Genomic DNA, 52,657 nt, shown 5'->3' on the forward strand with positions numbered 1-52,657 from the left:
AACTGTCCTGTGGGTTTGGAGGACAGTTTGTGTTTTAGTCTGAAGGTGGCACCCTGTCACCACCCACCCACCTCATTCTCTTCCTGTATGTTCTTACTCTTTTTTTGCTTCTCAGGAGCACTTGCCAACATTCTACAAGAAACCAGTGTTCCCATCATCGGTGACGTTGTGTGTAACGCCCCAGATTACTATGACAACCAAATCACCACCAGCATGTTCTGCGCTGGATTTGAGAAGGGTGGGAGTGATGCCTGCCAGGTATGTATCTGAACACTGTTCTAAAGGTGTGTTCTCTGGACTAGAAAATCAAGCATAAAGCAATCTAAAATTAAGGGGAAAAATTATTCTAAACATTTGTGCCAGTGTGAATTGCCTCTGCTATTCCCAATAACCTTAATAATGTCCCTTTGCAGTTTTTTTTTTGTGTTGATTTGTCAGTGCATTTGTGGATGTGATTGTATGCGTCACCCAATTCCATTTTATTCTCTTACTTTATATTGTCTATGGAAAAGATTGAGCCTTATGTTGTCATTTTAGGGAGACAGCGGTGGGCCCTTTGTGGTGGAGGATTGCCTGTCTAAGACCAGTCGCTACCGGCTGCTGGGCGTGGTGAGCTGGGGCACAGGCTGTGCCATGGCCAAGAAGCCCGGTGTTTACACCAGAGTGTCCCGCTTCCTGCCATGGGTATCCACTGCTATGAGGGTGGGTATCAGCAGACACACAGGCATACACACAAACACAAACCTGCTTTACCAGTATGCCACAAACAGGCCACAAGGACAGTTACATGCGGGTGCTGTGGATTCTACAATGCTGTCAGCAGGCCAGTGCACTAAACCCTCTCTCTCTCTTTCTCTCTTTTTTTCTCTATCTATCTATCTATCTACCTACATGCCTACCTATTTATCTATCTATCTATCTATCTCGCAGACCTATGAGGGCACTTCTGGAGTACATAAGATGGCCCGAACGTGAACTGTGGAAACACCAGTCTGTCAGATGAGACAAACTAATATTTTCCTTGAGTGCTCCTGAAACCACCTAGGGGAAGTAACACTAATAGCACTTGACTCAAGGATTCCCTATCAGTCCTTTCTTAGGAACCTGATCCTAACTCTGGATTGATGCTTGAATGCTAAATTGTCACAAAAAAAAGGATCTATGATAAATATAAATATGTATATATATATTTATATATATATAAACATAAATATATATATGTATTTATATATATATCTGGCTCTGGCATAAAAGTGAAGAAATTAGCCCGTGTTTGTATGAAAAGGACCATGATTGTGCCTTGCAAATTAAGAGCTTGCTTTGCATGATGACAACAAACATGTCATCTCATGTAGCAAAGACAAACTGGTGTATTTATAAGCAGTGTGTATACATAACCTCTGTTACAATGAGTGATATGAACAGAAATGGGTATTGCCCAGCCTTATTAATCTCTAGTAAAACATCATACTCCCTTTTCATCTCTTGGAGACAAACAATTGTAATTGCGCATTAGACAGCATTCTGTGGAAGTGTGATCAGACACTGTTTCAATGGGCATATCTGATGTTTTTTAAACCGCTTTGTACAGACCTGATAAATCACTAAGTGCAATTTTTCTTTAAAAGGAGATACAAGTTTTGGCAAATTTTGACAACTTTCTCAGATTTTCCATTTACCTTACGTGCAGTTATTCATCCAAGACATGCTGTCAGTCCAAAACATTTGGTATCCAAATGTTGTTTTCTCTTTGCCCTTCTGTGTTTTTTTATTACGCTAAAGTTAGAAAAAGGTTTTCTGGCTCCAGTTCTTCTATATGTATGCCAAAGTCATCACACATCTGCCTCAAGAGACGCTTTTATGCCAAATAGTGCCATTTGTACACAAATGATTTCACAAAATATTGGTATGCGTTACGATATTAAGTCTGTTCATGTGTGTACCGACCTTCCATACTGTACTTGTTTCAGACTGGAGCCCTGTTTTACTATCACTTGTTAGTCAGGGCCTTAGCCTTTTAAAACTGAAACAAAAACAAAATGCTGTTGCTAAGAGACGGACAATTGGGCCCTAAGTATGTCGAGGACTGCATTGAAGGTAAGGGGAAATTGTGTGGAAATTTCGTTTTTGGTAAAGATGAACCTTTTTGTGACAGTATTTCTCATGAACTATTGGTTTGAGCCACAGCCAGAGTAATTTTTCAATACATAGAGGTAAAAGTAAAAAATATATGAATTTTTTATTTTGTAATCAATGTTTCGTTAATGTTTTTTTTTGTTTGTTGTAAATATTTGTAGCTCTGTTTAATTTAGTCTTTTTGACATGTTGTTTATGATTCTTAGTGACTATAATAGAAAGTCTTGTCCCACTTTATTGACAGTAGCTTCATCTACAATGTACTAAAGCATATCATTGTATTGGTTAAGATGTTTTGACACAGTGTACTTCACATGTGAGTGTTACATGTTTCTGAACTAAATACTGAAAACAAGTATATCTTGTAACATTAGGTTATTATATGAGAAGTACACTGTACTAAATATTTAATTTATAATTAAGAACATTGCACCTCGGTCTACTTTATTTGAATGCTTTGGTTTGCTTGGTTTTGTTGTAAGTAATTGATCAAGTGGTAGCATTCATCTAGCCTGGCACTGCCTTTTCACTAATACCACTTTGTTCTTCGTGGCCGTGTGATCAGAAATGGCCGTACTTCAAAAGTATATTTAAATCGTATCAGCACCCTGGCACTATCCAGTGCTGCTTATTTCCTAAAGATAACTCTTCTCTTTGGCTGTATTACTGATAGCCAAACCAGGTAATCCGCTCTAGACACTACTCGAGCGAGGGCTGTGAGACTATGGCTGTATCACTGATAGCCAAACCAGGTAATCCACTCTAGACACTACTCGAGCGAGGGCTGCCAGACTATACCTCAGCAGAGACTGAGCAGACATGCAACAGAGCCATGCCAGGCTAGCTTTCTTCTACCCTTCCAGGATATAATTACAGGACAACTATTGTAACCCTATCACAACAACAGTGTAGTGTAAACATTTCTCTTTCTGTAAACCACAGCCTGTATTCTGTCTCTCTCTCTCTCTCTCTCTCTCTCTCTTTCTCGCTCTCTCTCTCTCTCTCTCTCTCTCTCCCTCTCTCTCTTTCTCTATCTCCCAGTCTTTCAGCTGAGGCTTCAGCTTATGGGGAAGCTGTCCCCTACTGCAGATTTCAATATGACATGAGATTGTGATGGTTTCACGGGTGACATTTCCTAGTCTACACAGTTTGTTTGTGGTTTACCTTTCACGTGTTTCACTATCTCCATGAAAAACATCAAATTAATTTGTGAATGAATGTATATTTTAAGTTTCCAGACTGAAAAATATGATATGATCTATTGTTGTTCATATCTTAAACCAGAGACATGTACTGTGATATTAAACGCTGTAAAATTAAATAAAGTTTTAATTTAGCATGTTGCGTACGTATGTGGTTTTGGTGTCTACCATCTGGATTTCTTTTTGTCGTTGTGTCACCCTTTTAGACGTAAGTAACAAGAGGGAGCTCAAGTATTCTCCACCTTCGGAGACACCCTTTTGAATCACAATTACCATTAGCCAAATTACTTCATTACATAACTGCATAATGTACATATATAAACATCCTCCAGTCTATTTATGCTCTTTTCTCCATGTCTCCTGACTAACCTCAAAAACCTGTTCAGATATTTATAGACGTGGCACAAGGACTAATCTCACACGTGTGCGTGGCCTTTAAGAGAAGAATGTAACACCTACTTGCACTGACAGGAAATAAACTGTGATTGTAAGAGAGTAAATTATTTTGTTTGTTTCCACAAAAGCCTATTGATCTTTTTGAGGCCATTGGTCTTGTACCTGATACACATTAACCATTTTGTCACAAGATCCATACCAACCAATTTATAGTGAAACATTATTTTTATAACAGGAAGCACCATATATAATGACCAAATTAAGACCAAATGCATTGACATGTGATGTGCCCAGACCAGGACATAATGTGCCCCTTGCCATTTTTCCCACAATGCCATAGTGTTCAAGAGACACATTTGCCTGGGAGGTGCCATGCATGGCTGACTTAGGTGTTTCTCCTTTGGCAACCTCGATTGCTTTCTGGGGATTTGTGCAGAGTCAAATCTCATCCCTGGTGGCCATTTGCTTTGTAAATCCACCTGCTGACTGGAAGTCTGTGTTGATGGGCCAAATTGTCTCATTATTACATACACAGGTAACATTGAGTTATAACCTTCCTGAACATTTACAATTTAATCTGAGAGCAATAAAGTGGGAACTGAGAAAACATTTTCACTTTCGCCAAACGTTCAGAAAAAGTGACAATGGATCTCCACTTTTTTCTCAGAGCTCATGTGTGAGGCTGTGTGTCCTTTTCCTTGATGAAGGCAGGTTTAAGGCATGGCTGACTGTTTTGGAAGTAAAATAACTTTCCTTCATGCCCAAATGATTTTGCTGCGACAGCTCGAAGGGAAAGTGTGAGGTGACCAAAAACACATTATTCCAGGAAGTCATTGCCTCCTTCCTTCTGTGGTATACTTGTTCAACCTGTTTGAAATACCTGCTTTTAAGGAACCTCAACAGATGAGCGAATAGCTGTGATTTTCTGTCCTCTTTCCGCAATGTTTTGAAATCAGTACGACCACTTGGAAAGCTTCTTTTTCTCTCATGTTGTAGTGGTTTTGTATCCATAACTGAAGATCAGGATCTATATTGCCAAAACCGTTTTGGTGGATGGGTAACTGCCTACCAGGTGACCAGGATAACTTCATCTGCAGCTGAAGGATAGCGCTCAGGCCATGTCTCTGAATTGGCTCCTGGGGAGATTGTGTCTGCCACATCTCCTGAGCATAGTGCTTCTGCTTTACCTGAATGTCACCTGGACTTTACAAGGTAAGGATTTGTGCTGTCAGAGCCATAACGACATGATTTCTAATTCATCTTGCATAGATTGAGTCATGATTTGAAGGAAACATGGCGGAAAATCAGATTTAATGCTTGTTATCTTTTAGTCAGGTCGGGCAGAAAGTACAGTAGAACTGACTGATGTGAATATGACACCCTCTAACAGATTCCCCATTTTCCTCAGTAAAACATGTTAAACTCAAACTTCATATTACCCATAATGAAACAATTTGAAAAAGATTGGACACGTGTTCTATATATCTAGTTTGAATTTTACAGGGAAAGGGGGAAAAACACTGCACTTTTTAATTGCTTATATTCTACATTCACTTTTGTTTTTGACAACAAAAACTATATTTTGCTCGTTTGTTGGTGTATGGATTTGTGCTGTTATCTAAATAAAATGTTTTTTTTTTACCTATTCTTACAAAAGGCATTGGCTCTGAGAGGACAAAAAGATTTCTTGTCATTGGCAGGAAATTGAATAGTGAAAATCAATGCATTTCATAGTCAAATTAATCCAGATTTAAACTCCAGAATTACATCCGCACTGATAAACTACGGATACATATGGACTAATACGGATATTGACATCCATTACTTGACATTTGATCACTCTCACTCATTGTTACTGGGTTTCTTCAGAATCCCCTTATACTCAGGAACCTGGAAACATAACGTCAGCCACTAGTGAGATGGTCACTTTCAAATGTGGGATCCTGGCGTCTAAAGGAAACGTCACCTTCACAATCCAAGGAAGTAACAACAAAACCCTAAACTGTCCAGGGAATATTTCACACGAGTGGACAGTCGAAGTGAGTCTGCCAAAGAAAGAACGACAGACATTGATACATTTTTTTTATCAAATTCATCAACTACACTGTAATCCTCACTGTAATCTTCATTGTAATCCTCACTGTAATGACTGTAATTCCATTGTAATTGTAATGTTCAGTTGATACTCCCTTCTCTTCTTCTACCTTTGTCCATATGTGAACAGATCAAAGCTGTCTGTGACAATGTCTATTCTTTTACCTGTCTTTTTGTTGTCCTTCCTCAGTCATTAAAATGGTCGTGTTCTGTAACTGAGGATGAAGTACTGGCTGTTTGGACCATCACTGGTGCATCACTGTCTGATAATGGCACCATGTTCAGGTGTAAGGCGCCAGGGCAGCCGGAAGTCGTTGGATACCTCTGGGTTTATGGTATTAAACGTTTGATTTTTAAATTTCAACAAAATAACTCATCGTCATTGATTATATGTTCTTTACACATGTGTGCTACTGTTGTGTGGCTTGTATATCTGAGGTTTACTCTGTCTGTCTGTCTGTCTGTCTGTCTGTCTGTCTGTCTGTCTCAGTAAGCAGCAACTACTTTGGTATTCTCATCGGCTGTGTGATCGGTGGCTTTTTTGGCATCCTTATCGTCTTTGGCCTGACATATGTGTTCCTCCAGAGATCAGAAACGTTTCGAGAATGCTTCAGTGAGTGCCCTACCTCCTTGCCTCTACGCACTGCTCAACACTCACAGAGAATCTGCTCAAAAAGATTGATAGCATTTGGTGGAAAAATAAGATGGTAATTCTCCTCTATTTCTTGACGGTTAATGTCACATCATACGTTCATCATTCTGTTTGTCTGATTTGTCTGTTCTACAGGAGGAAAGTCAGAAGATGATGAATGCACAATAATGGAGGAGTCAAAGGGGCACTGACCTGCCTTCTTTTAAGCAGCAGTGTCATAGTACAGAAAAAGCCAACAAGCCTTATAATTTAGTCCAGTTTTTATGGTTGGAACAATCGCTTGTGTAACCATTATTACACTTTTATTTTTGCTATGGTAGGAGATCAGACATAGACATGCAATTTCACACTTTGCCCAGGAGATGGCGTCTCTTCAAGGTATAGATTTCCAGCTTCTGTTTACTTTACGATCTACAATGATTTACCATTATATTGTAATAAGTAATAAGGTTGTGTTTACTTTTTGTCTGTTTACATTGTTTTTAATCCTCAATATTCCCATCAATGGGTTGATGTTTTGCGTGCATGACTGAGAGTGTATGTGTGAATCATAACAACTGCAGGGTCCGTCTTGAAAAATAGAAACAGTTCTAGACGAACAGTGGGGAAAGTCGATCAATATTGACACAGATGGCTTCCTTGGCCTTTGAAGAATAGTTACTGTAATCATCCACATGTCTTTTGCTCTGAGAAATAACTATACTTATAAATAAATATGAACTTCAATATAAAGTAAATATGAATCTACTTTAATTTATTTTTTGCACTTTTTGTCAACCTAAAGGGTTAACTGTAAAACCCATTACAGCACACGATATTTGATATGATCATTATTATCGTCTTGTCTTTGTCTTGATTTAACCTGTTACTTTTAGTTGATCTGAAACTATCTGAATTATATAAAAGAACTCTGAGCATTTTAGACAGACTCTACTTCTGGGGGGCAAAGTGTGCCCCTCAACTACCCCCTCTCTCTTTGAAGGGGGTTTCTTCCCCAGTTGTCCCAACCACAGACCACCCCTAGCAAATACAGCACGTACAATGAAAGATAATCATTAGGTGTGAGTGGTTTGTTTGTACTGTCAAATTCTCCCCCCCTTTCACCAGATAAGTGAGTGGGATTCACTTGTATTATCACTAATTATTAACCTCATGTTTCGGGCATTCTTGCTTCTGACCCTCATGTCACGTCAAGATGTCCCCACTCATTGGTTTTAATCTTACTTCATAGATGAACATAGATGAACAGCCTGTTCCATTCTTTGTATGCTTTCTTGCTTCATCTTAACTTTGTTTCAGCTTTTGATAAATAAAGCAGACAGTCTATCTAGTTATTGTGATCTCATGTACTGGTGTAGTGTGTAAACATGTACATACGCTTCATGTCCTGCTATCCTGACATATCACATATTTTACTGCATTATCACTAACAAAGTAGACGGGCTCCTATTACTCGGCTCCGGAGTCGGATAAATAGCGCCAGACATTAAGGCATTGCTAGATAATGGTGGGTAATAGTACATAATAATGGCTGCCCCTCCCCCTGCCTGAGACTGTTGCTATGAGTGACTCCTGTGTTTAGGTAAGGTGGTGGTGGAATATTCCACAGATGCATTGTGCCGAGGATCCTCCCCAACCCAGAGGTCTGTTTGCCTCCAGGCAGCATCACCTTCCTCTGTCTCCTGTGGCCTTCTCTTAAGAGGGTTAGGTCAATTCTCTGGTTAATAGAAGTTTCTTTCCAGAAAATGGATCAGGAGGGAGTGTTTTTTTTATTATTACTGTCCACTGCCTATCTGAGTTGTCTTTTTTGCATTGTGGTTTTGATTTAGATTATTTCATATTCAAATTATCAAAACAACATTTTTTTTAAGGACTACAAAATATAAAAATAACTTGCTGCCTCTGCTGAATCTTAGCAGGTATAATAGCCATGTCCGTACATCATCTTAAACAATATGTTGGATAAGGTCTGAAAAACAGCACTGTGAAACAGTGTTTCTAAACCATTTCCACTGTTGTGGAATAGATTTATTGGTTAATAAGTATCAAGGAGGAGAAACATCACAATCTTGGTTTGCCACATGACCTAGCATCGCAACTAAGAGGGTAACCTTTTTTGCAACAAGTTGGGACCTTGACAGAGTTCACCCCTATAGTATGTGCTGATCATTTTTGCGCAACTAAATGACAATGTAAAAACCATCACTAAAATGTTTCTGCCAATCATATTTCCATGACTATATGCAATTTTCTAGAAACAAAAAAGAAAGTTTTTTAATCCTTGAGTCCTAGCTTGACCCATACACAGACTCAATGCGAACCTAGTGTTTGGGGAACAATTATGAAGGGGGCAAGTGTGACAGGTGACAACAGCGAACGGTGGCAAGGGCAGCCATCGCTCACCCTAGGCTTTGTTTTGGATGTACACAATAAGGAGGAGTCGGCATTCTAGGTAAGAACAAGAAGTTGATAAAGCCTTTTTGGAGGTCACTATCATCTGTCACACTGACCAGACAACTTGAACCAACAGAGAGAATATCTTCAGCTCAGGTAAGGCTACCTGGACCCTGAAAAATTACTATGATTCATCTTAAAGATTCAGATTATAATCAAAACTGTGTTCAGATGAATGCTTGTTTTAGAGATGCTACAAGCTTTGTACTATGTGATGATATCCAGCTGTATGTGTTCCACAAACGTTTTAGTGCATTTGTAACTTACTACAAAAATATGTGATACGAATTAGTATTTAAAAATACTTTTGACAAAACAAAATGGTTGACTGAATTGGTGAAACCATACCAACTAAAGTAGGCCTACTATAAGCGGTGACTGCCAAAGACATGTTCACTTTAATCTGAAAAACCAAAGAGCCAAAAATGTGAAGCCATAAACTGATACATTAACAACAGAATGGGGCCACAGACTTTCCAAAACACTCTGAGTTGACCTTTGCTGGAATCCAAGGTCAAACCAAGGGTGTCCTGAAGCCTGCTGTGTCTTCTCTACTCGATTACATCGCAACGTTTACTGTCAAAACACTGGTACAGCTGGTTGGAGTCATGACTGACTTTGTCGGTTGGCTTCTACCCAAAGAGCGATGATTCAAAATGAGGAACAGTCACAGAAATCACATTTTAACGTTAAAATGCACAGCACCTCAGCCAATCCTCTTCGAGAGCCTCTATTGTTATTTTAGAACTACAATAAGAATCTTCTCTTTCTTTGGTAGGTGAACCGAAAGATGGGGCAGTTCAGCTTTCTGCTTCTTGTGGGAGGTAAACTGTCATCTTTCTCTTTCAAGTTATGCCATTTCTAAACCTGTCGCCGGGACATGTCCAATGATTTAGTATTTGAGGGTTTCTTGATGTGAAGCTCCTTTAGTGAAGTAAGAGAATACCCAACTTACATCTCATTTTCCTTGTGCACAATATTATATATATATAAATGCTTTTAACTTTGTAGTATTTTGAAATATTCTGCCAGATCATATGTGGGACAGAATCATTTTTCTTTGTATCACATGGAACTTTCCTTGTGCAACTTGACCTTGACAAGTCTGTGCACAAAGTTGTCCTTCAGCTCAATGTCATGTGAAACTTGTTCCCTCTCCTTCTCCCATCAGTCTTTTGTGCACTCTTCACTGAAACCGAAGCAAGTAAGGGAACCTACGTGTTTGTTTGTTTGTTTTTTCAATCTTAAAACTTGGTCCAGTTCCAATTCAAATTAACTACCCATGCTGCGGATTCAGAAAGTTTAAAACTCGGATCAACCCTAATTGAGCCCCATGGGCGATGGCTGACTTTTGTGTCTAACTTTCAGTTCTCTGTTTCTTTTCCCCTTTTCATTTCCTTGTTGTTTCCACTTCACACATCAAGACCCATTTGTATACAGTAAGTAGTCACTTCTTTTTATATAAATACACAGAAATATCATACATTTATTACATTTCCATGAACCCACTTTCAATTCTTTGTTTTGCATGACTGACGGACCGAGCCTCGGTTGCCGTCATAAATGTGGGTTTGGCCCGAAAAGCTCAGAGACAGAGTGAGGGTTCAAATATAAGGTTTTATTATCCATCCAAATATTAGGACAAAAAGCAGCAGTCTTCAGGAATATCACCTGCTCAGCCTCTAAATGGGGTAGAGGACAATATGGAGCAGTACCAAGCTCTATTAAAAATACCTGCTTAGCCTCTAAATGGGGTAGAGGACAAAAATCAGTCGTCAAACAGAAGGTCCACATAAATGCACATACCTGACACCAAGACTTGACTAGCTGAACTAGACAGAACAATGAACATATATACCTGGCGGCCAGCACCATTTCTACACACAGGGGTAGACACAAAACTAAACCATACAACAATGACAAAACAGACCCGGAGACATAAACATAGTATTTCCTCACTATCAAACAAAGAAATAACTGTAATATATAAATACATAATGTCTCACATGTTTGTAAAAACCACCTTACTCAAGTGGTATGGCCTAGACCATTTGTAGTGTCAGTCTAGGCCGCCAGTCTAGGCAATTAGAAGTTTCAATGAGGTGGATCCAATTGTAATCAGTGGTATGAGTGTTTGTGTGTGCGTGTGTGTGCAAACCATGTCTGTTTGGGTGCACTAGTGGTTGCAAAGATGGGGCAGGACTGCGTGGTTCATGTGCGGTCGCACCTCGACCCTCACAATGACTGAGTTTAATTCAGAATAATTTTGAGAATGTACGTATGTATTTATTATTACCTATATATACCTCTGGATACTGACACTTTCATTGATTATGATACAATATGTAAAGAGCTGCAGTATACTGTGAAAGGGGAAATCAGGATTAGACAATTACGTAACACAAGCATTAATATTCTGACAAAAAAATTGATTATTGATGATTCTGGAATGGCAATTATCGCTAGTAATACAGTAATTTTGATTACAAATCTATAGAATGCAGTCAATCAACCAATCAATCCATCACTAAGTAAATGAATGGACATAGAGTGTTCTAGAACTCACAACAGGCGTTGCATTAATCATACTACAGGAACAAAGGTTTTTACAGAGAGTGAGACTCATCTGTTCACTTCCTCTGGGAGTACTGTGATGAGCATGAAGTCAGACCCACAACACTGCTGCCATCACATTTAACTCCTTTTTAAAGATGTTGGCCAGCCAGTCAGTCAAGTTATTAACCTGGAGTTCTAACTGACGTTATCTTCTGTCAACAGACTATGAAAGACTACGAATCGGTGGCCTGGTCATGGCAGCCATGCTTGTGGCAGGTGGCATTGGTGTTATCATGTGTAAGTAGATAATACATTCGAAGAAGCGTTATCTCATATTTAATCTCTGTTTGAATGGTGGTTTGTGTAGTGTTGTGTTTCTTACCACAGAAATAACACCTTCTATTCCAACTCTTCTTCACAGGGAGCAAGTGCAGGCCAACAACGTGAGTTTCTCAGTCCATTATTCCTTCATGTTTTGTAAAGGCTCATCACAAATGGCCTGTTTTGTAATCAGTCCCACTTTCTTGTGAGACCCCAGAATAGCAGGCCCTTGTTGGGGCACAACACCTTGTCACAAAAGAAGCTGTCTGTTATGGCAGCAACGTTACAATGAGGTGTGCTATTGTCACTAAGATCCTTGTTTACACATGAAAAAAGAACTAGGGCACAGACCATTAAGCAGAGCCCAACAGGTATTTGTCCTTGTTGCTCATGGGTAGAACATGCCTGCCGCAGTGTCAAGGTTATTGGTAAACTCAGTTCATGATTACTTCATTTTTGTAAAGGCTTATCATAAATCGAGACAGATGACATTTCACATTTTCCCCTTCTATTAACCCCACAGGAAAGGGGATGATGACTCAAGTGAAATCTGAGAGCCTCCAGAAGACTGCATCAGTTTGTGATTTGTTGTCATGACAGCCTGTTTGATGGGTCTGATGTTACTAGGGTGATGAGGGACTATGAAGAGACGCTTTAGTGACAAAATGGATATGAATGCATTTGCTTTTATCTTTATTCTATACACTGTAACCGTTATGTTAAATTGTGGATCTTTAGTACTTCTATTGCATTAAAAAAGACAGTTTTGTGTAAAACATTTCATGTAAAAATAACATCACATTTGCGGTTGAGGGGACTGACTGATTCGTGTTATTCACCAAAAAAAATCAATGATTGCATGTATGAGTAAAAATAAACAAATTGTTTAGTTTTATTAACATTGATGTTACTCAAAAAAGCGCGTAGCATTTATGACAACCGACATTTTGGATTAGGCGTGCATGGAAACCAAGAAATGAAAGTCCACTCCGCCCTAAAGCGCTCCACATCAATTCAAAACTCAGCCCATTTCCAAACTGAGCCAACCTGTTGAACGTCAGTGAAAAGGGTGTTGGCCTCTGCCTTCCCTAATCAATAGACAGATTTCACTGTTGGTGCCAACAAAGGTTTACGACGAGTAGTCCAGCTTTTATTCTGCGCTTATTCTTCAAGTGTGAAAAGGTTAGGAGGTAAGTTTCAGTGCATCAGGGTGTCTCTATGTAATTTTAAGTAGCCTAACGCATTCTACGTTGTGATACTATTTTTTTAATTTTTTTTAAGATGGTCACATTTTCATGATGAGTGTATAACATGACAACATTTGCCACCTTTGCACTTTCCGTCTGGCATTATGTTTTGTCAGAGTAATTCAAAATATAATGGTTTTTTTTTTAATGCGAAATGTTTTAATATGTAACTTTACAGTCTGTGGTTTGCGGATAAACCGCCCTCTGTCAGCGAAGACCCTAAAGACAAACAGTGTTTCATTTCCGGATAGTCGCAGTTATTTAGTAGTGCTAAAAAGTCTAAAACTAACATCCTAGCTATGTATTCGTCATATCATTGTTTGGTGATAGGCTAGTTACTTAGGATGCTTAAAACCCAAGACACTGAAGCGTAGATTTGTAGATGTGTTTTAATGTGAACTTTATAATTTATCATATAGACTTGTGATGTAAGTTTGGGAAATGTTTGGTATGGAATTAGTACACTTAACAGCTGGATAGACGCTCGTATCCAAGACTCACGTGGGAGAACCATAGCATGTGCAGTTTAACTTGCGCAACATACTCCTTGCTTCTGCTTTTCCTGTCGCAACTTCGTACGCACACGGATTGTATATACTTTATACTGACTTGAGAATGGGATAGTGTGCGCACATATCCCCAAACATCAGTCATATACACACCACGCCTATGACTTCAGTCCAGTCATTTGCTCACCCGTTGCTCTTAGGATAGCAAACATGGATTGGTATTAAACACGGCTCACAAGAATGGAGGATGCAATGTTTTACGTTGCACTTTACCTCCACTCAGTATACACTCATTAACAATAGTTTGAAATAGTTTCATGACAGGTTTGTCTACCGTAACCTTGCTTATTGACATAATTTGCCCACCCGCCACTGCTTATTTGACAACCCATGTCAACGGTTTTTTTTTTTTTTCAAAATAACACTTTATTTTAGTACACCGATTCTATTGTACTATGAAGGGCTTTAGTATCGGTGTACTCGGAAAGCGAAACAACGTGCTACAGGTTCAGCTTTTATTTTCAAATTTGAGGATTCAGCCCTCCCAAAAATATCCAGATCCTGCCAGACAATTCCTTTCATCTGGGAGGAAAACCAAAGGGAAAAAAGGAAAGCGTCTCTGGTTTGCCTATGGTAGCACTCAAAGGAGAGGAGGCGTGTAGGAAGAATGAGTAATGGGAAATAATATGTGACATTCCCCCATGCACCCCTCATAGAGACGAACACATGGAAATATACCCTCATGGTGCCAGCATTAAGTTTTACTCTACTGTATGCAGAGACAGGAAACACGTGGTGTAAGACCAGCCACTATGTTTATTCCTTCTTTTAGAGTGACAATGGGTGTTTTATATGTAATGTGAGGATGCAAAGGGCAAGCCTTGTCTGGAGTGTGTCTGCCAGTGTCTGTAGTTTTAACTGTTTTTTTTATGTGTACTGCCATCTGCTTCTTACCTTCTTACCAGATTGTCACTTTCAATGTTAAAGGACATATTCTGTCATAGTCGGGGTGCACACAGGAATCCAGATGTCTGATTTAGCGTAGGATTATCCAACTTTTTATACAGTGATGACTTTGAAAGAATCCAGAACCTCAAAGCTTAAGTAAACCACCAGTGATTGTAGGTCTATGTTTTGTGATCAGTCCCATCTTCTTGAGAGACCCCGGGATAGCAGGTCCTAGTAACATTCCTTTGATCTTGTAAGGGTCCAACACCTTGTAACAAAAGAAGCTGTCTGGTATGGCAGCAATGTTACAATGAGGTATGCTATGGTCACTAAGATACTTATTTACGTATGTAAGCTCTAGGGCACAGACCTTTAAGCAGAGCCCAACAGGTGTTTGTCCTTGTTGCTCATGGGTCATGGCTGTTGCAATGTCAAGGTCATTGGTCAACTTTTCTGGGCATAATCCTTTCCTGCTGTGCCCTATTAGTCATTTGGTCACACAGATAATGAAGGAATACTTTGTAATATTTTTTGTTTGTCCCATCTGTTTTAAATTTTTATCAGTAAAAAGTAAAAAGACAATCATTTGGTTTGGCAATTTGTCTGTTCTGTCAGTTTTGTGAGTTGAGTTTTGCCTAGCGTAGTCGCTATATATTTTCTACTGTATGTGGCCTCTCATCCACTATTCAAACCAGATGAACATTGTTCTACAAAGGGCAGTGTGTGTACGTACCTCACTCTAAAGTATGCAGTCTATTCTTAGTGGCAGGGGTTTTGTTCTTAAATTAGGCTCATACTCATGTTGGATTCCTAAGGCCATGTGGCACAGCCTTTATGTGGCGTCTGGCTGCGGTAGCTCCGTGCTTCCTTGTTTTGGGGAGGAGGGTGATCGAGACATGCAGGAACTACAAACAGGAACTCAGCAGGAGACGGGTAGACCACACAACACTTTAAGGGTCACTTTTGATGAAAATACAGCTGCACCAAAGATATCCATGCCTTATCTCTCTTTCTATCACTCTCTTTCCCTCTCCCTTTCTATCTCTCTCTCTCTCTCTCTCTCCCGTTCTATCTCTTTCTATCTCTCTCTCTCTCCCTTTCTATTTCTCTCTCTCTCTCTCCTAACCTCTCTCTCCCTTTCTATCTCTCGCTTTCTCTCTCCCTTTCTCTCTCTCTCTCTCTCTCTCTCTCTCGCTCTCTCTCTCTCTCTCTTTCTCTCTCTCCTAACCCTCTTTCCCTTTCTATCTCTCCATTTCTTTCTCCTACCCTCTCTCTCACTGTTTTGTATGTCTGTGCTTGTACACAAATGGACACACACGCACAAACATGTCAACACATACATACGAACATGCAGGCACACACACAAACACAGACACACACACACACACAGCTCATCTGCAACTGCAGCCTTGACTCCTTGAGGCTGACGAGCTCTAAGAGTCACTGAGTGTCGTGCGGTAAGACAAATGTGAGTTCTCTGATGACTCTGGTGCGTTAGCTACTTGTAGCCACACGATTAGTCACATGACAAAAGACAATGTGCTCATCCAGGGCTTGGCCAGTTGGCCCCATGCCTCCCTCACCCAGTGGGCTTGGCTCAACGAAGCCCAGAGTTCACTGTAGCATCTAGTTAGCTGCCAGTTGCATAGCGGGGCCCACACGACTCCACCTTCAGCTTTTCCCATGCATAGCAAACCGCTCCTTTGTTTGAAAAGGGTATAGTGCGTATGTGGGGAAAACGTGTTAAGGAGAGAGTGTGATTTCATTTATTTTATGGGATGACATTTTTATTTGGGCGAGACAATGTGTACATCTGATTTCATCTATAAGGAATTTCGGTTTGTATTTTACCATGATAGTAGAGCATTTTGGTTTGTAATTGCGTTTGTATAGTTTGTATGCCATGGCTGTGAGGTCATTGCCATTGCTATTGCCATTAGACAGTACATGTGTGTTTACTGCGGTACTTTAAGGGCAAAGCATGGGGTCAGGGAAATTATGGCTTTTTTTTTATTTTTATGCGTTCTTGGTTAGAGAGAAAGGAGAGAGGGACAAAGAGGTGGAGAGAAGAGAAAGAGGTCTTTGACGTTCTCGATTCTAACCGCCAGGCAAACACACAGACCACTCTCTGAATATCTGACACTATGCTGGTTTGTGTGGCCGCAGCATGACAAAAGCACGTAGTTTCTGTGTGAGCAGGCCTTGTTTAATGATGTGCCCTGTGTGACCAGTCATCCAGGCTCAACACTAAACATTATTGTAGGATCGGCTGGTAGGTTGGAGGATTAGGAGCGAGACGGAACAAGGAATTCAAAGTTAAAGCGGGACTTCACCATAGTACAAAATCAGTGGGAAGCTACACAAACCTGCCAGGTCACATCCCCACCCAGGAGCACTGTGGAGCGGGGAACAAAGGCGGGGGAGGTGGGGGCCGTCTCCAGATGCAGCGCAACGCGTCAGGCAAGTCTGCACACGGCCCACGGCAAAATGGTTGAATGTGTCTGTGGCTCAGTCAGAGCGAGCCAACATAACCCGTGAGAAGAGGACAACACTGTCATTATCGCCACGGCCTGGCCCCACTGGCACCTCAGCCCTTGGGGTGGGGCAGGGGGCACACAGGGAGCAGGGGGGGGGGGGGGGGGGGGGGCGGGCATAGTTGGCAACACTGCCTGGCATTCTTATACAGACCAGGAAGGGGGGGGTGGGTGGAAAAAAATCTGCGAGTTTAGCCTAAGCTAAGTGTTAATTCAAGTGAGCACTGTAATCTGACACCACTTATGAAAATAGCAAGGATGGGAAAGGGAGACCAAGAATTTTTACCAGACTTCGGCCTGAAATCTCCAGAGCTGTGCTTACGAGGCTGGCATTTTCTCCAGATTGGCATGGTTGCTTGGAAGAGGCTGGCTCTGGAAGGAATGAGGGCTGACCTATAGTGCGGTGTGGAGGTGCCCGTCACTGGGTCATGAATCCACAGCACACAGTCTGTTATGGTCTACACACCGTCAAGGGGTTTTCACTGTGTGATTGAGTACTCCTTCGGTCCTCTGTTGTTTCAGCAACCCGTCACACCATTACAGAAGATTATACACCAGGTCAACACTCAAATTTAAGGAGTTGTTGGCCAGACCATTGCATGGGACATTATGTTTTTTTTGGCAGAGGGAATGTGTAGTGTACTGCCATGTTAAGCACAGTACTGTTACTTTGTGTTTGTGCGTTTTCTTTGAACAGCCAAAGAGTTCTTGTCTTATCACAGGACAGGAATGGGGCTTTGTGGGACGGGGGAGGGATTTGCAAAAGCTCTTGAAGACTTTCCAGTGCCTGCAAATTAGCTGCCGGCCTTTTTAGCGGAGGTCTGGCAGGGCATATTGTGATCAAAGAGGGAAAATATTGGAGGTTAATTTTGGCACAGCATGAAATGTGATGATCCTGTTGTGTGTGTGTGGTGGGGGTGGGGGTGGGGGTGTGTGCTGTGTGTGTGTGTGTGTGTGTGTGTGTGTCTACTATACAGTCTATGTGATAAGCAAGTAGCCAGTATCCTTCTTAGACTTAACATATGAAGGCCTTCATTGGCAGAGCTGCTTATCGGATGTTTACACTAGTTCAGCCTTGACCCGTCTGCCTTAGTTGTGTTGTCATTTGCCTCTTAAGTCACATAACTGCAAAAGCCCCCATTGCCACATCAGTTTACATATACATTTACATTTTCTGAACCTGCTATTTCCAGTAGGTGCTATACGAGTATATATTTGGTTTATTAAAGAGTATCATAAATATTACATATGGTACTGAGAAAGTAGATGTGCCTGAGTAATTACACATATATTTTAAACTCAGGAAGATCATTTTTAACAAATACATTTTAATCATGTAACTGTCTATTATTCTTACAAATCCTCTTGATTCTATACATAAAGAATAACATATATAACTTTTCGCCTCATATTATGTCCTTGGTTTGGATTCCCCTTTTTAGCAGCCATTTTGTGCATTTTGGTCAGATCTGACATCAGACTCAAGGGAGGAGCTAGAAGTTGCAGGTTGTTGTTGACATTGGAACCTTTTGAGTTTTTTTCTCAGTCCTGGTATTTGCTATTTGCTGCCCTTGGCAGAGTATGTTTAATCAGATCAAATGGATTATGGGGCAGGACTAATTTGATTGAACCCTTTCCATACAAGCAGGCCTTAAATTGGACAATGGTTTGAGTTTCAGCGTTATCTATTTAGAGTGCACATTAGCTCCTCGATGGGACTTGAAACCCAAGTGTTTTGTAAAGTAAAGTACAATGTCTCTAACGTCTGCTCTGTCCAATCACTATATGTCAGGCACTAATGTCACATTTCCAATCAGTCACTCCTAATCTTTGTTTTCAGTGGAAAGTCTAAATCAGTTTTATTTTGGCCTTTTTGTCAGTAATATTCCAATCATGTTGTTTTTCTTCAGCCGGTGCGTAGTCAGTGATGGCAGGAGCTTTTGCAGCAATCTTTCTCACAGGTGAGTGACCTTTTTAATCCCCAATCTTAAAGAGAGGAACATGTCTGTATGAATGCAACCAAACCCCTATCTCAGTATAGCATTCGCAATCCATGTAAAAACAAACACAAAAAACTACCACTACTCAATGCTGTCATTTCAATATTCAATTTATACTGTATTGGTGAGCTAATGTGATGTTTCTTTCCTGGTTTGAGGAATTATGGGTACTGACTAAAATACTTTTCTCAGAAAAGGCTGAATCCCCTATCTAGGTCAATGGTATGTATTTGTGGTGTAATACAAATATAACTCACCACGTTCTCCGTATTTTTTGGCCACAGCTGTGTCCTTTGTACTGGCAGAGGGAAAGGAGAAACGTATGTAACAATTTTATTGATTGATCTGAGAGTGTTTTAACATACTTTGGTTTTAGCATCATGCTTATTTGCTGGGTGTTCAGTAGATGGTTTGTAAGCTGTAATGAATCAAACTGATCATTGTTTGTTTTTTTTCCACAGCGGAGGATGACCCTTTTACCTTTGGTAAGGCTGACAATGATTCTATGATTACTAGAACACGTACATTACATTTAAATTGCATGACATTTATTTCAGGTTCACAACAAAACAAAAATGTCAGTGTCTCATGCTCTCTCTCTCTTTCTCTCTCTCTCTCTCTCTCTCTCTCTCTCTCTCTATTTATATTTCTCTCTCTCTTTCTCCCTCTCTGTCCCATTTCTGTGGCACTCTTTACTGCACCCCCCTCCGTACAGACTATCATCAACTCCGTGTCGGCGGTCTGATTCTGGCAGCAGTCTTGTGCCTCATTGGAATCACCATTCTCATGAGTGAGTTCTTATTCAGCAGCTGTACTCAAACCGACCCAGAGCCACACCCATAGATTGAATATGAACAGCAAACCCTGCCTGGCTCATGCAAAGCCCAGTACTCAAACACAGCCCGAGCCACACCCATAGATCGAACATGAACAGCAAACTCTGCCTGGGTCATGCAAAGCCCAGTACTCTGAGATTTGCATGAGAGTATCTGAGAAGATTGACATTCAAATAATATAGACCGGACTATGGCCCTGTAACCTGTAAAACCTTAACAGCAGTATTTACAAATGTAGCATACTTAAAAAAAATGTTAAAGCCTTTATTGTCATTGTATTTGCATACCAATTTAGTTGAACATGGTGCTGCATATGGTGAGTGCATTTGACCGCTTTTTACATTTTATGATTATCTCTCTTTCTGCAGGTGGACACTGCAGATGCAAGTTTAACCAGGACAAAAAGTGAGCGGACAGTGACTTAATGACACAAGGCTGCATCTATCTGTCCATGCCCTGTCTAGTGTACTAACATTCCAAGGGGCCTTTTTAACCATCCCTTAATTACTGTTCCTTAGGAGGAGAGCAGGAAGCAGTGCTGCTGCACCACAGATGCTCAACGACACAGGTGTGTGTGTGTGTGTGTGTGTGTGTGTGTGTGTGTGTGTGTGTGTGTGTGTGTGTGTGTGTGTGTGTGTGTGTGTGTGTGTGTGTGTGTGTGTGTGTGTGTGCGCGCGTGTGTTTGTGCATTTGTGTCAATGTGCACACGTGTGAGATGGGACAGATTTAGTTTGTGAAATCGTTTTCTGTTGGAAATACATGCTATAACATAATTCTATTAATCTTACATTTAATCTATAGTAATTCTCCTTCCTCCAGTGATTGGAATTGGTTAAAATCTACTGAAGGTTGTGAAAGATCCTCGCCATGAATCTCTGTAAACAGATTATGTAAGAGTGTGTTCAAGAGAGAGTCTCACTTTGCATTTCCTGATTTGATTTCACAGCCCGGGCCAGCGAATGCTAGACGACAATCAGTGATGCAACTACAGCGTATTGGACTCTTGGCGGTTCCCATGGTTCCCATGAGAGTTCCCATGGTTCTTTTTTTTACAGTTTAATCAGTGGAATATGGTGGATTTTTCTAATTGAAGTGAACACATCACACAAAGGTTTTGAAGCTGTTCTCTTCTTGTGCATGATCCATCCTTACTGGCGTTTTACAGCAGTGGATTAGAAAAGGAGAGCAGAGTGAAATGCATATGGTAGATATTTGATTACAAAAAAAACAAAATATTGTGAGCTCACTTGCGTTGTCCTTTTTAAGGCTTTTAATATGTATGTATATATATATGTGTAGTCTACACAGAGTTGAGATGTCACTGTGCTTGAAAGTATCACTGTATTCGTCATGAGTGATTGGTACCATAGTATTTTGATTTCATGTTTCTAAGGGTGCATCCACGAATATCGCCATGGATACAAATTTCATAGCCTTGCTGGTATTTTTGCTCAGCACTGTCACTACAGTTTTGCAAATGAACATGTAAACAGCATAGATGTTTTTGTTTTTGTAGATGTTTTGCTCTGTCTAAACTTCATTAACATTAAAGTCGATATTAATGTATCTTTTTCAATTGTGAACATCTAATTCCAATCTTAGAATCAAACAAGAATCAAACAAGAATTAAACAGTGAATGTTGAAATAAAGTGTTTTCTTTTTATTCCAGATATGACACATTAAACTTGAGAACATTCACTTTTTATTTCATTATTCTTCTGACTGCCTGAATTAGTTTGATAGATTATCAGTGATACAACATGCAGACAATGAATGCAATATCAATACTACTGCATGGAATTGTCTCTTGAGGACTTGTGTGGTCCTGTGCTGACCTCTGCTGGACAGGAGTTACTTCACCAAACAGTCAGTTAAATAATGTATTAAATTACTGGACACGCATAACAGGGACACTAGCTTTTCCTAACACAAAGCTTTCTGACACACTGCTTGGAGACAATATCCTGACATAAATCAAAAACAAAAATTACAGCAGGCCATGGAATACTGTGCATAAAGGAATAGCAGTTGAAACTGACAAAAATATTTGCCTCTAGAATAAAAAAATATTTATTTTTATATACAGCGTATATATTATATAAAATATTTATTTATTTCATTTATTTATACAAATAAATTCAATTAGTAGTGATTGGCAATTTATAAATATTGGCCAGCTGTTCCCAGCCTCTTCAACTTCAGTCATTCTACAGAGTGAGACGCTCACTCCCCCCACCCTCTGGTTGAAGGCAGAGAGGGGAGTGAGCAGGCACCGCCCTTGGTCTGGGATCCTCCGAGGACAACAGAGCTGGAAACAGGTGCCTGTAAAACTAGACACAAACCTAAACAACAAGGAAACAGAAAGGACAAGGAGGGGTAAGGACATCAGAGACAGTACCAAAAGTGAGTGAAGAAGTCTATTCACACAGAGAAACAAAAAGAGAAAATAAAAAAAGAAGGATGGAATACAAAGCAGGGTGGAACCCAGATGTGACTTCGACTTCGACGCCTCCGTCTGCGCCTCCGCGTTGCCCGGACGGGGACGGGTACCTCACAGGCCCACCTCCACCTTACCAGGACTGGCATGGGCATCCGTCAGCGCCGCCTCAGTACGGTGGTGCAGGGCTCCAGCAGCCCTGTGTTGGAGTGTACCCTCCTCCAGGAGGCATGCCTTCTCCCTGGGTACATAACTCCAGTGGGGCTGCGTCTCCGGTCCCCCCTGATAAATTCAGTCCTCTCCACGGACAGCAGCCCACCGTTGCGTACCAGCAGCAGGTGTATACAACCCAGGCACCACTGGAGGTCCCCCTGCCCGACTACTTGGCTTATTCCATCCTCACCACGATCTGCTGCTTCCTGCCTCTCGGTGTGGCTGCCCTGATGTATTCATTTTTTGTAAGTATGAGCTTCTTGGAGCAGGTCCTGCTGCTTATTCGCTTTACGAATCCTGATTGGTGGAAACTCCAACATCTCATTTATCCGGTCGCCCAATCTGAAAAGCTGTGTCTTCTGACGCTCCTTGTCTTCATATGAAGTAGCATATATAGAACATAAATAAGTGATTATGTTGAAACATGGTGCTTACGAAGGTAAGATGCTGCCATTTCACTGCACCCTTAGGACACACCATCTGCAAAACAACTGAAATGGAACACGAAATATGTTCCCCACAGATTACTGCTGCTGTTGCTTTAATGCAGCATTTCGTAATAGAATTACGGCTGAGCCTGTCCGGTCAGTAGGAACATATTAAATTAGATGGGGGTTCAGGGGCGGTGTGAGACAAGAGCATCAATCTGAGACAACAGGGCCAGGGAAGGATCCATTACCATCACCCTAATTGATATCTGGATACGTCAGAGCTCCTGGCTGGAAGTTATGGGAGGAGGGATGACAACCAGGTCAAATAAGTGCACCTGCTATATAGACTGCTCCAGTCAACCGTTGGAATTTGTCAGGACACATATTGGACACCCGTCATGTTATGCTTCTGCAAATTACAATATATAATATATATAACACAATATATTTACAGTACAGCTTATTGGTGCTTGAGTCTGGTGTTGAAGTGTTGCTTTGTAGCTCTTTTTTTCTGTTTTCACTTTGATCATCTTGTGTTGTAGGCTACGTTGTTCTTTACCTCACATGTATGCCCAAAAGAATAAATGTACTTGTAATCTAAAGACGCCTAAGGCCTGAGAAGCAAGATATCCACAGAGACTGACTAGTTAGTGTAGTCAAGCTAAATGATTAGTTAGGAATAGTGTTATTTTTTTCTTCTTTCATTACACATTTTTGTCCTATCAAGGTGTAACTAAGGCCCTGTTTACACGAACCCTAGATTGCCTGAATCCAGAGAGAAATGTGTCCGGATCAACCTTTTGTTTACACGAACCGGGCGGATTGGGTCACTGAATCCCAGGCACGTGCACAGATAGACCTCTAGTGGTGCTCAAGCACCTGCCCTTTTGCCCTGGATGAGAAAAGTGCCCCTTCTGCTGGAGCCCAATTTTTTCTTCATTCATCAATATTTAAGAATAAAAAATACTCTCTCTATCATCAATTTCCCCCAAAATCTGTTTTGAAACCTGACGGGGCATTTATTAGAGTTCTTGCCGACATGCTCCGCGGCGCTCACAAACCCGTGCCGCGCCCCTCCCTCTTCCTCCTCCACTTAGTGCTCATGCAGTGCTCCAGCGTGCAGCATACTTCTTCTCTGACCCGCAGCATCAGACAAACAGGTAATGGCGGTGTTTGTGCAATCCCCCAACGTTGTTTGGTGATAAATTAACCACAACATTAGCGCCGCTGAAAACATTACATCACAACTGGTCCGACGTTTCCTAAAAAAATAAACAAACAAAAAACTCACGAAATCCGTGATTTCAAAGTCTTGTCCAGCTGTTTACTGATGTTTGTCATGTTTAATGAAGAGGGAGAGAGATACAGGCAGGCATCTTCTTTGTGTTGTTGTATAAATGCCGTTTAGACAATTTCGAAAGTATGTTGAATTTATGTTTATAAATGTCACGGGAATTCACAGCTAGAAAATAGCAGCTAAACTATGCTAGCTCTCGGTGTCATGCTATCCTTTTGCCACATTGTTTTATGTGATAAGTATCTCTTTGTCTGTTCCAGTTTTACAACGATCAATCTTGTATGAGTAATTGCAGAGGGTGAAAAGAGAAAACGCAAGAAAAAACAACACTTGTAATAACTACTTACTAACCGAGAGTGAGGTCATGGGGAAATATCAGACTGAGGCTTTAACGTTTTTACAGAAGTTTTATATTTCCCGGCATGACCGACCGGTCGAGGTTAGTAAGTTGTTTATTATATGGCATTTTTCGCTCCTATCATTTTGTAAATGAAAATAAATGGTAATTGTTAATAGAAAACATGTCATTTTGTTCAGCTCTCATGTCTTCTCAGGACACAATGTGTTTCAGGTGTTGCCTAGCAACCAATTACTTGCTAACTAAACGGACAACACGGCTCAGCTAAAATGGCTTTAATTTAAAGTAACAACACAAGTGATTCAAACTATAAAGTCTAGTCTTCATCATCACTTCAATAACACATTTTCGCTGCTTCTGAATTTCCTCATGGCTGTATCAATATCGCTCATTTTGAAAATGATGTCAGAGGGAAATACGGATCGATATCAGACCGGCGAGGAGGGAAATACGTGGCTGGCATGACTACCCATTAGCCAATCAGAACGCTCGTACTGTCGTTGCCATATAATAATTCTTCTTTATTTATAAGGAAAATTTAAGCTAGCTGTCTAATCCTGCCAAGAGAAAACGCAGGTCGAGGACAGCATAATTAGTGTAATGCTGCTTATGCTTCAACTCTGTCAGAAAACATTATTTATTTATTTTTTATTATTATTTTTTATTTCATAAATCATTTTGGCGATTGGTGCCCTTTTTTTGGTTTGAGCACATGCCCCCCAAAATGTCTGTGCACGTGCCTGCTGAATCCGCATACTTTTGAATCGGGTCTTCAAAGTGAGTAGATTGGAATCCGCCAGCGGATTGGTGTTCGTGTAAACTCCGATCCGCACACTTTCTAACCTGATGATGTAATTGCCTGAACGCCTCGCAACCTCAGCCTGAACCCTAATTAACCCTGCTGCATCACTTCATAACAGCAACAACATAAACTAAATCGATGTTGTTAAGAAGCTGGTTCAGGAAATGGATGACATTAACAAGCCACACTTTTTAATCTATTGCATCACACCATTGTTCAAAACTGGGTTTTAAAAGTGTCAGCAATAGCCTATATAAGCAAATCTGACGTGAAAAGATTTTTATCATAGACGGAAGTTTCAAAACGGTAACTTACAGTGTAAGATGTACGATTCCCAGACGAGAAAACTTTCATGAATGCCAGAATTGTCCAGTGAAATTTCTTCTTAACTTGAGGTCCATTATTATTGCAATATACAACTATACAATAGTTATGAATTAATTTTGTATTTACTATATCAGTAGGCTACTTTGTACTATGCACTCATTTCCCAATAGGCTACCGAGGCAAATTATAGGTAGGCTACCCTCAAGGTCGGAAATTAACAACCGTGTAGATTTTGGAAGCACAAAAAAAAAAACTTTTTTGCAATAAAATATCAGCATTGATGGCTTAGCGCCAGTAGGATGTTACGTTAGCTCTAGTCCTGTCAGACAAAGATAGCTGCTTGCGTTAACGTTACTTCAGATGTACAGTACGTGAAGGACAAAGCCCGCAACAATAGCCTACATTTGTTGTTAGTAATAAAACCATGAAATTGGAAGCAATTGTAAACCATGAAACATCCAGGATCCACACCACTTGCATTGTGGTCTCTCATGATCAAGCTCTGTTCTCCATAACGGCTGATTGAATAACAGGCATTTAAACAACTCACAGACATGTCATGTTGCACTTTGTTGCACATTGCTTTGTTGCACTATACTCGTTATTATCAATACAAAATACAATTATTTTTCGCTTAACCTACAGTCTGCTCTGACCACTTTTATTAACAACCATAATGTATTATTATGCAGATTAAATGTAGGCTATGTATGATAGGTTGCTAGTTGGATCTCGACTTCTGTCCTCTGTCACTTTATATGCTCCATGTCTTCTTCTCCGGTTTCTTCAGTTGTTTGTAGAACCGTTACAGCGCCACCAACAGGCCTGGGAGATACTACAGCAGATTAATCTGATCCACTCCGTTCGTGTAAACGCAATATTTTCTTGACACGGCTCCGTGTATACGCGATACAAAAAAGTACCGGGTCCAAAAATGAATCCGGATTCAGGCAATCCAGGCTTCGTGTAAATGTGGCCTAAGTCCGAGCAGGTAAGGATTTAAACTAGGCCGACCCAACATAGAAAGGATGAACTGGTGTTTCAAGGTCTATGGATAGCCGCTGTGGGACTGGGGGAGGGAAAGACTTGTAGCACAGTGATGTGTTCCCTTTCTCTAGTCTACAGAATAGATGGGCGTATACAATATAGATACAATACAGTTAGGGTTGCCACCTGTGTCTGACAAAAAACCTGGACATATCGATGACACGACATACCACGGCCCACCTGCATTTGTGCACTGACTTTGTTCCCACAGTCAGTTGACAGGTAGCTGTGACCATGTCGCACACCATGATAATTTGCTGTTAATTCGACAACAGTAACTATGTGTAAACGGCAGAATTACGGTCCTGTCTCCCAGTAGCCACCGTAGCTCCGGTCCTGCTCTTGCCACGTGCTGCTCGTATATAACCAGCTCACCAGGTAGGATAGTTGAGGTCTATGGGTTTTCCGCCTTCTTACTCTCCATTTCTATGCTGCTGAAAGCCATGTGTGGGTCTACATAATACAGTGTATGGAAAAGTTACTGTAAATAAAACATGGAAACATTCAGCTCCACACACACATAATGAAAGGAGTAAAGAGGAAATAAATCCTTTATTTTCCAGGGTCTCTGAAACATATATTTTATGGTGTTTTTAATATTTATTGTTAGTTATTGTTCGCTTTTTTTTCTTTGTTCATTTATACTTCTTCATTATTTTCACCAACATTTTACATCCTTATACATGATACCAGTGCGTAATGCAAGTCATTATTAGTACTAGTACTAGTAAGCTAACTACCCACACAGTGAAAACCTGCTAGCCTAACATCGCCACCCATTATACAATGGAAACATGTTTTGAAAGTTGTTAGTGTACATGTAGTGTTCATTTTGATTGTATTAAATCTATCCCTAGCGTCCGCAATCTTTCGACCAGTGTGTTAGCAGCAGCTGGTCTTGTTGAAGCCAGAAGGATAAAGCTAACCTGCCCACATAATGGGACCATTATCACCATCATATTAACTGCTGATAAGTAGGCCTTGTTGTATTTTAACTCATTCATGAATGTAATATTGAACAAGAACTGGACTGCGGATGCTGGAACATGGAACACCTGAATAGACAGAAATAGTTACACAGAATGGCTGCCCATGTGGGAAGGCTGCCACAAGGCAGAGAGGCTTCTCAGGAAGGCCACTAGACATAGGGAATCTGTAGGCCTTTTCCTCTGAAAAGGTCAAGACAACCGTTTTCACAGGAGAACAGTCAGCAGTGTGAAAACTGTCCAGGCTCCTCTGAAAAGGGCAAGACGACTGTGGTCACAGCTGAACAGTCAGCAGTGTGACAACTGCCCAGTCTACAAATTGTTCAAAACCTATAGACAGTCAGCAGTGTGAAAACTGTCCAGTCTGCAAATTGTTCAAAACTTATCAGCAAAAGAGTTCGATGTGGTTCATTCTGAGAAGTAACAAGGACAGAGGTGCAAGGAAGAAGAGATGTGGTTAGAACTGTGTAAAATGGGTTGGAGGAGGCTTTGTCCTCAGTTCATCTGCCTGATCGCTCTTGCCTTATGCTTAGTTTTTGAGATGCTCCATGGACCAGCTCAGCAGCAGTTAACTTCTCTGAAATAAACCGTTCAGTATCTTCACACCTGTTCGCCTTGAGACGTTTCTTGAGAAGCTTTTAGAATTTTCCACGACATATGATATGATCTCTTGGATAGAGAGAACAGACCACATGAAGATATGGGCCTTAAAAAGGCATGCAGGACGTTCACACAGTGAGATGATCCATGGGCATCCCCTTATTGTAGCTTATCGATTACAATAAAACTTCAGATTCCTACATCCAGTCTCCGGTCTTTTAATTGAAAAAAAGGTGAAGGGAGACGCTGTCTCGCGGCAATAATTGTATTAAATTGCTGTTTTTTAAGGGATGTTTACTAGGGCTGAACGATTAATTGCATTTGCGATTTAATCGCGATATGATACACCGCGATTTTCTAACCGCAACGTTCGCCATTAAAAACGTGGTATAAAAAAAAGCACACAGTGTTTAAAAAGTGCATGCCTTGTGTTTATTCTTACAATGACTTTGTTTAAATTACTTAAATGCACAGTGGCAAAGCCACCAATTTGTTGTTCTTGATTCTGTAATGAGCAGTTAAATAAAAATGTAAAATGTGGGAAATAATATTTTACACTAAATGTATCTAATATTGTGTTGGTCATATTTAAATCATTCATTACGATTTGTTGGGAAAAAAATTAGGATAAAAAAAAATCGCAATCGCAATATTGGGGGAAAAATATTGGAATTAGATTATTTTTCAAAATCGTTCAGCCCTAATGTTTACACAATGTTACCCATGTTATCATTCACACTGGCTATTTTGAGAATAAATGTTATACTTGTAAGTAGGGATGGGTTTCGTTTTTTTTTTTTCGATACCGGTGCTTAACCGATACTTTTAACCTCAACCCTTCTTCTGAGTGTTGCAGCTGTTCTACGGGGCAGGTCCCCGGATCTGAGTCCTCCTCTTCACGCACTGCATGCAGTATTTAGAGTGGTAATGTGCACCTCACCATTTGCAGTGATTCCTTTTGCAGTGCCTAGTTACAGTAACGTGCAGCAAGTGATTCAACCTTCTCTTTCACACGCCCTCCGATAGCAAGCATCAGTTGAATTGATGCACAAGCGAGATAGGCTATGCTACGTCACACCCAGGGGCGTCGTTAGGCCTATTTTAGGGGGGCTGAAGCCCCCCTAAAATGTTCTTCAGCCCCCCCAAATCATTTGGCATTATTGGCTTAAAAAAAAATTTAAATAAAAAAAAATTAAACTATTGTTTCTCACACGGACAAGTTATTTATAACTCTAACATGCTACTTATGTGCGTGCGTTCTGGTTTGTATGTTTACTCCCCCTTCAAATTATAATCCAATAGCCTTTCATCATACTTTACGATATAAACCCCGGGCACTAGTACCGTCTCTCGTCAACGACAGCCAGTATTATAGACAAGGAGTTCAAAGTAAATGATGCACGGAGTGAAATTGTAAGTACAAGAAGTTACAGAATGTGGCTATCTGTAGTTGTTAACGAGTGTTACCTGCTTTAGGTTTACTTGATATGAGGCAAATGAAAGCGAATATTGTAGTGGGCTATGTTAAAACTAAGCTAGCTTGCTACTTTGTTAGAAACTGTCACTAGTTAGCAAGAGTGTGAACGAGCGAATTCGAAATACAAGAAATAACTATCGACATCTCTCTATTCTTTGCATTGATATATCTCTCTAGTATTTCAAAACAATATCATCAGTCCCTATAGAATGTTGTTATTTATAATCAGTTAATGCTAGTGAAAACGAAATGTCATAGTGTCCCTCATAACGCTATTGTACCGGTATATCATCCAATTCATTGACCAGATGGATATAAGAACATTCTTTAGGAGAGGTGGCAGCTCCGCCCAGTCAGATGAGAGAGAGAAGCAGGAGATTGACAGGGCTGAAGGAGCCGGTGTGATGGAGGTTAGTGGTCTACAGGTCTAGAAGGAAATGAGTGGAGTTTTTTTTTTATTTTCTTCTACTGTGGTAGAACTGTATAGGTATTTGTTGTCAGGCCTAGGCTACTCCAAGGGTTAGCCTAAACTAGATTATTACATGATATTTTTATGCCAAGTCATAAAATTGGCTTCTGGATTTCGAGCAGTTAATGTTTCAATGTTTGAACTTATCTTAAAGGGTCATGCAGAAGGAGAGGCTGAGGCAGAGAGTCAGAGAGAGGAAGAGACAGACCAAGCAACTGCAGCAACTAATGATTTAGGTGAAAAAGACACAGGGCCCAGACCGGTTAAGCTGAAGAGCTACCCACAGGACAGCTTTGGTGCTCAGAACAGGTCATTTCACCACAGCTGGTATATTTGTGTTGTCAAATTTCACTATGACCCTGTCATTCTGTCTCTTGTGTTATCATATACTGAATGCAAGCAAAACTACAGAGCAAAATCACACTCTTTCTGATTAAACCAATCTATGAACTGTCTGAAACAATGGATTTCAGGGGCCCCAAATGGGCCTTAAAAAAAAAAATTGCCGCGTGCAAACATGCCACTCCCCTTGGGGCTAAGCCCCCCCTTTCTTTGAATCCTAGAAACGCCCCTGGTCACACCCCTAGTGGCCGTGCAGTCTGCGCACGATAAAACACATATTTTGAGTGTATGGACGCGCAGGAAAACATATTTTATGATCAGGAATGTTCATGTTGACAAAGCCCATGAAAAACCGGGACATTCCGTGTCCCGTGAGAATTTAGAATTTTTCCGGGACAGGCTACAAAAAAGAAGGACAATCCCGGTAAAACCGGGACAGGTGGCAACACTAAATACAGTATACATCTAAAACTAGCAAGCTTACTTCCTGAAAAGCATGAAAAAAACCTTGCAAAGACCAATAACCACCATGTTGGCAAAGGTAAAAGCTTGCTAGTGTGCCAACTGGTGTATTTTGCCGATATACAGTTGCGGATAGTTAATGACCAATGTGTTTATCTGTTCTTCATATTATAAACCACCTAAATGAATGTGAAGACGATACCCAAGCTAGTTGACCATAAAAACACATAAGAAAATGTAGAAAGTTCCTGTATGGGGGAGGTGTAGATAAGTGGGAAAGGCCAGAGCATCAGGTCAGTTAGATGTTAGCTGAGTGATTATCCAACGGTGAATTAAAGTAGGCTAAGTCAGATTCTGGTAGTACTAGCCTACATCTCTGCTTCTGTACCATACTGGGTGAGAGAATTAATTATTTACATATGGATACAATTTGCTTGGTCAGACTTGGTCAAATGTTTCAGCTTTTATCTTTCAGGCACTTACCCAATCTAATACAGAAATGAATGTGGAGTACATTTTGATGGAAATTTTGATGGAGCTAGACACTGCTGATTGAAAAAAAATATCAGATCAATCAATAAAGCCATAATATTAGGCTACAAGACTAAAGTTGTGTAGGCCTGTCCTAGTGCTCATGATAATCTGGTGTTGACGTGACATAGGATTGTAGGCTGTTCCGTTATGTTTGAAAGATATGGTAGTCTAACTGTCTATCTGACTCAGTGGAAGACAGAGAGGATGTAGTTCCTTTGACCTTTAAACCTTTGACCTTTGAACATTTGCTCTAAAACTGGGTACTAGGGGGTGTTGCTAAAAAGAACATAACTGCACCGAACTACTACTTGCCCTGAAAAACATTAACATATTTTTTCTTGTATTATTCTATGATATTATTACCTCTTTGTGTATGATCAAAATGAATGTAAGGATGTTATAAATATAAATATATAATATATATAAATATAAATAAAAAATAAACTTCCTAGATGCACTTTACTTTACACAGTAAAAAATGACATATTGTTGCTTTCTAGATCCATCTGTTATTTTCCATAGATGCAGATGGTGCAGTTCTTCTTCAGAAGGAAGAGAATGACATCGAGAGACCAGTTTGTTATTTATCTCGCAAATGTAATCGTCACCAGTTAAATTATTCAACGATTGAAAAGGAGGCCATTGCCCTTATCTGGGCGCTCCAACATTTCAATGTCTATGTTGGTGGTGGGTTGCACCCTTTGGTGGTGTTCTCCAACCACAACCCCCTCACTTTCCTTTCCTCACTTCAGAGCACAAACCACAACGTATGCGTTAGGCACTCTTTCCGCAACCTTATGGACTGTCTATTAGGCACTTCAAGGGGTCTGATAACGTCATGGTCGACGCTTTGTTGCGGGCTCCTGATGAGTGTTAGGAAGCTGTGGGTGAGAATGGTCATTTCTGCTGGTGGTTGGTTGTTTGAGTGTGGGGGTGAAGGGTTGTGTGAGCGTTAGTTAACTAGTCTTTAAGGATGACTCTTAGAATAACTGTAATTGTCTCGAAGGATAATGGGTTTAGTCACTCTTGTATGTTTTTGGGTGAAATTTGTTTTTTTTACGAGTTTTTGGAGTTGGTGTTGAGTATTATACAGAGTTCCATATATGGGTCTCTGTCTTGTGGGGGGAGTGATGTCACGCTTTGCCGTGCTGGGTCTGCCCCACTCAAACCCTTGTCATAGTAAGACATTAACCTGTCCCTCTCCCTCCGGTCTGCAGGGGGAGCTGTCTGGTCAGGCCAATGTAGCTGGATGGCAGCCGATTGGCGGGACACTTTAAAACAGTTCCTGATGTTTAACTCACTCTCTTCTCTGCTTGCTCGTGCCCTGCAGCTACAGGGGCTGGCTGCAGCACTTTTTTTCCTCAGCTCCCTTTCTGCCATTTTTGCACTACACACACACACTATGCTGTTCTGCACTACACACACACTATGCCGTTCTGCACTACACACACACACTATGCTGTTCTGCACTACACACACACTATGCTGTTCAGCACTACACATACACTATGCTGTTCTGCACTACACATACACTATGCTGATCTGCACTACATTTTGATTTACCTTTTCTTGCTTCCCACTTACTGGCTTTTGTAAGTAGTTGATTTAATAATTTAATAAATTATCTTTTGAATTTAAACTTTAAATCGGTGTGGTCTCCCCTTCTATGTTATTTCTACTTTGAGCCGTGTGGTTGTAACAAACAGAACATGAGGTTTCACTGTGGGCATAGTTTAATCATTATGCAACAGGCTGTTGGCGAAATGAAGCACATGCATCACCACAACATGAACTATGTCTCGAAATTGCAACGTTTTTAAAGCATCTTTCAAACAAACAGCAAACATCTTGATAATTAAATTCATCAGCATGTTTTGATTTTGTAACCCTGTAGGGGTGACTATAGAGTAATATCAGGTATCATTTGGAGTTTTCTCTATTCACACACACACACACACACCCTTAGTTCAATACCATGTAAACTTTCAGTTCAAAACCAGACAAAGTTTAGATCACTGTAGATGGAAAGATGCTCTATTTTCAGACAAATGAAAAAACTTAAAATAAGACTGTATTCATAAATGTATTCAGTTTCCTGCTTGGTTTCTGTTTGTTTGCAGCCTTGTAACCAACTATACTATACAACAGTGGTGCAGTACAGCATTTGTGTTGAAATGTACATGTATGAAGGAAAAATATAGATGTAGGTGTCGCTGAAGACATTTTCCCACTATTACTGCTGCATATGAAAGTCATGGGCCATCAATGGGACAAAGTGACACAAAAAGGCAACTACAACAAACATTGTCAAGTTCTCAGGTGTTTTTTGTCTACTCTCTGGCCCAACTTGAAATGGCCTGGTGCATGAACCCCAAAGGACGCACGGGACAACTCGTTCCAACTCAGATAGATCTTTATTTTTCTTTGTTAGTTTGGTCTGGTTGGTTCATTTAGTTTGAAAACCTTAAAAACACAAAAAGCACAAGTTATACAAAAAATTCAAATACATTTCAAACAATTTCAGTACCAAGTACCAAGGCTTACAACAGTTGGAATTGCTGCAACAATCCCAACTAATGACAGAGTGACTGTTTAATGACTGCAAATAGTATGCAGCATAGGTGTTTAAGAAAAGCACTTCAAACATCATTGTTCAATTTATAATCAACAAAATATACTCAAACAAAAAGCCAAACTCACTTGCATGCAGCAAGCTGATAAGCATGCTGCCTGTATGCTGTGTGCTGCTTGGTTAGTATCATTACACAAATCAATCAACTTATACAACCATCAATGATTATAACAGCACTTTCAACAGCAAATAATCATCGCAATAAAACCCAATAAGTTACTGTACCAGTGGCTTCTTTGGTTGCACCACGAGTAGATCCTTTTCGTGTGTGTCTCTCTCTGCTGAAATGTTTGCTGGAGTGTTTACTGAGAGACCTCCTTTCCTTCTCAGGTGTTCCCACTTAAAATAATGAGCAGGCTGCACTGACCTGCTAGTGGTGCATTGTGGGACTTGCAGTTGTTTAAGCACAGTCAACCGAAATGTTCATTTCAACTCAACAAACATGTCTATCCAAAGTGACCATCTCCGATGTTACTGTGTATGATTTAAAGAAAATTGAATTGAGTGATCTAGACCTGTGATCACTGTATTCACCACAGAGTGGCGCCTGCACCCAAATCAGTGGCTGTCACTCCAATCCCTCTCCCAGACCCGCCCTGCCTGGATCCTTCTAACCGGCCTCTGTAGGGGGGTAGGGAGAATATTCTTTTTGCACAGTGGACGGGAAAATCTTATGAATATTCATAAATTAGCGCTACGTCGTTGGCCGGTGAATGCTTTAACGTTTAACGACGGTTGTTTGCTGTCAAAGGCGAGACACCCTGAGGAAATAGACAGATAACGTGAACCAAGTTATACAAATAAAGGAACGTTTGTAAATTAGCATTATTAATTAGTGTAGTATATTCTACAAATACATGTTTCGTGTCGTAACACAAATAGATAAGTTATTGTAACGTAAAACCATGGGTCAACAGTAGCTAAATTAGCTAACGTTACCTCTGTTGTTATGTCCCTGTTCATAACGCATTTCAAACCAAGGAAATTCAAAGGGGAATCCAAGAGATTCGGCGTCCCTTATCCTTATCTTAGGCTAATTATAGTATTCAGATTTAAATTAAATCGTTTCGTCCGAAAACTAGCAATCTCCCGGCTAAAACAGCCGACAGACTCGCGAACACAAACAACGTATTTGACAGTGATGGAGGCTATCTAGTTTGGATACTGATTCATTTTCAAAAATCACGCAGACGTCGCTTTGGATATATATGCATGGTTTAAGCAAACTGCTGACTATGTCAATGAGAAAAATGTATTTATTTGGTGTCTTTCCGTGGCTTCTTAGACAAGAACCATTTACTTACTCATGAATATTCATGAGTGTCCCAGTCCACCCACCAAAAAGTAAATTCGCAGGCAGCAGAGGGCAGATAGAAAATCGGAAGGAAGGCTGACAGACAGGCAGGCGTAGCAAACAACACCAAGAACGCAAGAGCAACGTTCGGGAAAAAAGCAGTGGTGAGGATAATTTGAGTGAGGTTCTTTAAAGAGAAAGGAGAAGAGAAGAGGAAGGTCTTCACAAAGAAAAAGCTTACTCACTCTCATCCAAAGAAACAAACCAAAAAGAAAGATGGATCCCAGCAAAGCCTCTGCCCCGCCACCTGGCTGGAATCACGATGACAAAGCAGGAATGACTTATCCGCCACCACCCTACCAGGACCATCCCCAGTACCCCAATCCGGGGGCTTACCCTCCACCAGGGGCCATGCCTCCCCAAGGAGCCTACTACCCACCTGGGCCTGGGGGTCCTCCACAAGCAGCTCCTATGGGCCAGCCTTACCCACAGGGCCAGTATCACCAGGGCCAGCCTTACCCACAGGGCCAGTACCCACAGGGCCAGTACCCACATGGAGCCACTGTCATGGTCCAGCCTACGGTGTTTGTGACCCACTCGCCTCTTGTGAATCCAGTGTCGGACTACCTTGGTTATTCTATTTTCACTATGTTGTGCTGCTGCCTCCCACTCGGCATTGCAGCCCTAATCTTTTCTATTTCTGTGAGTATGACATCCAAAACCCTCAGAATGTGTTTGTCATTAAAATTCACATACCCTTATGGAAGCAGAGATGATTAAATGTTAATGGAACATTTTTTTTAAAGTGTTTCAAAAAGTGTCCTATTCAAAACATACATTTGTGCCTCTCAAAGCATAATGTTTGGTTCTGTAACATCTATCTTTTTCTGTAACCTCTTGCATTGTTTAACAGAGTTTCTGGGTCTTGCCAGGCGGCTTATGTTCATAGCCCTGTGTGCAATTAGCGTGGTCCTCAAGTTGTTCTGTGATTCAGGCATGTTTATTAGATGACTCAGAAGTGGCATGTCATCTAGACTGAGCTTGGGGACAGGGAGGTGGTCATCATCTAGAATTGCATTTGTGTTTTGGCTTGACCCTTTGTTTGCGCTTTTAAAAAAATCTGATAGCCTGTGAAATGTGTGAAGATAACAGGAAATAGTTGAAGCAGAGAGATAGCTGCCAGTGCCTTCTGTTTAAAAACAAGAGTTAAGGAAACACTGACGGACAGGATGTTGAAAAGAAAGTCATGGGAATATAGCCAGCATTCCAGGAGTTGATTTGAGAAACAAAACAGTGAGGGGACACAAAAAGAAAGTCCAGGCTCTAATTTGTTTCACCTGTTCACTAGTATGATCTTGACTAATGATACTGAATGTGGGGGGAGTATGGGGTAGGAGGCTACTGCCAGGAAAATAAGTGTTTTTTTAGAGACAGATAGAACTTTCATTTACAGCAGTAAGTAAGTACAACAAATGACGTCAATTGCTACAAATTGCCAGCAGTGTGCCAAGTGGTTCTCAATTATCAGTCATTCTAAATCAAGACAGTCAAGAACATTAAATAGGTTAACTGTATTAAATTTGAGAAGTTTTCCTACCATATCTGAATTAAATGCAAAAAGTTAAGTGTATTGACATCACAGCAGTTGCACTCAGGTTAATTATTACAGTTTACACTAGGAAGGAAGGGTGCAGTTGAGTTCCTCTATAGAAAGCAACTTTCTCAATGTGGGGAAACACACAACATGGGAAGGTCCTGACAAGTCTGTATTTCCAAATGAAGGCTCCTTAAAGCAGTCTTTGTGAATACCTAATCGGTAGCTGTCGGCACGTCCTGATTGCTGTCACTAATATAGATGGTCTGTGGAAAAACAAATGGCTTTGGGGCTCCAAATTTAGCTGCACTCAGCAGCTAAAAAAAAAAAAAAACTTCCAGAGATTGACATCCTTGCCTGCTTATTATCCTGCGTGTGTAGAGGAGGGGGTAGTGTCTATGGTCTTGCGGAAGTTAGCTTGAACATTCTTTACAGTTCCTTTTACGACCCCTATAAACTCCCAGGGAGTCAATGTACCATCTGGCAATTACAACTTATATCAGTTGTTGGTGGTGTTTGCAAGACATTTCTGTTGGCCTTTAGCTAGTTAACTTGCGTATTTTAGGCTAAAACACCTTACTGCAGCTTTAAGCTTAACATAGAAAACATTTCAAGGGATTAGAATATTTACAGGAGCACAGGAAACCTTGTGTTCTTAATAAAAACAAGCCATGAACAATCCCAGTCAATCAACACCGTGCTTTAGGAACACATAGATGGTGGGGTGTCATTTGATGTTTGGCTGTTGAGTTTAAATATTAACAACATTTCGCAAAAACGGAAACCAAATCGTGGAATCTGCCTTTACCTTCTCACTAGGTGTCATTGAATATTTACAGTAAAACACATAATCAAAGTGGTTTGTTTCTGATAATCTTGTTGTCTGATAATCTTGAAATCAGTCATGTCACTAAAAAGAAATTTGACAAATCGCACTTATCCAACATTCTCCTAGGTATATCTACTGATTTTTTCTCTCAGCAGAGGTCTCATGTTCAACTAAGTTAGCTTTTAGTTCTTTTATGCTCCGTGAGAGGCTAACCTGATAAGGCTAGAAAGAGAAACACACAGCCGTACAGTCTGACGTAACTGTGGGTATGTAGGGCAGGCCCTTGGGTGTGGAGATATGTGGAAAAACTGGTTAAATCTAAACTTTTGACTGTCTACCTAATATCAGATGGGGTGAAGCCTCATCTTGTCCTATGTACCAGTCACCGCCAGTTGTGCCTCTTGTGTAAAGAGACAATTTAATTTGCATCTCTTCTCCTGGATAAGCACCCAAAAGCATCATTGATCTTGTGACTTGACTAATCGTCTTTGTCTCTTTTTTCATTTCCACTGTGAAAAAAAGGCCAATTAAAAAAAAAAAAACACTGTACTTGTAATTTCCCTGAAAAGCTTACGACACTGCACTCTTATCATCGCACATTCAGCCGCACTCAAGCCAGCCTGTTAAACAAGGCCACATCTGTTTAGTCTGACTTCACTCAATTCACTGACAAACGTCAGTTTGTTTCACGCTCTGTTTATGTTCCATTGCCTGTTGTTTTGGATTTCCAAGAAGTGGCCATATCAAATAGGATTTGCATATTGAGAGAACTAGGCTATCCTGTTTTTGCTTTCTGTCTGTGTGTGTGCGTGTGTGCATGCGTGTGAGTGTGTGTGTGTGCGTGCGTGCGTGCATGCTTATGCATGCTTGTGTGTGTGTGTGTGTATGTTCGTGTTTGTGTGTGTGTGCGTGCGTGCGTGTGAGTGTGTGTGTGTGTGTGTGTGTGTGTGTGTGCGCGTGCGTGTGCGCGTGCGTGTGTGTATGTGTGTGTGTGAAGTGTTGTAGTAGAGGGACTGTTATGTCAGAGATCTGCCTTGCTGCTCAGGCCGGAGCAGGGGAAGGGGCAGGGCTAAAGAGAGGCAGGGTCATTGACTGGAATTTCACCACGCTCTCACAGAGGGTCTTTTCAAAGAGTCAAGGGGCCCATTTCAGGGTGTGTGTGTGTGTGTGTGTGTGTGTGTGTGTGTGTGTGTGTGTGTGTGTGTGTGTGTGTGTGTGTGTGTGTGTGTGTGTGTGTGTGTGTGTGTGTGTGTGTGTGTGTGTGTGTGTGTGTGTGTGTGTGTGTGTGTGTGTGTGTGTGAGACAGATAACGGACTGTGGGTCTTGCAACATACAGTAAAACTCACCATTTTGAACATCATCTGTCTAGTTAGTTATTTAGTTTGAAGCATACCTTATAAATATAATACAAGTTTGGATATTTTTATTTATTTATTATTATTGTTGTTGTTTTTCATTGCTTGTTTTAAATTGATACTTTTGTTGTGTGTAATGTTTTCTAATGTCTTGTAAGTTGCTTTGGGCAAAAACGTCTACTAAATTACTTCTAACCATAACCGTAACCATACCCATAAATCATGTGACAGGTCACTTTCACTTATTCAGGAAGAGGGAGGGAGTAGCCAGACATCACAAATTAGTGAGGCAACAATGGAAATGCCCAGATTACCTATGTCAATAGAAGTTGCTAGGAGACACCTCTTTTACTGCCCTCCCTTGGCTTGGGCCCCTTGCCCCCGCTGGGAAATGATGATGGTTGTCACATGTAGAGCTGGAATGTCTGTGAATCCCATCAAACATTAAACTGTGCAGTGAGCAGATTTCTATGTTTGTTTTGGGTTTGTGATCAGAGTACATGTGTCATCACGTCTCACTCACAACAGGTTCTACTACAAATTGAAACTGTAATTAAAGCAGCAATAAGGAGTTCTGTTCCAAAACTAGCACGGTAACTACCTAAAAGGCATGCAAAAACCTTGCAAACACCACCAACAGCCCAGTTGACACTGATACTGATTTGGCAGTATAGCTGGCAATGTCATGCTGTGAAAGCTTTTCTTCCATTTTTGCAGGGTGTTCCAGCCCGGAACACAGAACTACATAGTGCATATCTTGGGTGGCTAGTGGGAAAGACATAGGTGTTTATCTGTCCTTCACATGACCATATGCTATCAAAACAAATTTGAGGATGATACCAAAACTAGTTGCCTATAAAACCATACCTCAAAAAGTGTCAAATTGTTGCATAGTGTTACTTTAAATCCATATATGCACTGGCATATGTATCATCAGTTTATGTTGATTGGGAATTAGGAATTAGGATTCTCTTCAAGAGTATTGGATTTGTTGGCGTTGAGGCGCCGTGTTTCTAATCTGACTATACTGAAAATAAAGATGGCGGATTCCCTAACAGGAAACTCGATAGCCAATGACTTTGGAGGAGAATCCCTATTCGGATGAAACAAGAACTATTTAAAGAATAACTGTGAAAGTTATTAAGAATGCTTGAGGTTGTTGATATTTGAGCTCAATTGAATTGGCTGAAATTGGCTGGATTTGTTTATGGCTCAGTCTGGGCTACTGTAGCTGGGTTTCTATCCAACCTTTCAATGCAAATTTTGATCATTCAAATAGGAAAATCCTGAGAGGAAATTCTTGAAATTTGCATAAAGTCTAATAAGAAATTGATTTGCTAGAGGGGAGGTGGATTAACTCCTGGTTCACATACGTAATGAGATGACTAAGGTTGAAGGAAATGGGTTTATTCGCATCAAATCACCTTTGTTGAGATTTTATTACGTGTTTCCTTTCAAGCTGCCAACAGCTGTTAACAACACAGAGGCTCCATGGATTAGGAGAGTGTCCATTCTGAATTAGCAGCGGATGAAAATGCACAGACACACATTTCTTTTAGCCAAATTTTCATTTATTAGCTTAAATTATGTGAATGACTTTGAATCGAAACCCAGCTCATGTTTGTTTTTTCGTTTACAGCAGCAGGTCCTGTCATTGTGAGTTGGAAATGTTTCACCAAGTACCATACAAAATGTCTTCAACTAATCAAAGGGAGAAAGTCAAATTAATTGTTAAGGTTATACTGGGGTGACAGATGTTTTCACAGTCTGGGCTATATTTAAATGATTAGAATATTTGGCAAAACTAAAATGAGAGTGTCTTTGAGTGGTTTAAACTCTAGTGTTGTGTATCTTTAAGTGTTTTAAACTCTAGTGTTATGTATCTTTAGGTGGTTTAAACTCTAGTGTTATGTATCTTTAGGTGGTTTAAACTCTAGTGTTGTGTATCTTTGAGCGGTTTAAACTCTAGTGTTATGTATCTTTGAGTGGTTTAAACTCTAGTGTTATGTATCTTTAGGTGGTTTAAACTCTAGTGTTATGTATCTTTGAGTGGTTTAAACTCATGTGTTATGTATCTTTGAGTGGTTTAAACTCTAGTGTTATGTATCTTTGAGTGGTTTAAACTCTACTGTTATGTATCTTTGAGTGGTTTAAACTCTAGCGTTATATATCTTTAGGTGGTTTAAACTCTAGTGTTATGTATCTTTGAGTGGTTTAAACTCTACTGTTATGTATTTTTGAACGCTTTGCACTGTAGTGTTATGTATCTTTGAGCGGTTCAAACTCTAGTGTTATGTATCTTTGAGTGGTTTAAACTCGAATGTTGTGTATCTTTGAGTGTTTTAAACTCTAGTGTTACAGTGGGGAAAATAAGTATTTGAACCCCTGCAGATTTCGCAGTTTGGCCACTTGCAAAGAAATGTGTGATCTATAATTGTAATGGTAGGTGTATTTTAACAGTGAGAAATAGAATATCAACAAACAAATCCAGAAAACTGCATTTTATAACATTTATGACTTTATTTTAGGGCTGTGAAATGATACAAAATTTTAATCAGATTAATCACAGGTTTCTGTGGATTAATCATGATTAATCACATATTACCGATTTTTTTTTTAGAACAAAAAGATTTGACAAAAGACGCATATATACATTTAACATGTTTTCTTTTTGTGTTTATAAAAAAAAAACAATGGTGCTGCAACTGAGCAGTTCTTTAGCACTTATCTTTGCTATTCCATATGGAACATTAATATAATCTTCATCCTAAACAGAATTTGGGCTTCTTAGCCATTGTATTGTTGAATAAAACATTTTTCTTTTCTTTTTCAATCAAACAGAAATGATTTGGGCTTCTTAGCCATTGTTTTTATAGGATGTTTGAAATTTGTTCTCTTTTTTGTCAAACAACCATGACACAATCTAATGCCTCTAAATGCCCTTTTACAGTAGTCTAGCCGCGGCTATCATATTACGTGCACTGTCTATCCCTATAGTGGTCGTTTTGTCTTCAATTGCCCAGTTGCTTGCAACAGTTTGGAACTGTTGTGCACATGCCTCTGCAAAGTGGCGCTCTTCTGTTTTCATGCACGTTAGTGTAAACGACTTTAACTTCTATTCGTCGGTGATTAGATGTGCAGTTACACCCAGGTAGTTATCGTTACTCACAGAAGTCCAGTGATCCCCTGTCAGCGCCTGATGTTTCGTAGCAGCCAAGTCATTTTCCTTTTTTTTCTTTTCAGCTTCATACAGCTCGTGGATTTTTGTCATTATTGTGCGTCTTTGCGTTGCTTTGATGCTCGAGTCCCCCGTTACCACTCGCATAACTTCGGTGAACCCCTCGTCCTCAACAATATTAATCGGTGTACAGCTTTTTGCAATACATTTGGCAACTGTGCTAGTCAACTTGTCACAGGCACACTTAATGAGGGGCCTACGTTGTTCAGTGAGGGTGGTTTGGCGCATTCCACTTTAACTCCCCTCGCCGACCAACGCATGCATCGCGTTGAGGTGGTAGCTACTTAAGGCTGGTATTGCTACGGTGAAACGACAACGTCTTCCCGCAGAGTGTGTATTTCACTTTAGTTTTATTGAATGTTCCATCTTTGTTATTTTGAAACACGAACTTCCCATTACAGCGGCGACTAATGCAGATTGGGCGGAATTGTGTGTGTATTGGAAGCTCATTTTGCGCATGCGTTAAATGCGTAAAAAAAATTAACTAATTAATCCTGTAATTTAATCATAACGCGTTAACGCGTTATTTTTCACAGCTCTACTTTATTTGTATTTGATGCAGAAAATAAGTATTTGAACCCCCAAGCAAACAGCAAGAATTCTGGCTCCCAATGACCAGTTATGTGCCCAAGAATCACACAGATTAGTCCTCATTAGGCCTAACGAGGTACACCTGATCTCAACTGGTGACGTGTATAAAAGAAACCTGTCCAAAGAATCATACTTCACACCTTCAACCTCACCACCATGGGCAAGACCAAAGAGTTGACCAAGGACGTCAGAGATAAGATTGTAGACCTGCACAAGGCTGGAATGGGTTACAAAACCATCGGCAAGCAGCTTGGTGAGAAGCAGACAACTATTGTTGTGATTATTCGTAAATGGAAGCAACACCAAACAACTGTCAGTCGCTCTAGGTCTGGGGCTCCATGCAAGATATCCCCTCGTGCAGTATCGGTGATCATCCGAAAGGTGCAGAATAACCCCAGAACTACACAGGGGGAGCTTGTGAATGATCTCAAGGCAGCTGGGACCACAGTCACCAAGAAAACCATTGGCAACACACTACGCCGTAATGGTTTGAAGTACTGCAGCACTCGCAAGGTCCCCCTGCTCAAGGAAGCACATGTACAGGGCCGTCTGAAGTTTGCCAATGAACACTTGAATGATTCTAAGGAGGGTTGGGAGACAGGATGTTGTCAGATGAGACCAAAATCAAGCTCTTTGGCATCAACTCGACTTGCCGCGTTTGGAGGGGGAAGAATGCTGAATATGACCCCAAGAACACCATCCCCACCGTCAAACATGGAGGTGGAAACATTATGCTTTGGGGCTGTTTCTCTGCCAAGGGTAGAGGACGACTCCACTGCATCGAGGGGACTATGTATGGGGCCATGTAACGTGGAATATTGGACTTGAACCTCATTCCCTCATTCCCTCCCATTGAAAACGCAACCTTAAGGATTTGGAGAGGATCTGCAAAGAGGAGTGGACCAAAATCCCTCCTGAGATGTGTGTAAACCTGGTGACCAACTACAAGAAAAGTCTGACGTCTGTGCTTGCCAACAAGGGTTATTCCACCAAGTACTAAGTCATGTTTTGCTAGGGGTTCAAATACTTATTTTCTGCATCAAATGCAAATTAAGTCATAAATGTTATAAAATGCAGTTTTCTGGATTTTTTTGTTGATATTCTGTTTCTCACTGTTAAAATACACCTACTATTACAATTATAGATCACACATTTCTTTGCAAGTGGCCAAACTTGCGAAATCGGCAGGGGTTCAAATACTTATTTTCCCCACTGTATGTACCTTTGAGTGGTTTAAACAATCACAACAATAATAAAAAGTAATAGAAGTGCAGAAAATAGGATAATATAAAATACAATTTTTTTTTAATAATAATTTGTTATATATATATGTTATAATATGTGAGATCGAAGAATATGTATTAAAAACAGAGCAATTTAGGACAAAACAATTTAAACAACGCAATCTAAAAACAACCCAAAAAAAACAACTAAAACAGAAACCAGGACTTTAGGTGAAGGCAGAGATATATAAGTGGGTTTTGAGGTGTGATTTAAAAGCAGCGAGGGAATCTAGTAGTGAAGTGGGGCAGGGCTACGATGGAATTTGGATCAGACAACTTGTGCAAAAAAGAGCTGTATTGCTTGTTTACATTATTATATTATATTATATTATATTATATGTATAATATTTTTATTTTATTAAAACTAAAAATCTTAACCCTCATAGCAGAAAGAAAACATCTCCAGCACTACTGTTTGAAAAAAATCCACATTGACTTTGTCCCTCTTCAGATGCCTGTGCCTAGACGGCATCTAATTTGGAACAGATGCGGCCATTCCATAGTTAGCCACTATTTAAAGAAGCAGTAAGAAGTTTGGGTCTAAAACTAGCAAACTGCCTACATAAAAGGCATACAAAACCCTTGGAAACACCAACAACAGCCCTGTTGGCACTGATAAAAGCTTTTTACCATGCAAACTGGGGTCTTCTGGCGATATAGTTGATAAGCAGCCATTGTTCTAAGCTTCTCACAATGGTATAAATATGTACAGTGCAAGACAAGTATGGCTAAATACATAGAGATTTTACAGTTGGGTTTTGGTGTGGTAGATTGAGTCACAGGGTTAGCGCTTTGCCTTGGGGAATGTTTTAATGGGAGTATTGTGTGACCAAGCTGATTACTGACTGAAAACTATTTTCTGGGTATTCCCACAGTAAGAACAATACACATATAATATCAAAAATGAATATGTCCTCCCATGTCATAGGGAGTTTCAGACATGGTCTTTATCATAGAATACAGCTGGTCCAGTTACACACAGGACTCCCACGGTCACGGAAATCCTGGAAAAGTCATGGAATTTTAAAGGCCTGTTTTCCAGGCCCATTGAAAGTTTTGGAAAAGTCATGTAATTTAATTTTGTTGTGCACCTTTCTGCAGCGTGATAACAGTTTGATATAGCCTAACCAGCCTATTAGAAAAGGAATAGAAAATGTTGTTTAATTGTCATTTATTAATTAGGCCCAACCTGTGGAGCAAAGTACACAATTTTGTTTTTTTTATTCTTTTGTTGTCAAAGGTCATGAAAATTTCATGTAGAGTCCTTGAAAAGTTTTAAAATGTTCTCACTAAAAATGGGTGGGTACCCTGTTCACAGCATAGATACATATTTATGCAGCTTAGCGGTTGAAATCTGAAGAATTAAAACGTAAAGTAAGGAAAAATACAGATTTGACATGTATACTCAGACTCATGCCACTGCTAAATATGTGCTTTTTCGGTCTGCAGTCTGCAGTCTGTTCTTCTGCCATTTAGTTGCATGCCAGAGTCATCACATAGGTTACCACACTGGCACATGTGAAACAGGAAGGGTGGTGTCAAGGGTGGTGTGGTTATCATTTCAGAGAAATACAAAAAGCTTGTTTCAGGAAACAGTGCTGGTTTGTGGCCAGGATGAGTCACTCTCTGTGTGTTACTGCCAGTGATTGTTTTCTCATGCACAGGTAATCTATAGCATGTGACTTGACTGGCACAGGTTGCTAAACCAGGCTAACCCTGGTCAGGGTGGCATCTTTTCAGCTCCTTGTGAGATACGTTGATTCATCACGTCCTCCAACATGCCAAGGTTGACTGGTGGTTCTGATGGCAACTGAAGAATAAAAGTTACCAATGGCTGATTTAAATCCTGGATTGGCAGTCCTACAAAATATGAAACTGGGGTGTGAAATTGGGTGAAGAACTTTGGTGAAGATGTTTGGTACTGTCAGCCCACTTCTCACAGTTATTGGCAAGCCTTGGATAATAATGACTATATACATGTGATTCAGTTATGATTAAGATATATTTTAGGTGTCAGAAAATGATTTCTGCTTAATTTTTGACTCAGCCTTGTTTGTAGCTTTTTTTGTATGAATGTCATTTCCAGAAGCTCGACACTGATTTATCTAAGGTTTATATAGCAGGTTTATCTGTCAGCTTCTAGCCAGAGCAGGCCCTCTCTGTTTACGAGCAGATACACAGCTACTGGCTCTGTTTCCCTTACAGCTCACCCCTGCAATATCCTCTTGTCTTTACTCATGTCAGTCAAAATGGCGTGTGTGGACACGTCTTTTAATCAGTGATGTTTCCTATAGAGTCTGCCAACTAACTCTGGTCTCCTCAATAGAGACAATTCTAAACCTTTCGAGCCTTTAGAGTAAGCTAGAAGAAATAAAAATGCCCCTTTCGTTTCCCGACTGTGATTGCGTAAGTATGACGACTGTAATTTGAAACAGCTGCCAGCTGGCCACAATTACTAAGGAATTATCTCCAAAATAAAAGAAGAATAAGCCTATGGTATTGTGCCGTAAATAGAGTAAAACAAATATATATATACTTACAATGGAGTTTTTCAAAATGTTTTATTGTTTATACCACTGGTTTCGTGTTTGGAAATTAGAGCTACAATTTGTTATGCTCCACTGTTTTTTCCAAACAAATGAAAAACACCCCACCCGCACAGACACATTTTCTTCAAAGCTTTAAAGCCTTTTGAGAGGGAGGGAAAAGGTGTCCGTTGTGCAGCTGCTCAAAGATGTTAAGGCCTGGAATTCTGAGTTATACTGAGGAGACCACTGCATACCGTAGAGCTTAATAGGGCAAAGACTTGTCTGTGGTAGTATGGTGCTAAAATGGAATCACTGATGTGGTTTTAGCTATGCAGTGTTTTTAGGTCTGTCGGCCATGGTACTGTTAAAATGTTTGTCAGGCAGTTGGTTCTACTGCAGATGCATCCAACTACGGAAAAAGTCATTTTGTTTTACAAATCTAAATGGAACATTGCAAGGCACTGATTCTAAATGGTCTATCTTCTTTATTACAGAACAGTTGTTTTCAAAAACAAATCTTACCCTTACACATTGTTTTGTGCTTTTGCAGACTCGTGAAGCCAATAGCCAAGGCAACCGCCAGATGGCTGAGAAGAATTCACAAACAGCACGGAAACTAAACCATGCTGCCCTCGGCATCGGCCTCACGATCATCATTCTCTACATCGTCGTATCAATTGTCTTCACTTCCCAGGTGTAAAGTTCCAAAGGGATGGATGTATTTCCTGAAGATGCACGACATACACAAAGAATGACGTTATTGCTTGATTGTAAATTACTTAGTACACAAAATCTATGTCTTGTAGGTTTACCCGAGGTGGCAGTATGTGAAGTACAATTATAAATCACAAACACGTTGCCTTCTGGAGTGCTATTGCTATTTTAATTACATTGTATCACTAACACAGTTCTTGTCAACTTTTCCAACATTTCCAATATTTACCTTGTGCCTGTTTCAAGAGAGACCATACTTTTATTATATATGTATAGGTTATAAGCAAAACCTATAATATACGTTTCTTTTTCATATATGCCTTTTTCTGTTAAACCAGCAGTATTCATGTTGACGTTAAAATGGCATCCAAAAAAGTAGTGCCCTGACCAAATTCTGATGTTTTTTATGTGCAAATGTATATCACCCATTCAGTATATGTTGCATGCAATGGTACAGACATTATGAATGTTGCCCTTATTTCATTAGGCAAAATGTAATTAGAGCATGTTATTCAGAAAAGCCTCCTCAAACGTATACATATCTTTCACCAGAGCATTTTGGCACAGTAACTCATCTGTCCCCTTCTGCACACCCTTCAAAGTTACATCAAATTGTTGTGTCCTATTAACATTCTGTGTATTTTTGTGCTGGTTAAATAAACAAACAATTACGCATGCAAACTGTATACAACAACAACAACATCATATTTCAATGTGTCCTTCCATGAACTATATTGAGTTTTTATATATATATTGCCTGATTGGCACTTTTTTTTATTTTGATCAACATGTACTATTGCCTCCTTTTAAACTCGTTATGAAAAGCAGAAGTGATTATCTCCTTGGTAACCACATTCCCTTTGTGTTGCCATCCCTTTATTACAAACAGTTTGGTTAGACCCGACACTGCGAAGGAAGTTGAATTGGTGATTTGTAGTGGTTCCTCTTACAGGAATCAGTTTATCAGTTTATAGTATATTCCTCTCTGTCCAAAAGGCCTTTATAGTCTATTCCTGTGTCTAAAAGGAGCCTCTTGTAATTGCAGAGGAGGTCACAGGAGGTGACAGGAAGAAAGGGAAATTCCTCGGAAAGAGTTTGGTGGAAAACAGACCCCCCTCCTCCTGACCAATATCCTGTCTTGAAATCAGTCTTCTTGTTTAATGAGGTCAAGGGGGAACGTGCTGTTCCTCATCTCCCATGAGGCTTTAGGAGTGCACAGCCCAAACACTTCCTGTTTTCTACTCAATGTTACTCCAGTTCAGGTACGATGAGTCAGTGAGGATGTTGACCGACCACCTGTATCTGGGCCACCATGCACAATTTTTGTTTAGTTTAGCTTTTAGCTTGTTCGTTAGTTTAGTTTAGTTTAGTTTCTTGCTAATCTTGCTGTGGAAGGAAGAACCATGTGGATGAAGGGACAGGCATATGGCATATGAGTTATAATCAGTCTTGATGAACTGGCAGTGTGTAACAATGTGAGTAGATTAGCAAAAGAGTAGCTCTGGGTTTCTAGACTAAGGACTTCCCAAAATGGTGGCTGTGGGGCAAAATTAGCCGGCGCCTTGGGGGTAAGATGAACCACCAGTTTACGTTAATTAAGTCAAAATATTTGGTGTTTAAATTAGTGTTGCATCCTAACAATGAATAACTGACATTATATTTCATACTTTAGATATAGCATAACAGCGGTCATGCCATGTCATCACAGAACAAAAACAGATAGGGGCTCCATAGTCATGTGCTTGTAGCCCTAGTTTTTGTTTACCTCCTTGTCGATGACCGAGAAGCACCACTCTCGTTCTGCCATTTTGAATAGCATTTCCTGTACATATGTGACATGTTAGTGTTTATGTCACTGGCCACAAAGTTTGCAGTTATATGGATATTCAGAATATTATGTGACATGTTTATGTTTAGAATATATTTATAGCCTAAAAGGTTTGCAATTATGCCACGCATACAGTTGAGAGTCTGCACTGAGAGTGAAAAACATATCATCTGTTGAATAAAAGTTTAATTCAATTTAAGACTTCCATCTTAATCCTAGGGACTTGGTAAACCATTTTCAGGTTTCAGAACTGTGGACAAATTTGCAATATTTCTTTACTTAGTCGTAATATTCATTTAATTATTAATAATTATATTTAGAATTATACTTTAAAATCTAGTTAGTACAATAGTTTTTCTCAGATGGCTCAGACTCAGCTGAATCCCCTAACATGGGGCAAGTTGACACAACAGCACTTTTTTACCCCCCTCTCCCCTATTGTTATACTTCTGTAAAACACTACAAAATCCCTATTTGTGAAATAATACATTTGCTTTTAATATATTTCTTTAGTCACAATTACTTAATATTTGGCAGACTGGACATATTTAATATTTATACTGTAACCACATACACACTAAATGAACCTAAAAGTGCCTATGAGGTGTGCTCAGGTGCGGTCTATACATGGCAATACATTTGCCTGCAAGTTAGTAATGCGCACAGTAACTTTGCCAGGGCTTACTCTGATAACAGTGTAGTGAATGAAGGGGGTGAAGTCCTCCTTCCCCCTTTCCCGTTCTTGAACCCGTTCATTCAGTGGTTGCAGTTGCCGGGGAATCAACTTTAACATTTAGTGTGTGTGTGTGTGTGTGCGTGGAGAGAGTGAGGCATTTTTGCTTGAAATGCCCATCCCATACAACTTTTCAATGCTAGTAGCACTTGCGCCAAGTTGGTTGCACCTAGTTTAGATCTACCTGACAGGATGATGAAATGTTGAATAAGCTGCGGTTAACACAGGAAGATCACACTTCTATTTTTTGCTTACATGGTGAAGAAAATAGTGCAGTGTTTTTTTCCATGTTCAAGCAGCCATTAGTGTGTGCACGTGTGTTTTAGAGGGGATGACTATTGATTCAAACCTTTCATTAAAAACACTGTGGTTTAATTAATTTAAACTGTGGTTAAGACGTTTGTTGAACACGTCTTTCAAAGCGATTATACTAGCCAACACTGCTGATTGTTGAACACTGCTAACCAAACCACTAGTAGTTTATAGCCTACTTGATATAAGCCATAGCCTGATGCAGTTCCACTGACCGTACATGGATTCGAATAACTGCCTTAGTCGGACTGAAATCGCATTATCCGCTTCATGTAAGCACCTTAGTCGGATCGTAGTCGGACCGCACATAGTCGGACTAACACCCCTGGATAACTCGATCCGATCCAGTTGATAGTTCGACTATTGCGGAATGTAACGGTGAATTGGATAAGGAACTGGACTTTGCGTCTTTGCGCATGCTCCCTCTCTCCCTGCCAGGTCGTGACCCGGAAGACGAAAGAGGGATAAGTTGTCTCAACTGTTCATACTAATGACACGGTTTTTTATGAATATCCTGCAGACTGTCTCACAAGCTTATTCTTGTTGATTATGAACAAACATAACAGAAGAGGTCCGAAGATATGAGCACCTTTACAACCCCTCCTTAAACACGTATAAGCACGTTCCACATTTTATTTGCTTAAAACAACAGCAGTACTGTCAAATCAGCTGTCACTCGGCTATTACCTGACCAAGGTTCCATGGCAATGTTCCGAAAGCCCATTTTTCCGACAGCCCGCTGTTCCGAAATTGTGAGTACAGCAACGTGAACCACTATAGCCCACATGCACATCCCAATGAATCACACAATCATAAACATATAAATGCCTTTATTTCACAAGCATTAACTTGAATTCAGAATATTATTATACACACATGCATTTGCATCGCGATGATACAAAAATATTTGTATGATTGCCAACGCATGCATGCTTTGTCAGTGCTTTGACAATCTGCCGGTGATTTCCTTCGCATGAGTGGTAGCCTACCCCATATTCAAAACCAGAGTAGGCTAAGTTAACAAATATTGCCTAGGAAAAGTTATATGCGTGATAGCCCGGTGAGCGTCTCCGCTCTGCTGTGCAAACTAAATGCTGTGTGTGTTTTGTGCCACTTAAAATATTTCAAAATTTTGCCAGGGGGACTATTTTTCGGAATATTGAGATTTCGGAATATCGGGCTTTCGGAACACTGGGCCGTCTCCCCTGACCAATACCTGTCAAACTCGGTGATACTATTCACAACTAATTTGTCCTTCATTTTATCAAATATGATGACATTTGGTATTGTGCCCGCGAGGCACGCGTGAGTTTAGGTTTGTTCAGTTATCTGGCGCTGCCCTCTAAAGACAGAGACGTGACAGGTGGATCGAGATATTTTCCCGTAAATACCTTTACCTAAATACCTTTATAGACAACACCACGAATAAGTACTGTCAAATCAGAAAGCAAATCAGCTGTCACTCGGCTTTTACCTGACCAATACCTATCAAACTCGGTGATACTATTCACAACTAATATGTCCTTCATTCTATCAAATATGATGCAATTTGGTATTGTGCCCGCGAGGCACGCGTGAGTTTAGTTTTGTTCAGTTATCTGGCGCTGCCCTCTAAAGACAGAGACGTGACAGGTGGATCGAGATATTTTCCCGTAAATACCTTTACCTAAATACCTTTATAGACAACACCACGAATAAGTACTGTCAAATCAGAAAGCAAATCAGCTGTCACTCGGCTATTACCTGACCAATACCTATCAAACTCGGTGATACTATTCACAACTAATATGTCCTTCATTCTATCAAATATGATGAAATTTGGTATTGTGCCCGCGAGGCACGCGTGAGTTTAGTTTTGTTCAGTTATTTGGAGCTGCCCTCTAAAGACAGAGACGTGACAGGTGGATCGAGATATTTTCCCGTAAATACCTTTACCTAAATACCTTTATAGACAACATCGATCATACACTCCCATTGCACTCAAACAACCACACTCAAACGAGGAGATATTGTATCAATTAGCCTATTATGTATTGTATTAATTGCACAGAGTTCCAG

The 52,657-nt window shown here is 40.3% G+C and overlaps 4 protein-coding genes across 4 annotated transcripts in view; all 4 read left to right on the forward strand.

The window, feature by feature from the left end:
- Positions 1 to 3,473, forward strand: part of hpn (hepsin) — a 14,405-nt gene extending 10,932 nt beyond the window's left edge. Inside the window, exons 11-13 of the mRNA XM_012818152.3 lie at positions 116 to 258; positions 538 to 702; positions 931 to 3,473. Of these exons, the coding sequence (XP_012673606.1) occupies positions 116 to 258; positions 538 to 702; positions 931 to 975 (353 nt within the window). The 3' untranslated portion in view covers positions 976 to 3,473. The remainder of the gene's footprint in view (positions 1 to 115; positions 259 to 537; positions 703 to 930) is intronic.
- A 9,377-nt stretch (positions 3,474 to 12,850) lies between these two features.
- fxyd3 (FXYD domain containing ion transport regulator 3) lies at positions 12,851 to 21,531 on the forward strand. Its single transcript, XM_012818032.3, has 8 exons — positions 12,851 to 13,001; positions 18,960 to 19,010; positions 19,334 to 19,369; positions 19,511 to 19,534; positions 19,765 to 19,839; positions 20,254 to 20,290; positions 20,404 to 20,453; positions 20,832 to 21,531. Exons 2-8 carry the CDS (start codon positions 18,977 to 18,979, stop codon positions 20,849 to 20,851), a joined length of 276 nt encoding a protein of 91 aa, XP_012673486.1. The 5' UTR covers positions 12,851 to 13,001; positions 18,960 to 18,976; the 3' UTR covers positions 20,852 to 21,531.
- A 715-nt stretch (positions 21,532 to 22,246) lies between these two features.
- Positions 22,247 to 22,919, forward strand: LOC122133290 (annexin A11-like). The gene has a single exon (XM_042709167.1). It carries the CDS (start codon positions 22,347 to 22,349, stop codon positions 22,917 to 22,919), a length of 573 nt encoding a protein of 190 aa, XP_042565101.1. The 5' UTR covers positions 22,247 to 22,346.
- Positions 22,920 to 35,613: 12,694 nt separating this feature from the next.
- On the forward strand, positions 35,614 to 48,407 carry LOC105891827 (protein lifeguard 1-like). Its single transcript, XM_012818006.3, has 2 exons — positions 35,614 to 36,296; positions 47,563 to 48,407. The coding sequence occupies exons 1-2, from the start codon at positions 35,871 to 35,873 to the stop codon at positions 47,710 to 47,712; spliced, it is 576 nt and encodes a 191-aa protein (XP_012673460.2). The 5' UTR covers positions 35,614 to 35,870; the 3' UTR covers positions 47,713 to 48,407.
- Positions 48,408 to 52,657: the final 4,250 nt, after the last annotated feature.

The sequence above is a fragment of the Clupea harengus genome, chromosome 11 (genome assembly GCF_900700415.2).
Source record: "Clupea harengus chromosome 11, Ch_v2.0.2, whole genome shotgun sequence".
Classification (NCBI taxonomy): Eukaryota; Metazoa; Chordata; class Actinopteri; order Clupeiformes; family Clupeidae; genus Clupea; species Clupea harengus.

Bases quoted from the DNA above. Each gene is read 5' to 3' on its own strand.
- LOC122133290 (XM_042709167.1), top strand. From the start codon at position 22,347: ATGGAATACAAAGCAGGGTGGAACCCAGATGTGACTTCGACTTCGACG.
- fxyd3 (XM_012818032.3), top strand. From the start codon at position 18,977: ATGGCAGGAGCTTTTGCAGCAATCTTTCTCACAG. The intron at 19,370-19,510 runs GTATGTAACAAT...TTTTTTCCACAG, and splicing joins GGCAGAGGGAAAGGAGAAAC to CGGAGGATGACCCTTTTACC. The intron at 20,291-20,403 runs GTGAGCGGACAG...ACTGTTCCTTAG, and splicing joins AAGTTTAACCAGGACAAAAA to GAGGAGAGCAGGAAGCAGTG.
- LOC105891827 (XM_012818006.3), top strand. From the start codon at position 35,871: ATGGATCCCAGCAAAGCCTCTGCCCCGCCACCTGGCTGGAATCACGAT. The intron at 36,297-47,562 runs GTGAGTATGACA...GTGCTTTTGCAG, and splicing joins CCCTAATCTTTTCTATTTCT to ACTCGTGAAGCCAATAGCCA.